Raw genomic sequence first — 71,422 nt, forward strand, 5'->3', positions numbered from 1 at the left:
GTGATAATGGTGTATACCACCCTTTGACCTGAAACCACTATGGACCCTAGATGTAGAGTTGAGTGCCTTATTGCTGATCAAACGTTGTCCGTAACTGGATGACCATAAAGACAGTTGATGGGTACTCCACGAAGCATGCTAAGGGACATGAGTGACCTAGATGGAATTTGCCCATCCTGCGTAACATGATTGTCATACCCCGAAATTCACCCTACCCCGAAACAACTTTCATCAGATCTATGATCATATTAAACATACATTTATTCATTGCTCCGTCACCATAATTATATTAACATTCATAACCAAAGACATATTTCATGGGCTCAAGGCATGAATTTAAAAAAAAAAGTTTAAAAAAATAGGGAAATCGATTTACCCAGTTAGGTAAATCGATTTCCCCTACGCAGACACCAAAAATAAGCCTTTTTTTGCACAAAGGATATTTGGTTCCCCCCACTTTCCCACTTGCTTTCCCTATAAATAGATGCACTTTACCCCCTCATTTTTCATGTTTTCTAGCCCCAAAAAATTCTGAAAAAATATCATCCAACCCCTCTTCTCCAAACCTAAATAAAAAAAAAAATTATCTCCCAAAAGTCACCACCACCAACTTTTTTCCATTTTCATATTTTTTTCCTCAAAATTTCTCACTCTCTAGCACTCATAACTCAACCCCTTTACTAAGCTTTCACCACAAATATTTTCATCCCAAACTCATTGCTTCACATTCAAGCTCAACGCCATTCCTACCTAGCTTTTTTCACATTTTGTGGGTAATGATTTTAACTTAAATTTTTTAACTTTTTGGTTCTTTTTTTGATTAAAAATGGTTGCTTGTTCTTGGTTGGTCTTTTGAGATGATTTAGATTCAAACTTGCAAAAATGATTGACTTTGGTTTACTCACTTTTTTTTGAGATTTTTTACTCTTACTATCTTTTTGTTCACCTTTTTGTGGTTGCTTTGTGTGAGTTATCATTTTCTTTTATTGTGGACTTGTTGTTGTATTTGTTTGGTTGATGAGGTCTATTAGATCATGACCATGGTTGTTTAGAGTTGATTAAATCTTCAATGTTTCAAACCTATTAATGGTTGATCAATAAATCATTCACTACAACAAACAAGACCTTAGACAGCGCTTTTTTTAGCCTTAGACAGCGCTTTAAAGCGCTGTCTAAACCTCCGCTGCTAAAGGTTTAGACAGCGCTTTTTTAAATCTTAAAAGCGCTGTCTAAGCCCCCCCCCCCCTAGATAGCGCTTTGGCCAAAAGCGCTTTCTAAGACCCTCCTATTTTAATTTTTTTAGGTATACCTTAGACAGCGCTTTTCAAAAAGCGCTGTCTAAGCCCCCCCCCCTTAGACAGTGCTTTTGCCTAAAGCGCTTTCTAATCCCCCCCCTTAGACAACGCTTTTTACAAAAGCGCTGTCTAAGGTATACAAAATTTTTTGAAGCTTTTGTTTTGAACTACATTTTTTCCAGGTTTATAAACCAGAATTTCTACCTGTTTTCAACCAGATTTTGACAGACAATTATCACATTTTATATATGCCATTTTGGCCTTTTTTCTACCAATTTTTGGCTAACAAATATATATATATATACCAATTCAAACCAATTTTGCCTTAAAAGTAGAATTGCTTGTAATATCCAAAATAGATTTTGCAAATGGAATCCAAACAAGCACAGTAAACGGAAGCAGAACCAAACAAGCACTCATTCTATCAAAGACACCGCATAAGAAACTCAACAATATTTGAGAGCAGTAAGATATAGACAATAACCTACCTGCGATATCTACCAAAGACAGAATTAACAATTTTATTTTTTAAATAGGAGTTCTTTTTTACTTAGCAATGCCCTTTTAGAAATGTGATATCCGTACAAAAATGAAAGACATGAACTGTCACAAAACCAGCAAGATATTCAACTTAGCCCCTTGAGTTATAAATATATCCAACTCAACCACATAATAAAGCAAACATAACATTAAAACGGAAAGTACAACACATTGAAGCAACGTCTACAGAGTATATAACATTAGTAAAGTGGCCTAGTCTGCATAACAGGACCTGGAATCAGCATGATCAAATCATCGGTTGCACTTTCCAGAATACTCTGCGACAAATTCAGGAGATGAGGCACCCATACCATCTGAACAACTCAAATGTTGCCCTCTATGATGGCACTGCAAATAGTCGAAAACCAAGTAAGAAGAGACTCAACATTAGATAAATGGAATTTGAGAGGAATTCAATGGAAAAAAAATGGACTATCCGGAGAAAAACATAAGATAAATTGATAAATTTCTAAACTATAATTCCAATTAAATTCTACAAACAATTACAAGAATTAAAATCAATGAATGAAAAAGCACATACTGTAGGTAGAAGTATCAATCTGCTCAGGAAGCTACTTTATATCTATTTCAAACCTTGACTGAACCTGCAAACCACACCAAAACATAATTAGAAATGCTAATGGACAACAAAATAATAATGACAAGAAGTTTGCCACTTACATTGTTGAGAACATCAACATCAGTAGAACATGAAACGAATGTGATTGCAAGGCCTTTGGTACCAAATCTTCCAGCACGGCCAACCTGTACAGTGTTCCTCCAAAAGAGTCAGATGAACCAAAATTTAATGATAAAAATAAATGGAATATCAAAATCATGACAGATCATGTTTATTTATACCCTGTGCAAGTAAGTGTCTGCAGAATCAGGCATGTCATAGTTTATAACAATATTGACACGTTCAATGTCAATCCCTCTACCAACCAAATCTGTAGCAACAAGAATCCTTGTATGCCCCTCCTTGAAACCTCTATAACGCTTTAACCTACAAAATCATTGAAGATTGTACACAAATGTCATTGTTCATACAAGACTTCGTAACAGTGAAACAGGGTAAAGAAGACAATGACAAAACAGCAAATTAATAAACTAAGCCGACTGCAACGAAGTTGACCATAAACAATTAAGGTATAGGTACCAAGAGAAACACTTCTCCCCTGAACTTCATTTGCCATTCATAATTTTAAAAGTTAAAAAATTTACAAATATGAACTTGTTCTTTCAAATCAAAAATGGTCTTTGCTATAGCACTAGAGCATTGAAACACTCATTCCTCAGTAATAGCATCAAACAAATCTCTTGTATTTAAAAATTTCATAGAAGTGTGCTATTTTGTTTTGAAATATAATATCCCGGATACCCTTGATGAGTACTAAAAATGCTTATAGACAAACGTATATTAAATCCCAAAAAACTTTTGAAAAGAGAACATAATAACAAAACATACAAAATTTGGCCATTTGAATCACCAAACATCAATGAAAACACTTCCTAAGCATCCCATGTTATCTCATAAAACAAACCTTTCTTCCTGGGACATGCCAGAGTGAATGCATATAGATGGAAAATTGCATTCTATGAGTAGTCTGTCCAGCTCAGCTGCTCTACTAACACTTTTCACAAAGATAACAACTTGGTTGAAGTCTAGGGCATCAAGAAGATCATTCAATTTGCGGTTTTTCTCCTCCTCTTTCAATTTGATGTAGTGCTGCCACAACAAACAAGGTAAAAGTCATACAAACCAGACATTTTAAGAGGACAACTTTAAAAGATATAAGCAAGTAACTTGCAAAAAGCCTACCTGAACAAGTCCATGAAGGGTTAACTTGGCTTCATCGTCAACATAAATTTCCATAGGCTGAAAGGAACAAATTTGACAGTAAATTATGTTAGAGTCCATGCTCAAGCTAAGGAAATCCACAACGAAATGAATGATGGATGTAGATCCCTTGAATCACAGTTCTTGTCTGCCTGTTTTGTCTCCTTGCAGAAAACTTCTATTTGCCACGGACATTGGCACTTACACCTAAAGAAAAATGGCAGCAACATAGCCAAAATACCCCCCTAAAGAAAAAGAACACTCAACATAGCAAAAAGCCCATCTATACCCGACACTAGCATATATTAGAGACAAAACATACTTCCAACATGAACAAAACGAGAGCAGACAAAAGTGCATAACCCCACAGTCAGGAGCATTATTACAATCAATTCTACTTTACCCTTTTGTTATGATTTAAAACCAATTTAACACTCATTTTATGTTTCATCCCCTGCATTCAAAACGAAAATATCATGGAAAGAATAGGTAAAGTAGTACCAATTAGCAAGGTAGAGCAAAATTTAAAATAGAAGAAGAAAAATTTATTAAATAAGAAACTAGAGTAGAAATAACCATTTTTTGTTAGGAATAACATTACCGAATGGAAAAAAATAACTTACTAGTAATGAAAGGTTCAAAAATTCTTTGAGGTTTGAGAAATTTTGAACAAACAAAGTCTTTAATAGTTAGGGTTTAAGACCTGCGAAAAAGAAAGGGTTAGATTCATACAGAGAGAACAAATAAAGTTGAAGGAGAGTTTTTACAAGTTGAAGGAAGCTCGTCCGGGGAAGGAGAGCTCGTAATAGAAGGAAGCATGTTTATGAAGCGAGCTATACACAGATTTCAGTAAAGATTAAGAAAGCATTTAGCATGCTTACCATAAAACTTCAGCACCACTTTTAAAATAAGTGCTGCAAGTTCCCCAACTAAACCGAACCAATGTTGGAAAACCGAAGATAGAATGTTTGTGATTTTCTAGCCAAGACTTGGTTGCGGGATCTACATTAACAAAGAAACAAAACCATATTTATTATAATTACAATGTAAATCAATATAATACTCAATATCATATGCGATGTACTCATGACACTCTCACCTGCAGGATATCCAGAACCAAAGTTCCTGTGTATATTATCAGCAGTCTCATCGAGCACCCAATCTCTTACAGCTCGGTCCCTCGTAACCTGAAAGGTTGGATTAAAGATTTTAAGTAAACAATAAAACATTATAGTATACTGATGTAGTTTTAGAAGAGAGTTAAATACCTTTGCAGCTATACTTGCACCACTGACAACAGGATAAAGACTATCAGCTTTCTTAGCAACCACAAATTTGATAGATGGGAAATTTTTAGACATTTTTGCCTCATATTTCCCTGGATCTCCGACCGTATCAATATAAACCTGAAAAGCACAAATCATACATTACATTACATCTCTAATAATTCAATTATCTGCTTAACATTACTACCCAAGTACTTTAACAATAAAAGTTACAAAAGCCTCAATTTTCTCTTTCAGTAGCCGATTTTACCTCGGTTAGAAGCACTCCGATTTTGAGGACCCTATCAACGAGGCCCATAGCAGAGTCATGTGATATCTCATTCAAGTTTATCTTATTCCTGTTAGAGTTACAAAAAGTTACAAAACGGAAGAAACAACAATTTGAAATTCACCAGAACAGAAAAACAACAAAATCAAAAGCTAACTAACTAGGGTTTATAGATTTACTTCTTGAGCATTTTAGCAGAGAGTTCCTTTGGATCAATGACATCAACAGCCCATCCAATAGAATCGTTGCCTTTCAAAGCTTCAAATAATTCCTCCCTCTTCTCTTCCTTCAGAGTCTTAGAATCTGTTTGAACAATCATTGGTGCCAATTTAATTGATTATAAAATAATCAGAAAAAAAAGAGAATGAAGTTGATTGAGAAAGTACCGGCGAAACTCAAAGTAGCTAGGGTTTTCTTGTAGGAGAGAGGACAGTATAAACAGCCATAGACCATAGGACCAAGAACGGGACCTCTTTCGGCTTCGTCGATTCCCATTATACAAGGCTCCGATGCCCATTCTGGAACCATAGCTTCGGATCCCATTTTCGCACATATAATGGGGTTTAGGGGAAGAATCTTTCACACAGGATAAACAAGCTCTGATTGAGGGTTGGAAGAAGGGGGAGTGGATTTGGGAGAAAGAGAAGCAAGCTCTGATTGAGGGTTTGGGAGAAGAATGTAGGATTTTTAGGATTTGGGAGGGAATAACTTTTTTTTCGTGACATGGAGGGAATAAAGACTTTAGACAGCGCTTTTGGTTTTAATTTTTTTTTTAATTTAAAGACTTTAGACAGCGCTTTATCAAAAGCGCTGACTAAGGTCTATATTTAAAAGCGCTTTCTAAAAGCGCTGTCTAAGGGGGGGTCTTAGACAGCGCTTTCTAAAAGCGCTGTCTAAGACCCCCCCTTAGACAGCGCTTTCATTATTTTTTTGGAACATTTTCCGTGTTTTATTTTAATTTTAACCTTAGACAGCGCTTTCTTTTAAAAGCGCTGTCTAAGATGCGCTGTTAAAAGTCATTTTTGGCGTAGTGATTCATGATACTTTGAGGCATTGATAAATTGCCTCTATTTTAACCATATTTGGGTCATTTGATGCATAGATGAAACCATGTCTTTACATTAATTTGCTAATCCATTTGCTTATTGTTACTAACTACTAATTACTAACTCCTAACATTTATATTATTGCACTTTAATTCCTTGTAATTTATTTTATTGTTCATTTTATTTCATTTACTTTATATTTATGTTCACTAACTACTAACTTCTAACATTTATATTATTGCACTTTATTTTTTTGCAATTTATTTTATTGTTCACTTTATTTCAAGTATTTTATGTTTATATTTATTGTTATCTAACTATATCATTTAAATTATGCTAATTTATTTACTACCTTATTATCTTGTTAAATAAAAGAGGAATAAAAACAAAAGAAAGAGAACAAGTCACTTTTTTAAAATATTAATAGATGGACTTAAGGTTGCATAACTTTCTTTGTTACAAATCTATTGTTAGTTGATTTTTTAATCATCTTCAATACTTTGCATCAATGATAAGATATCCCTTAATGTGTCATATTTTAAGTCTTTTTGGCCTAAGAAAATAATCTTAAAAAATATTCATTTTTGTACATGTTACTAACCACTAATTATACTTCATTAATTTTGTTTATCATTAACCTTTGTTATTGTGATTTTGGTATTATTGACTTATATTTGTTTTATATCATTTATATTCACTAACCATTATTATTGTGATATTGTTTCTTTATCTTGTAATTTACTTTTATGACATTACCTTGTAACTTACATTAAAATACTCATCATCATCATCATCATTGTACAAATTCATCATGCATGTTTATTTACTTGTTATTTATTTTATTGTCATCAAACATTAAAAACAACAAAAACATGATAAAATGATAAGACAAAAATATTCATTCCACTCTTAATCAACTTGGACTTAGAGGATTTAATTTTAGGACCCTTGTTTGGAGGTCTTTCCCTTATCTTTGTGATACTTTGTAAATGTTGGATTTTATTTGTAACTTACATTCATGTTGTAAGAATGGCATCATGGCACCACCTTAGGGGGACATGTTTGTAAGACCATTATCCTTTGTTTAGCTTAGGTCACTTTTGCATACAAAAGGCTTTCTCTTGGGCTACCTTACAATGAGACTCTTTAATTTCTTGTTGGTTACTTTGCATTCATGTTGCATAAGCCAAATTTCATAATCAAAATAAAATAAACCCTCGATTCAACGTCAAGTGGCATTTTCTTATCCAAATTCAAAAATACTAAATAATTACGATTATTATTGTGCGCCACGAGCCTTAAGTGGTGGAAAATGAGTGAGAATGGAGCATTCCTACCCTTACTCTAATTATTTTGGACGCAAGACGCTTGACTTTTTGTCTAGAATAATCACCTCCGCCCATAGACTTTAGTACAATATAATCACAAACACTCATTTCATAAAACCCTTATTCAAGGTAAAAATAATACAACTCATCATTTTTGTGCCTTAGGGCATCATCCCGAAAACCCTTTTTTCAAAGGTAAAATCAACCAACACATAAACATTTTCTACTCCGAACTACGGAGCTTTGATTCCTCATCCCCGAATGAGTGATACGTAGGTACAAGGGCCCCAATCCTTGGCGAGCACTATAATAACAAAAACACCCCCCCTTTTTCACACATTCTTTTGAAAATAAAACAATGATAGATAAATCCCATGTATGTAAAACAACCCAAATGATTCCCATGGAGTACCATGGACGTAAGGGGTGCTAATACCTTCCCCTTACGTAACCGACTTCCGAACCCAAATCTCGGTTGTGAGACCGACTCCTTATTCTCTTTTAGCGCTTCCCATACGCGTCTCCTTTTCGAGGGTTTTATCGACTATTTCCCCTCTCCTCTCCGATAGAGGTAAACTAAATAAAATCCGGTGGCGACTCTTCTGACTTTCCCTCTCTTTGGCATCTCTTTAATCCCAGTTTCGTTATCGTGAAATCCCGGTAGCGACAATGATAAATGTCTATGGGCCCAATATTGAACTGGACAAGGATGACACAATCTATGCCTTGTGTTCAATATAGATATAAGGGCAAAAGGGTAATTATACACATAAGTATTATCACAAAAGGATTTGTCATATCACATGAAATTTTCGTATCTTGGGTAGCAGTGATGTGTTGCTAGAACATCGTAAGGTACGGTGTACTTAAGTAGAATACGAAATATGGTAAGGTACCACGCGCTTAAGTGATTTTGGCATATCATAAGATATGGGCCACATACACTTAAGTGGGTTTTTTAGCTTGCAGCCCACACAAGTGGTTCTATAAATAAAACCATTATGCAGAAGCATTTATTTAGTTGTAATTTTGTTCTCTCTCTCTCTCTCTCTCTCTCTCTCTCTCAGCCTTCATTCGTAGCAACTAGCACTGAGATTGAAGGAATCCGTTCGTGTGGACTGAGTAGAGGCATTGTCACCATTCAACGTTCGTGATCGCTCTGCAGATCTGCATCTAAGGTTTCAATCGCCACAAGAGGTAACGATTATATCACTGATCATGCCCATTCATAAGGATCACTAAAGGAAAAAAAAAATCCGCTGCGTTTTGGATCGCTATTCTCTTTCAAGCATATCTCAAGATCCTCCACATATGGCGTTCATTGATATGTAATAAACACCATTTTCTCCTTATTAAAATTTAAAATTAATTCACCAGTCTCCACATCTATTTTTGCCTTCCTGGTTGCCAAGAATGGGCGCCCGAGAATCACTGACCCTTCTGAATCATTTTTCATGTCAATCACCACAAAGTATGCAGGGAAGGTCAAACCATCGACATGAACTATAACATCTTGTACAATACCAAGTGAACGAGTCACTAATGAATCAGCCAAAATAAGTGTTATGTTGCTCGACATGATCTCTCATATTTCCAATTCCTTAAATTTTCTCAACGGCATGACATTGATGCTTGATCCTGAGTTACATAAATCATGTGGGATTTTTAATCCACCAATTTTTCAAGTGATGTTGAACTCCCCTAGATCCTTCAGCTTTGGTGGAACTTCTGTCGTCTCCTATTTCCTTGTCATGTTGTCCTGTTCTTGGATCGCTTAGGATATCCTCAGCAGAGTCGACAACTGTCGCACCGTGAAAAATACAAAGTCGCCACCAAACTTTATTTATTTCAAAGAAAAGGTAAATATCGATAAAACCCCTAAAATATGATCGTCGCAACCAAAAGAGGATTCGAGAGTCGATTATACAAAGGGAAGATTTATCACCCCTCACATCTGTTATACTCAACAGGAACCGTTTTGTTTATTCTATGTGAGGATGGGTGTTACTATCTAAAGTTTACTTGAAAATGATAAAAGGGAGGAAAAATAAGTTTATTAATTAGTGTGCTCACCAAGGATTCAAACCCTCATGCCTACGTACTCTCATAGTGCAATAAAAATGTCAGAACTTCGTAGTTCATGGTAGAAAATACGGATGTGTTGGTTGTTTTTAGTGAAAAATGTTAACGTTCGTGTTCTAGCAGTTAAATGTTGCTTGTATACTCATGCATGAGAGACTTAAGTGTTTGTTTGTGATAGAATGGATGCGCTTGGATTGTATTCTAGCAATTAAACGTTACTTGTATGCTCGTGCGTGGGAGACTCAAGCGTTTGTTTTTTTGTGGTAGTATGGATGCGCTTGGATCGTATTCTAACAGTTAAACGTTACTTGTATGCTCGTGCATGAGAGGCTTTAAGCGTCATTCGTATTACGGTAGAACGGAAATAACATGTTCTTTGTGAAAAGGTTTGAAAGCTCTAAGGCGTAAAATTGAATTTGATTGGTTGTGATTGATTTTAGAGTGGGAGATAAGTATCAGACCACAAGCTAAGTACTACCGGCAATCCGAGTACTCGGGAGCTGAAAGAACAAGTGCATCCTAACCTCTCTTTTTCATCCAAAAGTTTTTTATGAGATTTGTGATACGAGTTTAATCGTTGGTACTTAGAGGGGGACAAACATTTAACCACAGGCTAAGTACGACCGACAATCAAAATACTCAGAAGCTGAAAGGACAATTGTATCATGGCCTCTATTTTTCGCTCTAAGGGGACCAAATTAAACTCATTTATTTAGAGTTTTTTTGAACGGAAGACAAGTATCAAACCACAAGATAAGCACGACCGACAACCCAAGTGCTTAAGAAATGGTGTGTACAAGTACGTACACCCCATCCTTTTTCATCCAGTTTATTGTAAAAATATTCTGAAAATGACTTGACATTGGATCAAGTATTTGAGGTTGGATATGAAAATTGTGCGAATTAAATGAAATAGGTACTTGACGTTGGATCAAGCACTCGTGTTGTATTCAATTGAATTTGATTTGGAAAAACAATTGACGTTGGATCAAGTTTATTTTTGTTCTTTTTTGGAAAAAAGGTCTTTTTAAATCGCTTTTGATTATTTTCTAAGTTAATAGACTAGTGAGGAAAGCGATAAAATGGAAAAGCGATAAAAGTGTTACGCGTTCATGTGAGTGGGATACATTTTTCCCAAATGAGGGATAATCATACACCATACAAAATTAAATCATGCACATAAGAATCATCCAAGTGCACCAAAATAAACCATTCATGCATGCAATCAAGAGTAAATGATTTAATTTCTAATGAATTCTAATTGAAAAATTAAAGAGTTAAGCTCTAAACTAAATTCAATTAAAATCTAAAGTAGAACTCCATCCTAATTGAATTAACCATTTTTAAAGTTCATTTTTAGGAATAACATGGCATTGAAAAAAATGAAATTAAGCATGTTGGAATCTAACCTCTAATGATGAATTAAAGAAACTCACAACATTAAATTCAAATAAATTCTAAAAGAGAAAATATTATAATCAACCATGATACATGAATTTATTATGAATTCACATAAATTAAAATGTGCATGTTCATGAATTAAAAGCATAACAAAAATTAACAAAAGAATGATAAAAAACAAGAAGATAAAAGAAAATCAGTTAAATTTGCAGAGGTGCATGAACCAGGGGGTGTGCAGCCTAGAAATAGAGGCTTTGGGCCTAACAGATAAGGCCCAAACACAAGGTATTGTTGTTGGGTTCAGCAAAGGTGCACCAAGCAAAACATGGGTGTGAGGAGCAAAACAATGGGCTCAAAGGCTAGGCCCAACATAATTTGGCAAGGAAGAGAAGAAAAATTCAGCAAACACTAAATTTCATCTCTACATATCATGTTCATGTTTCATGTCAAAAAGCATCGCCACTAGAGCTCTTACTCCACCGTGCCGGAGGCGCCGGAGTTGATCGGAATTAAGAAATAGCATAACTAATCTACTCCTCTCAACCTCATTTATCCTAATCTCTCATCAATTCTTTCCAAAGATTAACCAATTATGTAAATTGAAGCAATAAAGCTATGAACCCTAACCAAAAAACTGAAATTAAATAGAGGTGGAGAAGAATCAAGTCGTCAAACCTTGAGGCTTTGATTCTCCAATGCACAAGTTACATTGTGGTATAAAAAATTCAGCAAACAAGAAGGGATAATCATTCGCTGACCTGCAAGACGGAGAATTGTCTTGAAATTTGCTGAAATTTGAAGGTAATGAAGATGAAGAAAACAAAGGTATGTTACGTTGAATCTTCTACTTTTGATATGAACTTCTTCTCTTCAAGAATTGATTCTGAAAAATTATGAACTGAATTACTGTTGTTGATTATGTGATTGTGAGAGTACTGTAAAATGTAGGAGGTTTAGCTCAATTGGTGACAAACTTCAAGGTGAAGCTTGCTTCAATGGTGATAGAGCTTTAATGTGGGGAGAGGAATTAGAGAAGATGAATTGAGAGAATGAAAACTGAATTTACAATGAGTGATTTTCTGCAAGAAATGGTTAACCTTTTTTATTGATGATTGAACCTTCAGATTGAAGAGAGTGATGAGTTTATATAAATGCATTTCCCAACTATTTTGGTCAGATTCTTCGGACAACGACAGTTAGAAGTTAGGACAACAGTTAGTGTTAAGTATTCTCATGAGTAAATTGGTTATGAAGTTAATGGTGTTAATGAGTTATTAAGTTGTTAATTGGAATTATCATTGGAGGGTTAAATGGGACTCTTATGACAGGTTGGTGATGTTAGGATTGAAATGTGTTAGTGTAGCTCAATATTTTGATAAGTGTTAGTGTGTTAGGAATGCTTGGTTCAATGCATGAAGTAATTTATCTGTTGTTGTTAGTTGTTACATAATGTCATTGTTATTATGTGTTATGTGAATTTGAACTGGTTTGGTTTGAAGTGGTTCTGCAATGCTGCTGGAAATTGATTGTTTTTGGCATTCTGGTGTAGGTATAACCGGTTACACACACGAAAATTCTTATAAAATGGTCGATTTTTGGTTGTTCAAAGCAGGTGTAACCGGTTACCCGATTTTACGTAACCGGTTACACACCCGAAATCATGTGTAAAAATGGCTACTGGAAGTCATGAACAAACAAGTGTAACTGATTACACTGATTTGTGTAACCAGTTACCAAAATGCAACCTTGACTTTCTGGGCACACTGAAGACATGTGTAATCGGTTACCTAATTCTTGGTAACCGGTTACCAAAATGCAAACTTGCTTTTTGGCATGTGTTATAGTGATTAATGACTCTAATGGTTCATTGTGTATGATTTGCAGGGTAGACTTGGGCTTAACATGAAGATGATGACATGAGCAAACATTGAACATGAGCAAAACTTGACTTTTGGTATAAGACTTAAGCATGGACAAAACTTGGCATGATGCACCTTAATGAAGATTGGTGACTCGGAGGTCAAAGTGGGAGCCATGAAAATGAAAAAGGGAATATGTCTAAGGTTAACATTAGTGGTTGACTTTGGTCTATTGACCAAAAAGTCGTAGTTGACAAAAGTAAATTTTATGCCACCAATGTGTATTTTGTGTAGAATTAAATTTTGAACTTTTTTAGTAATGACTTTGAAAGTTTTCTTTTGTAATGAAAATTGACCTTTGAATTGAATTGTGTCTTGAAGAAAGATAGTTTTCCTCCAATAATTGTATTTAAATGAATATTTGAATCCTGCATTTGATTTTGTCTTGCCATATCTTGAAGAGAATCTTGAATTGTTTGACTTGACTCTATCACACTTGCAGTTCATAATCAGATCCAATGCCATGATGTCATATGCTTGATTCTTAAGAGCACCATGAAGAGGAACTTATCCAACACTTATGCCATGAACACCAACCTCTGAGTTAATAATGTTTATCTAAGAAATGCAACTGTACATGAATGAATATGGCATGAATATGCAGATGAATTTATGATCAAAAGTCAAATAAAAAAAAGGTGAGGAAAAATCTTGGGGTATGACAACTGTTTGTAAGGAAGACTCGCCGCCGCTCTCACAAGTTTGTTATTTAGTTGAAAGTTTGCCACAAACTTAATTTTTCCTTATACGAGGGGATTCGAGAGCTCAACCTACTAAAAGCTCTTAAGTTAATTGGATACTTGGGGAGATGAGTATGTCTTTTTCTTTTTCAACCGAACCTCTTTAACTTTTGGTGTCTTTTCTTTTTCCTTAAGTTTTTATATTTCTGCATTTTATATTCTGCAATTTTATTTTTTGCTGCATAACTCTAAAATATTTTCTAACTCTGATTTAATTCTAAAAAAAATTCAAAATTAATTTTTTTCTGAAACACACAATCACTCTCCCTATTGTGTGCGAAGTCACGTGTCCAACATACGCACGAGTGTAGTATTTATATTAGGTATTATGGATATTATTGTCAGTTTGTTATTTTGTTATTTTAATTAAATTATGAATTGATTTATTCAATGACATTATCATCTTATGATTTAGTGTATGATTTAATTTTTGTGATTAAGTGTATGATATAATTTTTTTAAAAATTATCATCACAATATAGTTCTAATATACGGTGATAAAAATAAAGTCAAAATTTAATGTGAGTTAAATATAGAAATGCATATCCGTAATTTGATACGAAAATACATCTCTAAATTATTTTAAGACATGGGTGCACATAGAATTATCATGAAAATCCATCTTCAAATCATAAATTATGTGTGTTCACATATAGTTAATCCAGAAATGCATTTCCTGGCATTTTCAAATTTCATTAAGGTGTTTCTCCACCACTTGGTGGGTGAAGCAATTCCCTAAACTTTCCATTACATGTTTCCAAGTAAAAATATGTGGTACAGACCAACTTGGCAAGTAACTAAGTAACCAAGATGACTAATTCCTCAGTCCAAATTTATAATATCATTTAACATTTTTATAAATATAACTAAAATGGATAATGAAATTAATAGGTCGAAATTGTGTGTGACTATTACAAATTACCTTTTGTATATAAACATTCAAATTGTGTATGACTATTACAAATTACCTTTTGTATATAAACATTCAATGCCGACTTTTCATATTCAAGATAATTGATAGTAAAAAAAGATATATTTAAAAATAATAATATTAAATATATCTAGAAAGCTGCTAAATATCATATAGTAATGAGAAGTAAGGAGTGTTCCAAAAAAATCTTATAATTAAGAGTAATTTGTCTATGCCAGAAGATGGCTAGTACATCCTGCATTGAATTACCAATAGATGATTTCCTCTCAATACACAACCTCCTCCTATCTCAATTTTCTACCTAAATTTTAATGCAGCCATCGCTACCACACAAGCATTATAATTTATACGTTGCCTGAGAATTCGCGTTTTACAAGTAATGAATTGAACATCAATCTAACTACTGTACAAATTTACTATAATAAGGTATAAATAAACTAAAATGGCATCTTCAAAAAGAATACCAAATCGCAGCTTCCACCACAGCAGCAAATTCACTATATTACTCGAATTGTCACGCTAGAGTTGCTCTCTTGCCTTTTGCATCCCTTGACTGCGCCATTGCAACAAAAAAAAAACATAGCTAAAGCACAGTGATGGACAAAATTTTCTTTTTCTAGTCAAGGTAATGAATGACCAAAGAAAAACATGAAATACTATCTAATTATATAATTATGATTTACCCACTTAAGTTGGGGAAATAATGCAATTACCCCATAATCGAAAATATGGGATTACATCTATACTTACAGTTGAAGTTACATCACCATTTCTCAGTCACTGAAGATAATTTGAGACAGATTTTAGTGATTTCAAAATGTATGTGGGTTTTAACATGTTTAGACACATTTTTAACATGCATGAATTTTCCCTTTGAAATATTAACTGAAGGTTTGCTAGAGTTGTCAATTAAATGAGCTGGTGTGTTCTAATTGATGCACCGAAAAGTTCATGGATAGGGGTGTTCGCGGTGCGGTTTGGGCGGTTTTGACGATAAAAATCATCCGAACCGCAAGAGAAAAAAGCATGCGGTTCGGTTTGGTTCGGTTGACTTTTAAAAATAAAACCAAACCAAACCAAACCAAACCACTGCGGTTTGGATTGGTTCGGTTGGTTCGGTTTTTTACAATATTTTTATTGAGTCATACATACACCTATAGAGAACAACGTAACTTTGTATTTAGTCATTCATACATTACTAAATAACATAAAAACTTATCATATTTAGACAAAAACTCCGCATTCAATATGCACAAAATTAGATTAGACAAAAATGGAATAAAAAACATATATATAATAGTAGAATAAAATAATATCAAAGAAATTATAATAAAACATAAAAAAACATATGAGAAGAGAGATTAGAGAAGATGAAAAAAAGAACATATGAGATACGGGATTGAGAAGAAATGTGCGATAAAAACGTAATTGGAAGAGAAAATAGTAACATAAAAGATAAAAAAAGAAAGAACATAAGAGATGAAATATTAGAGTAGAAAAAGAGAAACGTACATGGTAAAGAAGATGAGAAGAATGTGTGATACTACCGGGAGAGATTTAAGAAGGTTGAAATTGAAATCCTAAGTGTGAGGAAGAGAAAATCGTTTTTAATTGTAAGGTTAAGGTATACTAAGTTTGAGTTTTGGATTGGATGTGGGATAATTGAAATTTGAGTTGTAACATAATGCGGTTTGGTTTGGTTTAGTTCGGTTTGAAAAATACAAACCGCAAACCAAACCAAACCGTGCGGTTTTGTTAGAGAATGGCCCAAACGGATCCGAACCAAATGCGGTTTTTTGCGGTTTTGGTTTGGTTTGGTTTGGTTTGCGGTTTTCTATTGGGTTGGTTTGGTTTTGAACACCCCTATTCATGGACAAGTACCCAGTATCCACCAAACAAGGTTTACACACAGTTGTGTCAGAAACTGAATACTTCGAAACTCAATTAAACGAGCTGGTGTAGCATCCTCTTATTTTAAGAATTATATAAAAGTAAGTTGAAGTTGAGTTGGGAATTTGTCCCTAGATCCATATACGTTGAACTGTCTCTTTCTTAATGTGCTTCTAACAATAAAACCTCCAACTTCAACAGCATAAAGACTATGAACCCAACTTCAACATGAAGACCTGACAGAAAATACAGAGACTGAGGGAAGAAATGACAGAGGGAGAGTGAAAAACCTGGGCAGCAACAGATCTCTTGGAATCCAGGAACTGGCGATAAATACTGTAGAGTCGTCTTTTCTCTTCCTCTGAAACAGACGGTCTGGCATTAGATGCAGTGAGCTTTAGAAGAGCATCAGTAATAACTGGAGTTTTCTCTGATCTAGACGTATTGATATTGTCAAGAATATCATGAACTGCAGCAAGTTGTGCATCTGAGAGGAGAGCTTGGAGATCAGCTCCACTGAATCCTTCAGTCACATTAGCTACTGTAGCCAAATCAATATCACCGGCCATTGGTAACTGCATCAATTTGATAGATATAGTTGTCAATGTTACCATTAAAAGTGACACCCAACTGACAAACATATAATAAAACCTGAACAGTTACAATGTCCTCATCATTCATTTGGAAAAGTTGCTTTCACAATCATTTAAACTAAAGCTCTTTGATCAATTAATAATGGTGATCTAGTAATTTTTTATCTTAAAAACAATGGTCTTGTTTAAACTAAATATGAAATACCAAGTGGTGCTTCAGTAAAATTACATACTATGTTTTACTGAAAAATATCAGGTTTGAATAGATCACTTCTTTATGCTCTATTAATTCCTCCATTTAAGAACAACCACCACTGCCAAAGCCTTTTTCCCACAAGATGGGATCAATTACATGGATCAAACTTCATTATGTTCTCTTATGTTTTACTGAACCATATCATGTTTGAATAGATCCCTTCTTTATGCTATTAATTCCTCCATTTAAGAACAACCACCACTGCCAACACCTTTTTCCCACAAGATGGGATCAATTACGTGGATCAAACTTCATTATGTTCTCTTATGTTTTACTGAATCATATCAAGTTTGAATAGATCCCTTCTTTATGCTATTAATTCCTCCATTTAAGAGCAATCACCACCGCCAAAGCCTTTTTTCCACAAGATGGGATTAATTACATGGATCAAACTTCATTATGTTCTCTCATGTACTGTATCTACAGATAGATCACTTAATACTATTATGTTTGATCAAATATCCCAATGATACGGCTAATAATAACAATACAGCTCTCCCTTAACGGTTTGGCCTTGATGGGCCTTAGGAATCCACACCCAGCATTTTTACCTCAAACTCTTTGGTAGTGATAGTAATATTGAGCCTCCCTTTCCCTAACCAACACTTTTCCTTCATCGTTTTTAATGCATCTTCAAGTCTTTTGTTTTTCTTTCCCTACTTTTAGTAGATTATCGACAGCTCTCTCTCCATCTTTAGTGCCTGAGGGCTAGTATAAACTGTCACACGCGCTTGCTTTAGCTTTGCTATCTGTTTTCTCAGAGCTCTACTTCGCCGCTTCATAATTATTTCAATTTTATTAAACTTTACATGATGATCGTGTTTTCTAACACACTTTTAGCTTTAATGTTTTGTTGCACATCACTATCCCACCACCAAGAATCTTACCCTTTGGTTTATAGCCCCTCCATGATCCCTACGGCTATACTCGTTCTCCTTATATACTCATCCTAAATATCATCAGTCCGTTCTTGGTTCTTTCCCAAAACCCTCCCCTCAACCCTTTTCTCTATTAACTCCAAGAACTTATTGCATTTGATAGGTTGAGAGCAAAAGGAGTAATACTTATTGTAAGGAAACTCTTGAAGTGGAGAATGCTATCCTCCATTTTCTGCTGAGTTCTCAATAATACACTTCTATTTTTTTAATTCTATCTATATTGCTTTCATTTCAAATTTAAAGATTCTAAAGATCTTGCATTGCTAACATGTCTATTGAAAATAAGATTAGGATCCATGTATTTACTGCATATAATAGGTAGCATATTGCATCATATCATGTTGTGTAAATAAGGATAGAATATTTTGTAATTATTCTATTAATTGTTTTTAAGCCTATATAAAGAACCTATGTTGTATAGTTGAGACACGCGGACTCACATAAATATGTCTCTGATTTCTATTACTTTACAATGTCTGGTGCCATGATTCCAGTACAAGATATATAAATATGTAAAACAGTTCTATCCAAAAACGTACCTTTTTAGAAAGTACTGTAAGAATTTCCAATCTCTCATGCCATGATGGAAAGTCACAAAATAGAAGACGATCTAACCTACCCGGTCTCAAGAGTGCCGCATCCAGTAAGTCGGGTCTACTGCTTGACATGAGAAGCAAACATCAAAATTGCAAGAAAATTAATATTTATTTCCCATTTGTTTTTTTTACTGTATGTCAAAAATAGAAAGAACAAACAAGCATCTAGTCAATCGCAAACTTATCACAGCCATGACATTTTTGTAGTAGTGTGCAATTAATGGGCTGATTTAGCTTAGAACAATGAGCACCTATGATTCTAAGATTTGAAATGCGGAGTCAATCTAGACCTGAATTTTTCATTTGCCTTTAAAGAAAACATAGCTCCAACATGTTAAGGAAAAACTTCTATCAAATGGATGCTTTTGATGGATTTCTATAAAAGGTTAACAAGATTTATGGTTGAATCAAGACAAAGAGATTATTTTCCGAGAGACATATAACAGAATAGAGCCTGACATAAGACTGTTAGAAAGCTATGCTTGCATTTCCATTGATTCAGTTTGTAACTAACTTTTGATACACTTCATTGAATAAACTCAATATACAACGGATTGCATTTATAGTTACAATCAGGTAACCTGCAATAGCAGGTTACAAGCTATACAAATACTGACAGCTATCAATTATAACAGCCTAGCCTAATCTATCTCTAATAAAGACAGCTAATTTTTTATTGCTCCTACTCTATTCTACATAAAGCAAAAGATCTTCATCCTCCAGGTTTCGAGAAAATAAAACCGGCACTATAAATAGAATATGGTTTAAATCTTTTGGATAGGAAAGTCAAACCCATTGAAAAACTTATAGGTTTCAGAGTAAAAAAAAAATTGAATTACCAATTTGGAATTGTAATTTTTTGAATTGTTTAGCATCATTAATAAAAAGATCTTAAATGCGAATACTAAATGGATAAGAGTTAAACAACATTATGTTAAGAGTCCCACATTTTATAAGATAAGGTATGAAATAAGTATATAAGTGGGAGTAGTCTTCGCCTTACAAACTGGTTTTGTAAGGATTGAGTAAAGGCCAACCTAAACTCTAACATGGTATCCAAATGTTTCCAAGATCCATTGGACTACCTACTATCAGGTCACTGATATCAGATCACGCTCTAGAAGTCCAGTTCTTGGTGTGAGAGGGTGTGTTAATTAGAGTCCCACATTGTATGAGATAAGGTCTGAACATAAGTTTATAACTGGGGTAGTAGTCTTCATTTTACAAGCCTTTTGTAAGAGTTGAGTCAGACCCAACTTAAATTCTAGCACATTTTAAACATGAGTTTACTTGGTTATGTTTAATTAAGTAGTACACGGATTAATTTTGGGTAGCAGTGTTAAATTTAACGTGTTTATCGATCAAATAAGATGGACTGGCCCTTTTTCTTATTCAACTATGCACCCGACAAAACCCCCCAAACTGCAGTAGATTCAGTCATAATTAAAGCTTGAATGAGAAAATTCTAACTGTCTATTCCAAACTAAGTGTAGGGTAGAAGCAAATCCAGGTTGAAACTGTTTGAAAACATTTTTTCCATCTTCTAAAATATGTGTTCATTTTAACTTGCTAATGAGAAGATGTGAGATTTTAAACAAATCATTGTGATGCACAGAAGATGAAATGTTAGTTAGAGATGATGTATTTTTTTAAATAATGAAAACATTCTTTTGTTGTTTTCATTGTTTTAAAAAATACACACAATTGTTCACTTCTAAAGTCAGGTATCTCCTTTTTAGCGAGTAAATTTAACAGATTTTTAGAAATGAAAGTAAAAAAATGTTTTCATCAATTTAACGGGGCCTTATTTTTAATGTTTAATCCTTTCAGCGTTTAATCCTTCATTTCTGACCCTTCACTTCAATTTTATTATTTTATTTTTGATAAATTAATATATGCTTGGAAACTAACCTGGTTGCAGCAAACACAAAAACACCAGCTAAAATCTCAACACCGTCTAACTCTGTCAAAAACTGTGAAAATTGAATATATCGAGGTCAGATTGTAATCTACAAAGTGTAAAATAAAAAAGTGTAAAATAAAAAGGGACAAATATATACTGACTTGATTGACAACACGATCAGTTACTCCAGTATTGTCGTGCCCTCTCTTAGGAGCAATAGAATCAAATTCATCAAAAAAAAGTAGGCACGGTGCTGCAGCAGCTGCTTTGGAGAATATATCTCTAACCTGAAATCAGCATTCAAAGCAAAATCACTAACTTCAAAATTAAAAATTACTAAATATTGTATCACCAAAACAAATAGAAAAAGCCTACGTAAGCAAAAATAGATTAGAGACGATTTAGTTCACTTCACAGTACAAAATAGCTAGTTGAGTCAAATGAGACAAAATAACCTTCAAAAATATATTTTGCAGAAAATATATGTGGATTAAGAAAGATATGCATAAATTAGAAAAACATCAATACCCTACAAAAGTATTATCGGTTTCTTACAGCTTGTTCTGAAGCACCAATATATTTGTTCAACAGTTCTGGACCTTTCACTGATATGAATCGAAGTGAAGAAGCAGCCGCAGCAGCACCGACTATGTGAGTTTTGCCACAACCAGGAGGACCATACAAAAGGATATTTGACCGCAACCTTAATGGTGCTTGTGCAAAAGTTTTTGGAAACTTTGATGGCAATTCTATCATCTGAAAACAATTTAATAAAATAAGGAAAAATATATGAGCATAGAGTAACCATGCAAACAAAAAACCAACAAGAACTACATTATTGTCCAAGTAAGAACAGGTGTGAATTGATTCTTAGCATGTATCACACTTGATATACACACATCATGGCGAAGAGCCTTGCTATATATAAAGTCATCGTGGCATCGTGGCTTCCACCTAGCTTATGCATTTATAAGTGCTCTTAATCTTACAAACAATGTTATAACTTCAAATCCAAAAGAAGTATTGAATTAGGAGAGACTAAGAGACATTTAGGTTAAACAATGTGTTTTGAAAAGCACTGCGTAGACTTTATTATATATAGAGAGATTACAACTAATTACATGATATAGTCGATGTGGGACTATTCCATATACAAATATGCTTAACACTATATATTTACAAATATCAACACTCCCCCTCAAGCTTGAGCATATAAATCAAATGCACCAAACTTGTTACATATATAACTAATTTTGGGGCTTCGCAGAGATTTTGTAAACACGTCTGTCAATTGATTATTAGAGTTGACAAAGCTTGTGACAATGTCACCTGACTTGATCTTCTCTCTAACAAAGTGACAGTCTATCTCAATATGTTTGGTCCTCTCATGGAAGACTGGATTTGAAGCAATGTGCAATGCAGCTTGATTATCATAAATAAGTGTCATTGATCTTGCTTCTTCAATTTGAAGTTCCTTGAGCAACTGTTTTAACCAAATAAGTTCACATGTTGTCTTTGCCATGGTCCTATACTCTGCCTCGGTGCTTGATCTTGCAACTATGTTTTGTTTCTTACTTTTCCAAAATATAAGGTTTCCTCCAACAAGTACACAATACCCAAAGGTGACCCTACCCAATCAACATCAAAGTATCCAATTATCTGAGTATGTCCTTTATCTTCATACACTAGACCTTTTCCTAGAGCACATTTGATGTATCTCAGAATCCGGATAACAGCATCCATTTGTTCCTGACAATGGGAATTTAAGAACTAACTTACCACACTAACAACAAAAGAAATGTCTGGACGAGTGACTATGAGATAATTCAACTTTCCAACCAATCTCTTATACCTTCCTGAGTCAGATAGAGGCTCCCCCTGATTGGATAGTAGTTTGACACTTGGATCCATAGCAGTATCGGTTGGTTTAGCATTCAACAAACACGTTTCTTCCAAAATATCCATAGCATATTTCTGCTGAGAAATCATCAAATCGTCTTTAGATTGGGCTACCTCAATACCCAAGAAATAGCGGAGTTTACCAAGATCTTTTGTCTGAAATTGATTCGAGAGATGTTGTTTTAACTGGAGTATACCCTGCTGATCACTACCAGTTATGACAATATCATCTACGTACATAATAAGATAAATACACCCTTGGGCTGAGTGACGATAAAAAGCAGAATGGTCAGCTTCACTACGGACCATATCAAATTGTTGTACTATAGCGCTAAATCTGCCGAACCAAGCTCTCGGAGACTGCTTAAGACCATAAAGAGACCTGTGTAACCTACACACCATATTCAATGACTCCCCCTAACCTACACACCAATATATACTTCCTCTTCAAGATCACCATGTAAAAAAACATTTTTGATGTCAAGTTGATGAAAAGGCCAATGTCGAATGGCTGCAATGGCTAGAAGAAGTCTAACATATGCCATCTTGGCTACAGGCGAGAAGGTATCACTATAATCCAATCCAAAAATCTAAGTGTATCATTTGGCTACCAAGCGAGCTTTAAATAAATCAATCTTACCATCTGGACCAACCTTCACTGTATAAAGCCAACGGCAACCTACTAAAGATTTTCCAGGGGATAGAGGAACCAGTTCCCAGGTACTACTGCTTTGAAGAGCACACATTTCATCAATCATTGCTTGCCTCCACTCAGGGTGAGATAATGCTTCACCTAGAGTTTTAGGAATAGAAACAGAAGACAAAGACAAACACATATACTGCAAAGGGGAAAGACGATGATAACATAAATCAATATAATGTGGAGAAGGATTTCGTATTTGACGTATACCTTTTCGAAGGGCAATCGGAAGATCGGACTCAGGTTGCAGGATCGGATCCGGTGATGGCGGAGGCGTCGAAGGAGAGCCTGCAATGACCTCAAGGACAGAGACGACAGGCGCTGGGTGACGACGCTGATATGTTTGAAGTGGTCGAGAAGTGGGGGGACCAGGAACCATAGACTGATGGGGAATAATGGTAGGCGGGACATTAATAACTATCGGAAAAGGTGTGGGAGTGCTTTCTTGTAGAGGTTCCAGAGATACTTGGCTGGACTCGAAATATGGAACAGACTCGAAGAAGGTAACATCGGCCGATACGAGGTATCGTTGTAGAGTATGAGAATAGCAACGATAACCCTTTTGGGAACGATGATAACCAAGAAAGACACACTTTAGTGATCGAGCTGCTAGTTTATCAAGACCAGGGGAGAGATTGTGTACAAAACACGTAGACCCGAATACTCGAGGAGGAATTAGATGGAGACGAGAGTTTGAAAACAGGATTGAATGAGGGATTTTATTATTAAGGACAGATGAGGGCATGCGATTTATGAGGTAACATGCCGTGAGCACCGCATCCCCCCAAAACCGGAGAGGAACATTAGCATGGAGAAGTAGGGTCCGAGTGGTTTCTACAAGATGCCGATTTTTGCGTTCGGCTACCCCGTTTTGTTGGGGTGTATGAGGGCAAGATGTTGGGTGCAGAATACCATTGGATGACATAAAATTTTAAAATTGTTGGGATAAATATTCACGTGCATTATCACTTCTTAAGGTACGAATAGACAAACCAAATTAGGTTCTTATTTCTCGATAAAATTGTTCAAAAATAGAAAACAATCCAGACCTGTTCTTCATTAAAAATAGCCATGTGCGTGAAAAATCATCAATAAAAGTTACAAAATATCTAGACTCAAAAGTAGACACGGTACGTGAGGGACCCCAAACATCGGAGTGAACTAAAACAAAAGGGGGCGCAACCCGTTTATTGACTCGATCGGGAAGTGACTACGAGTATGTTTCCCTAACTAACAAGACTCATAATGTAAAGTGGATAATTTAGATAGACTAAACACCAACTATTGTAGCTTGGGAAGACCTGGATGACCTAACTGCGCATGTATAATGAGTGGAGAATCTGTGGTGGAGCATGTAATAGATGACATGGAGAAGTAATAGAGACCTTGAGACTCACATCTGACGCCAATCGTCTGTCCCGAACTCCGAGCCTGCAGAGTAACATTACTATTAGTAAAGGTGATAGAACAATTAGGGGAACGAGTTAAACGACTGACGGACAGTAAATTAAATGGGCAATTAGGTACATATAGGACAAAAGTCACAGAAAGAGAGATGGTAGAATTTGAACAGAATCAATCCCTTGGGATCGGGTTTGAGAACCATTTGCGGTAGTTATACTCGGTAAGAAATCAGAGGTAGAGAGGGAAGAGAAAAGACCTTTATTACCAGTAACATGATCAAACGCACCAGAATCGAGGACCCAAGGACCAAGAGGAGATGATTGAGAGAAGCAAACAGATGAATTACCAGTGTGTGCAACCGAAGTCGTAGAACCAGAGGTCTGATTAGTCTGACACCACATGAGAAAATCCTCGTAGTTTGGCGTATGGCTCTGAAGAGAAGGTGAAGTTTGCATAGTGTCAGGGTTATCAATTTGAGCTGCATTTACCTGGCGTGGAGGTCTGCCATGTAACTTCCAGCAACGATCGATAGTATGTCCAAGCCGGTTACAATGGTCACACTTGGGACGAGGTTTGGAGTTGGATGACCCTCCTCGAAGGCAATTACGATTGTTGCCAAGAGATGCAAGGGCAGCAGTGTCACCTGGTGACAGAGCAACAATAGATGGAGGGGAAACCAGACCAAATGCATGAGGTGTAGCCAAGCGCAACAGCTATTCACTAACTGCATCATAATTAGAAACAGTAGTACCTGATAAAATCTGGTTACGAACGGACTCGATTCTGGTGGTAGTCCTTTAAGTGCCATGACCATGAAAAATTTACTCTGTTGTTCGGAATAAACTGTGGCATCTTTTGCTAAGGCATGAGGGTTGCGTAACTCGCTTTCAAAGCATCAAGCGAGTTTGAGGATGACACAATGAACGTCGTTGGAGAAGACTTTCTTAACCTTTTCACATACCTCATTGCAAGTGGAGAAGGCTTGATACTGCGCTTGGAGGTTAGGTGCGATGGAAAACCATAACACAGTACACAAAGAGGCATCAGTTTTCTTCCATTTAGCGAGTTTTGCCACGGCAACATCAACCAATTTTGTGGTTAGGTGATATTCATATCCCTGACCATGAAACCACATATCGACGGCATGAGCCCATATGTTGTAGTTAGCTGATCCGGATAGTTTTTCACATTGGATAAGCGGAACTTTAGTAAACAAGACGAAATCAGCATCTCCCATAGTTTAAAGAAACAAAATCGAGGTTGTTTGAACTGGAGCTCAAATTTCCGAGAGTCGAAATGAAAAACAGAGACCGGATCTGTGACCGATGGAGGGAGTCGAGTGGGACGGCCGGGAAAAACGGCCGGATCGGGCGGCAAGGTGGTTTTACCAAAGAATTTTGAGAAGTGAGAAGCAAACCGGAGTGATAACACAATTTGCAAAAAATAATCTCACCGGAAGACAGTGGATCACCCAATAAAACAGCAAAAAGTTGTCTCTTAGTAGATACCATATTGAATTAGGAGAGACTAAGAGACATTTAGGTTAATCAGTGTGTTTTGAAAAGCATTACTGAGACTTTATTATATAGAGAGAGAGATTATAACTAATTACATGATATAGTCGATGTGGGACTATTCTATATACAAATATTCTTTACACTATATATTTACAAATATCAACAAGAAGAAATTGGGAAACATAAAATGACCTGAGAGAACAATGCAATGAAATATTTAATGAATTCAGACCTCTTTAATAGCATTTCGAATATCAACAAGACCACCAACATCGTCCCATCCAGAACGGCCATCATCAGAAACGGACTTTGTGATGTCACGCATTGAAACCGGGAGAAAATCATGCATTGCCAAAGAGAAATCCTCCTGTACTAAAGCAGGACCCTCGTGCTCATAAATGGCATTAGATGGCAGAAAACGGCGAACAGCAGCATGGACAGTTCTGTCAACTAATATTTCCTGGAACAGTGAATTTTTTTAATATTGGTATACAGGGAGCCAAGACATAGTTATGGACAGTTCAATTGTTAAAAATATTCAAATGACTAAACAAATATCTGCCAAAGGAAGTGCTTGTTAATAAAATGCAAATGAATTCATGGGTACTTCAAAAATGGTGTTTTACAAGCTATGTTTTACATGAATAAATACGCCATTTAAGAGTCTATCACACAACTGCAATTCATTCGAGATATAAAGCAAAATGTCTACACTGGAAAAGTCTATCACACAAACTGTCCTGCTTTTCTGCTCTCTCTAAACTTCTCTTCACAGGGACTCATGACAAAAGGAACCATAAGGTAACATATATCAGCCAAGCTGACAACAGTAATTTTAAGATCAGTAAAGCCTAATGTGTCACAACTTCCTAAACAATAAACCTAAAAGAAGTGGAATACCAGATCATAGCCATCATAACCATCACATTTTACAGCCACATCAAGTAGGATGTCATCATTACATTGCAAGTGCCGCCTTTGTATTATATGCTTCAACATGGCCTTTCGCTCAGAAGCTGCAGGAGCAGGCAGCTTAATGTGAAAGTCAAATCGTCCTGATAGCAATAGAATAATGAAATTAGTATCCAAAACATGATAAATTAAATGTATATGGTCATTGCAACGATTTTACAAGCAGAAGTAGCAAACCTGAAGAGCTCAAAGATTGTGGCATATTCTCTAGGGACTGTATGGTTGCTATGAAAGCTATTGGTCCAAATCCACATGATTTCCGCCTCTTCTCCTGTACAGTTTTCCACTCAGGCTCATAATGGGAGAAAAATATATACCATAATGATTGGGTATCAAAATGAAGATCCTGTATATTTAACCTTTTGAAAATTTCTTCGTATGAGATCAAATTATTCGTTAGCAAATAGACAGAGCATTATTATTTCTATGTAAGATGTTTGTGAACCTGAAAATTCGACACCTATGAGACGTGGTTAATAACATTCAAAATCGTGGATAATGACTTATTGAGTTTGGCCAATGGGTACACCAAGATTGGGTAACTTATTAACCATCCACAAAGCTTTGTTAATGGACAACTTGGTTAACAATGTACAAAATTGTGGTTGATGGAGCTCACTAGATGGTTAATGACTTCAAAGGCTGGATATCAACCACAAGCCCAACAATTCACAACACAGCCAAAATTCCCATCAATATTTCAGTATGCATTTGTTACAACGAGCAACAGCATGTATAACATTTAAGATAAGTCATGGAGTACATAACACCAAAGTATGCTTCTTACCCCATATTCATCCATAATGTCAGCAAGAAAATCTGTGAGTCCAGCAACAGACATTGATGGCTGAGATCCTTCGGAATCAGGGGTAGAAATTATACTGTCAAGATCATCAAAGATGACAACAGAAGGTGCATGGTTTATAGCTTCAGTTATATGGTTTGCAAGTTCTTGGCGAATAATTGGGACCTTCTCCAAAGCAAGTTTTGAGCAGGAAACACTAATTCTGCATAGTATTGAACAATGATATTTTCAAAATCTGAACAGGAATAATTGTATACATGGAAGATTAGGAAAGGAATCAGAATAGTATGATCAATTAGAATTAAGATTAATACATGTGCGCTAAGATGTCTTCACGATTCTCAAGGGATTTTGCCACATTCATTGCTAGTATAGTTTTCCCAGAGCCCTGGAAAATTAATCAAATGTCAAATTATTGACAATTCAGTCATCAGGTTAGAAATCTTTTTTGTTTTTGTCCAGATTAGAAACCTGAAGGTAATTAAGAATGCATCACTAAGCATACTGTTGACTCTGAGTTTAAAAAGCTAGATCCCGGGCCCAAAGACCAGCACATCGGCCAATTTTGTACTCTGATGTGACAAGGAGTGTGAAGCAACAACAAAATAACTTCATTAACCAATTTAGAAGCTTTGGGTTGGGCTTGCTTTTCTCAAAAGTTATCAAAGGTAGAATTAGAAAAAGAAAAATTCTTAAAACACATTTTCCAGTTTTGTTGTTGATCAAGTAAGTAGTTACTAATGTTAAGAATCTCACATCGGGATAATATATGGCCTAAACATGTTCTTATAAGTGGGGGGAAATCATTGCCCTACAAGCCGGTTTTGTAGGGTTGAGTTAGACTCAACCACATTTTTTAACATGGTATCAAGAGCCTCATTTAAGATCCAGTGGGTCATCTGCTATCATGTTTCTGCTATTGGGTCACCCACCATTTATTTCCACGCTCCAGATGTCCGGTCCTGGGCATGAGGGGTCTGTTAAGAACCGCACATCGGATAATATATGGTCTGAACATGTCCTTATAAGTGGGGGCAATCCTCACCCTACAAGCCAGTTTTGTAGAGTTGAGTTATGCCCAACCACATTTATTAACAACTAACACAACACTATTTCAGAATTATTACCCCACCAGTTAAGTGATCTTTAAAAAATACATATATGTACATTTAGGGATGCAGATAGAACTTTCACCAAAAATACCCATCAATAACCGGTTACCCGTGATAAAAGAACATAATTGATATGCTTCTTTCAGGTGTAACTTCTTTTACTTGTTTCTTTGCTTTGCTAATGTCGTAGGCTATTTTACAAGAATCACTTTATTTCCAACCAATTTCATGTTCAGCTTCTAATAGCCGTTTTTTATCCGGTTATAAAAAATTGCTATGATTTAGTATTGCTAAAAAATGTTTGCATAACCTTCACCCACCTCCCCAACCTGGCACCCAATATTTGTCAGTAAGCCATCCTCATACTTGTCTGAAAATTCTTTCATATATTTTTGCAGGGAAAAAAATGAGGTAACAGCAGCATAAAAGTGACAGTAAAAATACTGTATAACCAAGGACTCCATGGTCTAATCTGGTAATAACCCTGTTAACTATACATTGAACTTAATAGTAATAAAACTTAGTGGTACTCACCGGAGGTCCATATATTAGAACATGTCCGGGAAGTGGCAGGTTGCATGAGCCAAACCACAAACCACATGCTGAAGATAACAATACCAACATCCCTACAGTCAGCAAAAAAGGCAAGTCAAACTAAGTACCATTAGAAGGCATACTGGTGAAAAAGGGCTGCAACTGTTATGAGAAAAAATATTTGAGCAAATTGAATTCAAATTGATGTGCAGCAGCATCAAGGAGGAAAAGAGCTGAATTCTGCTCACCTCAAAATAAATTCTAACAAATCAGTGAGTTGATCATGAATACTAACAGCCAAAAACAATTCAAACAAAAATAAGGAATTTTAAGTTACAAATAAGTTAACCAGACAAAACGGGTAGCACGGATTGACACATAGTCTAAATATGCACAAGACTAAGGAAGACCCACATTAGTAATATGCATTTTTCATCCTCAAACAGGCGAAGAGAAGGCATTTATTGTATTCACACAACTAAGGAAGACCCACATCATTATCAAGGACATACTAGAAAGACATTGTTAAGTTAGGAAACATGGAAATCAAGCAGTGTTTAACTTGCAATACACTCTATATCATTGTACAATCCACGCATAAATATAAACAAATGTGGTGTTTCATTTGCCACAAGCTCACTGTTATTATATAGTCTAGATTATGGGAGAATGTGAAGAATTAGACAAAAAGAACAAATGTTATTTTAAGTACATGGAAGAAAATAAAAACTAATGCTTTGAAAAAATAAAATGATACTTTTTTTAATAATAACAAAATGACACTTGGTATGAAATCTTTTCATTTGCTAAAGTGTATTAATATCTATCTTGCATGAATATGGGGCACCAGTACTGGGAGCAGGATATGGGATTTTTAGAAAAAACTACGGTAAAGGTACGTTAAAAATATACAAGGAAACATTTTTCATAAGTATAACATTTAACAAAAAAATATGTAAGAGCGTCTTTCATAATTTACGACAACACAAATCAAAATATAATTAGAAAATAAATATACAGAATCAAGAAAATTATGTTAGGAAGAAGATATTTATATAATAGGAGTCGAGTCAAGGATATGTGATTATATGGTAAAAATAAGGAAAGAATATGCAATATAATAGGAAAAGTATCCACGAGTACTGGGTGCGGATACGACATGACTTTTGGAGTAGACATGCTTCAGAAGTTAATGTACAATAAAGGGAATATCATTTAATTTTATTATTAAAATAATATATATAGCGAGAACAAACCAATTAAAAAATAATGGATACATCACTGAAAAAAGAAACATACTATTGATAACATCAGAAGCAGTTTTCTCCATCCAGCCAAGGAAAGATACATTTGAACTAATGTGGTCTTTGGAGGCTCTGTCTTCCATAAAACGAAGAGAAACAGGATCACCCAATTTCACTCTTTCAAAAAGCTTCAGATCCTCAATGTTGATGTTATTGAGTTTTCCACCAAGTGAAACTTCATATGCATTAAGTTTCCCATGATGCAGATCTTCTTCACCAAAGGTCAATAAAAATAACATTTCAACTGTCTTGCCGATGTTTTCTGAAGAAGTCAGCTGAAGCTTCTCATCACTCCCAATCTTGTAACAGCTTAATTCAAAATGAAGCAAAGTTTTACTACCGATAACCAATGAATTAACTTCCACCCCCGTAATGGAAGTAATTGCCTCAAGCTGGGCAATATACCATAGTCGTACAAGATTTTGTAATCCCTTTTGATTCTGAGATTGGTTTGCAACCTCTTCGTCTGCTTTGTTACTAGATTCATCAGAGAGAGCTGCAACAACTTCATTGTGGATCGACCAATTTAGGGTATCCAAAAAGACACCTGAAGTAGCTTTTCCATGCAATTTTCCATCAATGTGATTCCTGTGGCCGTGAAAATCATCTAGACCATCTTTCACAACAGTGCTCTCCTGCCTTAACAGTTTGAATCGACAAGGAGAAAGAGAAATGGAAGGAATGTTTTTTTCCAAAATAACATCACATGCCTTCAAATAAACCCCTGTGCAATCACAAAAGCAATATTCGCTTTTAAAATCCAATATCAAAATTGAAGGGATAGTTAAAGATTAATCATCTGAAACATAAATTTAAAAGGAAAAGAAAACAGTAAAGTTTAACATGCTGCTCACAAATATAAAGATGATAACTCAGAGGCCGTAGAAGTAAAGCAAGCTTTTTCAAATTAAAACGCAAAGAAAATACAGCATAACTTTTAACTTAAAATTCCACCAGAAGCAAGAGAAAAAATCCATAAAGCCTTGCAATTTCCTACTAACGCCGTGAAAACTTCAAAATATAAGTTAAAAACAAATAGCTTATTCCTTGATAGTCATGCCTGATACTAGTATGATGTAGTGCTGAAGTATTAAGAATTAAGAGCTGCTAGTTTTCTAACTAAAGAAACAGATAACACAAAAACCAATTTCAAATACATTTAATAACAATTTGCTGGGCTTAATATACTGCACAGTTGAAGTTATGACCATGCATGTGATTGATTCTAAGATATTGTATTCAAGTAAGATGATTATTAGAACAACTTAACGTACATGAATGCAGGCTAGCTCTCAAATAAAGGCGAAGAGACTTAGCTAGCATTACATGTCCTTTAGCCACAGATTCTGAAATCAACAGATGAACAATTGCTTGTCGATTTTCCTTGTTGTCGGTATCTCCATTCTCAACTTGATTAACAGCTGAACTACCTTTGGCTTTCATAATGTTTGATTTGGTTCTGGAATTTTTAACATTCTCTTTGGATAATACTCTTGGCACTATGGAGACCAACTGAAGCATGTTAAATGAGAAGCGCTTGGCTGTTTCTGGATGAACAAAAGCAACCGGAGTAAGCCCTACATGAAGCTCAACACCTTTGACATGAGTACTCGTACGGCATAAATCATTTGGTTCCTGTAAACGAAGCAGCATCTTTGCAGTATGCTCTTCACTATTGGAACCTACATGTGAATCTCCTGGCGAATCTGAATTTCTTTTGCGTGTCTTTGGAGCAACATCAACTTCAGTTCCTGGCATGAGTTGTACTGATAATGTTTCACATGTTAGACAGTCTTGCATTATGGATATAAACAATAATTGTGCTAACAATTAAAAATACTAGTACTAAAAAGAAGATGAATGATAGGCATAATAATTCTTACCCACCGCATTCTTGGGGAAAACAGAAGCAACATGGAATGTGATAACAGTGTGACCATTCAAACGCAAAGGAAACCTCATCCCTTCATGAACAATCCTAACCTGCAACAAATCATTCATTATTTTTCACTATCCCTAATTGGTTATAACTTTCCGAAAATCAAATTCGACATAAGGAATAAAAGAATACCAAACCTGATTGAGAATTTGAGCTTCAGCTTGTTCAGAATTAAGTTCCAGAATTTCCCAATCATCCTCAGTGTCCGGCTCTATCGAGACGGAAGAAGCGTGAGGGACGTTAGAGGCGACTTTAACTTGAACTGGAGAATGAATCGGCAAGGAAACGCAATCGGAAAATTGTTGAGAAACTTGTATGGATGAAGGAGAAGAGGAAGTGGCTCCGGACCAGGCGACGAACCAGGAGTGAGGAGAGTGAGTAGAAGAACGAAGCTCGAGAGCGAGAATTGGAGGGAGTGAAGATGAAGATGTGGATTGAAGAGTTTGGATTAGAGGTAAAGGGAGGGATACGAAACAGTTCTCTATGCTTCCCACCGCCTCAACAGAGAACTCCATCGTTGCAATTCCAATTTCAAATTCAGTTCACTCGATTAACCATATACACAACTGTGGTGTAGTACTGCCAATTGTGACGACAATTTTTTTTTTCTTCCTCCTTCTTAATTCTTATGCAGGGTTTTTTACTTTTTTTGGGTATAGGAATGAATAAGCACTTTTCTAGAGTAAACAATGGAAAAAAATGGTCTTGAGATTGTAAACATGTGTTTAGGAATTTGTAAAAAAAACGTGTTATGAACAAACCCCTTTATTATTAATTAATAAATAAGTATATAATTAATAAATAATTCATAAATTTATATTTTGAAATATAAAAAATGTATCAACTTATTATATCACATCTTAATACTTAATACTAAATTGATAGATTTGATATATTGTAAAGATTATTTATTATATTTATATAATTTAAAAATTAAATTAAAAACTAAGTAATAGTTTAAAAATTAAATGGATGATTTTCTACTTATGGTGATGTGTTATTTCAACAACTAAAACTAAATTTTGCTATCATTTTTCAAATAGCTAGCATAATTTAAATAATGGCGGCTAATCGCAATTTTTAAGTATTCGAGATATAAATTTCTACACTTAAAAATTGTGGTAATCAAATCTGAATTTATTATGTACATCAAGTATGTTGTTATATAGTAATGAGTAATGTTTTTTCATTTCCATTCTTAAGTATTTATTATTATTTTTTCTTTTAATTTTTTCAATAATTTAAAATGACTATGTATAATAAAAAAAATAGAGAGAGTAATGCATTAAACATTTACTAAATGTAATTAACTACATTTTTATTTGTGTTAACCTCTTGAAAAAGTTGCCTAAAATCGGACATTAAATGCATGTGGCATCATTGCAATGTCATATGAATCATTTTGTCGTTCTTTATAGTATAGACAAAAAATTGTATGGACTAATTTGACTGATACTCCATTAATTTCTGCAGTGGCACAAATGAAATCTAATTTTATTGAAAATGAATTAACTTTACAAAACATTAATGGAGGAGCTCATTTTGCTATAGAATCCCCGCACAAACTTCCAATGAGCATCTCAAATTAAACACTGCATGTAGCACAATCAAAATGTAAGCCAAGGCTAAAGAATATCCCCAGTGTGTCTTGATTGTTAACATTGAACTTTTATTCATAAGGAGGGCAATAAGTGAAAATTCTACTTTTATGATACATCATAAAAGCAAGCTATCCCCAAGATGAGCATGTGCTCATTCTGAAAACCAGTCCATGATGCAGGTATCACTATAAAGTATCAACAACAACAAAATAACCCAATTAAGAAAAATGTTTAAAACATGTTGACAAAAATAATCAACTGATCCAAACCAAACTAAACTGGGCAAGACTGGACTAGTTAATCAAGTTTGAATGGAAAAGACCACTTTATTCATATTGACAGGGTACTAGTGAGTGGCTAAACCATAGTATCCAAACAATTAAACATTCTTCTTTTTGCATCAGAATTAAACCACATCCCTGACATTCACTATGTCTCGCCGATCTGATAGGTTACCGTGTTCTCTTTCCATTGCTTCTGCTCGAGATGTTTTTCATAGAATGTGACTTCTCTGTTTGATGTTACAAACAAAGCAGATGAGCTCCTAGTACCATATGGCCCCTAAGTACAAACAAGTTTTCAGCTGGGGCCAAATGCAAAATCAGTATTAAGCTTAAGCATGCAAACAAGTGGAATATGTTAGCTAGTTACCAAGGGAAGTTGTGTGTCGACAAATATCGAACTCAGAGGACGCTCCCATTCTGGAGGATGAATCCCTGGTAGCATGCACTCTTCCTCTTCTTTAATTGTGTTTGTCATTAGTTTCTCAACCATTTCTTTAATTGGAAATTCACCTTCACCATACTCATTAATAAGCTCTTTGAAGTTATGGCGCAACCGTTCAGCCTTAATGAAACAGATATGTAGTAGTGTCAAAATTCAGCCGGTGTTATAACTTTCACAAGTGCTGGTGCAACTTAATTTGCATACATGAATCAATTCTCAGTAACTCTGTGTGTACCTTTGGCCATGAAGCATCCAATGATGCATTAGTCAAGACGTGAATTCCAGGGGAAACAGAAAGATAACCGTGCTTTGGTCTATTGAAGACATAAACCATGGTGGAGGTGCAAATATCAGCTAATACAAGGTTAAATCCGTTGTATAGATGAGCCTCTTTGAGCACTTCCTCTGCAAACTCTTGGGGACTCTTATTGCTCTGTTGGAAGCAACATATAAATCATTCATGAATGTCATGTTGTGTTAGGTTAGGTTAGGTTATGTACCAAACAAACACACTATTGAAAGAGAAAAACGGAGATAAACTTCTACAAGTCTTTAAATAGTTATATTGGTCTCTAAATGTGTAAAGTTGTGTCACTGTAGTCTCTGAATGCATCAGAAATTCAAAAAAATATCCTTGAGTGTGTCATCTATTAGTAAATCCATAGCAAACTATCAATCGAAAGACACATATGAGAATAGAACTAATAAAGGACACATTTGAGAACTACACTAACTAGTAATAAACACATTCAGATATGATTTTGAAATTTTGATACGTTGAAAAGTTATAGTAACACCGCCAAACATATTTAAAAACTCAAATGATTATTAGTCACTTATTAAATGGTAGAAACTACTTAATATTAGAAACTACATATTAAAAATTACTTAATTAAGTTATTTACCATATGCTATGCAGCACTGACACGACACTACTTAATCATTTATACTTCATCAAAATTATTACCAATATCAACGTTTCGCTATTAGTATTGTATTCTTTATGGGGATATAAAGCAAATTTGGTGGCTGGAATGACGGAGGTAAGAAGAGGAGTGACAAGGAGATCAAAGGTTCGATCTCCACTCTCATCACAATACTAACTATTGCTATGCTTGAAAGTTTATTGAAAATTTATTTTCTTTTTCTTCAAGTGATTACGCAAGGGAGTGAACTCTATCCATCGACAGCAGGTTCCTTAACTCCTCCGAATAGTGTTAAGTAAGAATTTTAGTAATATTTAGAACTACAAAACTAAGAAAAACATGAATAAACAAAAAGCTAAAAGAGATGGGTAAATGCGAGTAAAATATAGGCTGTTCGATTGATCAAATGTGTATAAAATGAAATGTTCAAGTGGTATTTATAGACAACAAGACATAGTACATCATATTTGCAACGGATGTGGCCTACAAAGTCTCAACCCTGATATTAGTTATTAAGCTAAACTCGCGGGTAATGTGTATGTTTATGACTGTTGTTGTGCTTACATGGTGCCCTATCCACACAGCTTTCTCTCTGATCATGCCTCCTATAAACTATCCGTGTTTGTTTGTTATTTGTTTCACCTGTCTTTGAATAATTACTATCATTCTTTGGAATTGAGAAAGATTCAATTAACTCATCTTTAGTTTACTCTTAATTTGTTTGATCCCTAGTTCGACTATCTAAACATCGGCTCGCCTTAACTCGGGCATAAGTCTTTTTTCAGCTAGCAAAAAACAATACTCATGTTAGCAATTAAAAAGCATTGTATAATTTCTGTATTTGAAGACTTAAAAGCTTGTATGAATATTATCATAGACTTAGTAAGAGAGATAAATTGTCTGGTGAATAAATTTGACAAACAGATGGAGTGCGTGATTAGACCTGAAGAAAACGAAGTGGAAGATCCCCTCTAGTATTGGGTTGTGGAATGTTTTGGAGTTCTCTAACATTGGTGAGAAAAGCAACCCTGCCGTCTTTGGTGGAAGCCAACCACGTACCACCGCAGAGTCCATCCCTACCGCCCAAGATTGTTTCACCGCCCCACCACGCCAACGGTTCAGTAGGCCTTTGGCATATTTAACATAAAAAAAAATTAAACCATTTGTTCGTTTGTGGGTAATAATACTATTAATAAGGAAACTAAGTAAGCGATGATTACCGAGAATGGAATTCGTCTCTGTTGAGTAAGAGGAGGAAAGGGTATTTTGGATGAGCTTGCCACATGAAAACCGTGATACACATAACTTTATTTCTTTTTTAATTATTACAATTAGGTTTTATTCCTTTATTTTCAACTCTCTTATATCACTCATTCTTCCTCCATTTGTTCATTTGCTTGCTTATTGGTTTATAACATTAACTACTCGGTTGATACGTGCATCATAAGTATATAAATATTGTCAATTATTTTGGCAAAGAAAATCTCTATATAAATAAACTTGTAAACTTGAGAAAACAATAAGCTTGTAAACTTGAGAATAAAAAGAATAAATGAAATATAGTGAATGATATTTTTATTACGTGTTGAAAGTATTTGATTTTTTTGTCTTCCTTTGAAAATTGGCACACCAAGATAGATAAAAGGAGGATGAACAATTGTGAAGCCAAGAATTAAAGTCAACATGTTGTGTCTGGTTTGAGTCATAGCCCCAAAATAAATGAGGGATTTTGAAATGTTACATAGTTGACTAGAACACTTGGCGTATCTCTTAAGCAACTTAGTTATGGCTCTTATAATTTTTACATCACCTTTGCAAAAAAAAACATAATGTCATCTGTAAAGCGAGTGGTGTGAAGGAACCAAGACAATTCCTAATACCACTGATTAACTTGATTTCTCCTAAATCCACTAGTTTGGATATGCCCTTGCTAAGAACTTCCTCAACCAAACAAAAGAGGAGAGGTGATAAGGGATCACCCTGCCTCATTTCATTATTACAAGTGAAGTAACCTACCTTCTTACCATTTACCCCAATAGAAAGATAAGCAGAGTTAAGAATGATATTGATCCATATACAAAATTTTGAGTCAAAGCCAAAAAAATTCAATACCCTAAGGGGAAAGGTCAATGGAGAGTGTCAAATGCCTTTGCAATGTTAATTTTGAGGGCCACATTACCAATATAATTCTTCTTGTAAATAAGGTTAGTAGCTTCAAAAGTAATACAAACACATTCGTTGATCTTTCTACAATTGATGAAACCATTTGATAAGATGAGATTATCTCAGGGAGCAAGAAAGCTAGTATGTCAGTCATAATTTTAGTGAGGATCTTATGCTTGAAGTTGGCAAGAGCAATTGGCCTATAATGATCCACTGTGTTAACTCCTTTGGTTTTTATGACGAGCACAATAATCTTGGAATTTTATTGAGGTAATATCCAATCATCCTTAAAGAACTGAGTGACAAATTTTATAACATCATAGTCAATCATGTCCCAATACATCTAAAAGAAAGATGCTACAAATCCATCAGGGCCAAGTGCACTATCTCTTTTAAGATTCATGAATTCATCTTAAATCTCCATATCAAAAGGAATGATAGTGAGAAGATTTTTAGCTTGTTCAAAAATCAACGTAGGGGTTGTTTCCTCCACCAGCCCATTGACCTGCAAAACATCATTTTTTATCAAAAAAAGGTTTCTGTAATGACTTAAAATGTGAGTTTCAAAAATATCCATGTTAGTTGTTACGACATCATTAATATTCAAAGAATCAATGAGATTAGTGGCCCTTTTGATTGATGCATATCAATGGAAAAACTTTATATTCTTATCACCATTTATACACCACTTAATTATAGCCTTCTCCCTCCAAATCAACACCTACTCAGAAACACAAAATAGAAAATAGATGAAAAGTGTCAATCAAAGTCTTGATTGAGTCAAGATATATTTACATGAGGTGTGTAAAGCAAATCTTATCAATTGAGTAAGAAATATAACATTACAATATTCAATGTTAGCAAATAATAAGAAAGTTCTAGAGTCTGAATCTAACAAAATCTAAAACTTATTTACGAAATCGTTACCAATAATAAACCCTAATATCACACGATTCCAAGAAAGCATTAAATCTAAACATACAATCCTGAAAAATATAGAGATGGATAGATAGATAGATAGATAGATAGATAGATAGATAGATAGATAGATAGATAGATAGATAGATAGATAGATAGATAGATAGATAGATAGAGAGATAGAGAGAGAGAAAGAAATATATATATATATATATATATATATATATATATATATATATATAGAGAGAGAGAGAGAGAGAGAGAGAGAAAAGATAATACTTCCAATTTATAATGGTTCAGTAATTTGTCCTTGCTTATGCCTACTCCACACTCCAATGGTTTTCCATTGAAGTTTTCTTGTTCTTCCACTATGATTTTGACAAATTTACACTAATTATTTTCGTTTAATCATATTTTGAATGATACTGAAAAAATAAAAACCTTTCCAAATCCTCTTTGATTGTACACATCTTCTGACACTGACTTATTGCAAAATATTTACTTAACTTCGACTTCAATCTTCTAGCTTCAAGAATGTTGCTCCAAGCTTTCATTATGCACCAACGTTTAATCATCCTTACCAGTTCCTTGAGCCTTGAACTGTTTGAAGATGAGAAAAACTCTCAATTTATCTGTAGGCCCCATAAAGCTCTATCAAAGTAATTATGGAGAGAATAACCTCCTTCTTTTTCATTGGATCTGTCTATCCCAACCATAACCACGTACACATATTCGAACCCCTGAAATCTTCAAAAAATATTCACAAAATGTTAATCACAAAATGATCATCCTCATACATATCTCACACCCTAAGACGTGAACTTAATCCAAAAATAATGGATGATGCAAGATGTTGAAGATGAAGACTGATTTCAATTGCAAAACTAAAGAAAAAAAAATCAAAACCCTTTTTGAAAGTTGGGAGAAAATGTGTTTTGTGTGTTCTTAATCATGAAGTGGGATGTATCTTATGACCATTCTGAAAGATATTTTAAAAGTGATGTATATATGTGTTGGAGATCTAGCACAAAAACGAGAGGAAAAAACCATTTGATTTGACTCACACGTAAGAAGTATGAGTCGTGTCAAGAGAGTGAATGATTTGAATCAAGATCCAAGAACCGAGAAAAAATGCTCCCACGATTCAAATAAACCACTTTTATGATTTTAATCATGTAATTCAAGTCAACAAGATTTGTGATTAGAATTAAAATCACAAAACCAAAATTCAAAATTTATTGTTTGGATTTTATTTGAGTCAAACATGTGTGTGATTTGAATCAAACTTCTCCGATTTGAGTCATGTATTATTGTGATTCAAATCAAACTCACAGAGGCAAAATCCAGTTTTTAAATATGTGTTTGATTCTAGTTAGGAAGTTTTATGATTTGAATCAGACTCACAGAAGAAAAATCCTGATTTTTCACACAGTTTGATTTGAGTCATGATATCATATCATTTGAATCACACTTCATTATTTTCAAAATTTCATCAAAATTAAGTGTTATTTTGAATCGTAACTTGGCATAACTTAAATAATCCTCATATGTGCTTATTTATTCAAACTTTTGACTATTTGACTAGAAATATATTGTTAATACTATAATTAAACAATTTGATGTATACATGCGTAAAACGATTAAGTACTCAACCCTAGAATGCACAATGATGTGGGGAGACTAAATTACAATACATTAAACCCAAAACTAAATGGGAAAACTAGTAAGTAAATGTTTTATATCACTTAGTAATTTATAATCATTCATTTTACTCTTTTTTATTCATTTCACTAAAGATTTAATGTTGCTGTTGATTATCCTAATTTATTTAAATTGTTGTTCAAATTATAGGTGTTTAACGATCGGTGACAAATCTTAGCATAAAACTTTTGAACAACCTACAAGACTTTCCATTTCGGTAATTGCTTTTGTTAGTTAATCATTTTATTTAGTTTTGTTGTAAACGTATAAGGTTTGTCCAATTTTGGCTTTGCATTTGGTGTAAACTATTGTTCTTCTATGATATGGTTCTATAATGCAAGCACAATATTTATGTTTCAGAAATCTGGAAAATATGGTTCTGTATTCTTTGATATGGTTCTGTAATTCAGGTACAAACGAAAATTTAAAAAAATTAAAAAATTCACCCCTCGATTTTTAAATAAAACTGACGTAATAATATAGGGTTATTACCTGGGTTTTAAATAAAACTGAAATTTTATGTTAGGCGCGCTATTCAGCTTTGTAAATAATAAAAATTCTGATAATGGGGTTCGAACCCATGATCAGATAACTTTACCCCTCGGTTTTTCATTAACCGAGATGTTAAGTGCCATCTTTTCATGTCGCCCTTCCTTACAGCGTTTTAGTAACCGAGGTTACATCTCTTTCGCGCGCGATGTTAGATGTGTTATTTATAGTAGGGAGAGAGAGAGAGAGAAGTATTTGAAATACGTTTTCTGGTGTGAAAAGAAATAATGGGAAGCCTTCTATTTATAGGACAAAATGTGACTCAAATATGTAAAGAATCTGTTGGGCTTTTAATGTCCATAATTGACTATGCGTATCACATCATTGATTATGTGATGCAAAAAATGAAGGTTTTCAAATGGTGTCTTTACTAATCAGTTATAAGACCAAATAATCTATTATTAAGGTTACAAAATTGATAATCGACAAGCCCTAGTGGTCTAATTGAATATGCCATGTAAAAAATACCCTTCTGATTGATTAGAATAAGTCTCTAGCCAGGTACAAAAACATTTTATGCTTGTTTGAATAAAGTTAGAGAGGCTTTTCGAACATTTGAAAGTGCGTGGGTGATCTACCTTAGTAATTTCAAGAGCTAATCTTATATGTTTAAGGACACTGGTCACTTGACACGGGCACAACGAATATTCACACTTTCTCTCTTTCATAAATATGGACTTTAAGTTCCTTGCTACATTATATTTTACTTTAGCACTTCATTGGAACCTTGAATCTTCTCCTTGTAAGGCTTGAGCTGACTTCAGTATAAGCATCACCATCAAAGAGGTTGCTTGATCAAAGATCATCACTAACTTACTGATATAGGCTTTGATAATTCGTTCTTCAAGCACCACCACTTGATCATCAAATTAGATGACATCTTGATCTTCAAGCACCACCACTTGATCATCACACCAAATAACATCTTAATCTTCAAGCATCACAACTTGATCATCACATTAGATGACGAATTCACTTCATAGTGGTGTCACCATTAAAACAAAAAGCCTTTGATCTACACTTTCACTTTAGAGTATTGTCATCATTAAAATTAAATTGGTTATCCTATTATTGCAGTCATCATACCATCAAGCACATAGATCCATAATGCTAACCTTACAGGCCTACATGGGTCTATAGATTTGCCTATTTACGTTTGGTATGGTATGGTCTTTTTAATTAAAAGGATAGTCTTAGGTTATTTAAAAATTCTATTTAATTAAGTTGGTCAGGTTATATGTTATTAAAAAGTCTATGAATCATGATAGGGCAATATATATATATATATATATATATATATATATATATATATATATATATATATATATATATATATATATATATATATATATATATATATATAAATTCGTGTAGTCTATTTAAAAATAGGTAATATGAATTTTTTAAAAGTCTTTGTGTGAAACAAACTTTTAAATAGACTTTAAGGCTAAAGGACTTTTAAAAAGGTCAAGCTAGGAAAAAAAAAAGCGTATCATAGGTCATAGGCTAGACTTAGGCCTTAAAAATTTATTGTAACCTGACCTATTTCGACTCCTACTTGCATGTATGTTATAACTCTTATTTATAAGACATTTAAGCCTTTAATACTTGATTTATTTGGCAAAGATATGCTTAGTTAGGATTATTTACTTGTGTTTTCGTGAATTTATTTTAACTAGTGATGAGCACACTAGGTGCACTTTCTTTTAGTTTTTATGTTGTTTTGGATATACAATAGTTGCTTTGGTGACGTGTTTTATCACGCCAAAAATTTATGACCTATACTTAGCTAACCTTGAGCCATAAGATGCTAGTAGAAGATTTAAATAACAATATTAGGGTTGATGTGGCAAAGTTGGAAATAAAGGAATTATGGATGAGTTGTAAAATTAAAGAGAGAATGATGAAAACTAGGTGGTAAAAATTTGAAAAGTTGTTGTATTGCTATTGCTCTTGAACTGCTACTACTACTGCAGTGTTGCCACAATGTCATGTTATCTCTCACGTGCATTGTATTATTATAGTGCAACATACAGGAATGTGTTTTATTTTTTGAGTTTAAGTTAATGGATAATTGTAAAGGCCTAAGATCCAAATAGAGAAACATTATGCAGTTGAGAAAACTCCATAAATTGATTTTAAATGCAATGAAGAAAGAGAATATAAAATTTGAAAAGAATTCTACAAAAGGGAATTTAAGAAAAGTGAAGAGTTCTGACACTTAATTATCTTATCTGTTTTTCCACATGACACATGACACGTACCATTATTTTATTCCCTTTGCTAAAATGGACTTTTAACCACATGATAGGGTATCATTATTTGATTACCTTTGTAGGCTATCATATTAGACTCATATGATTACCAAAATGGACTTTTAACCACATGATAGGGTACCATAACGAATTTAAGAAAATTGCATATATTCTATCGTTGTAGGCTATCATATTAGACTCATCTATTAGATGAATTCATTAAATAAAACATTGTTCAACATATTCTTTCACTATGTATTAACCCTTAATTATCTTATCTGTTTTTCCACATGACACGTACCATTATTTTATTACCTTTGCCAAAATGGACTTTTAACCACATGATACGGTATCATTATTTGATTACCTTTGTTAAAATTTACTTTACAATTTCTTATATGAAAATCATTATGCTTAATATAATCTTCGTAAAGATCGATATTTTTTCTTATCATTTATTGTATATATTTGCACGTACAAAATAATCATCAATTAGCCTCTTATCTACCACATCGGAAATAAATATCCACGGTAGCAAGCAAGACATAACTTCGTTAGCCCACATTTCATTTCTAATTCTTAATTGAAAAAAATAAAAAATAAAATAATTTACCTAAACAATTATAGTATTATTCTCTTGCATTATTTTTTAAAATATTTTTAAAGATTTTCAGAAAAATTTATATATGTGATTAAGTTGAATAAAAATGTACATAAGCTAAATCTATATTTTATTTATGCAACCGTTGTTATTCAAAAAAACAAAAATTATGAATAGTTGTGTTTTTAGTTTACCACTTGCCAAAATAGATTGGGAGTGGCACCCACAAGACCACAAGTTTCTCTCCTGTCTCTCGGTGTCTTCTTCAAAGTCAAGTGGCGGAACAGGTAAGCTTCAAACTCAGTTTTTTTTTTTTACCATAATAGTTTTAGCAATGTGTTCTTCCTCACTTATCTTCATGCATTCTTTTTTTCCCCTACATTTTATTGATTAATTTTTTCTCTGTTTATATACATATAACTCTGACAATACTTATTGCATGCCTATTAAAGCATAAGCTACAAATTGCAGTATTTGCATGTCTCTTATAATGTTTGGTTTGAACTTGGAAGTTATACTTGAGGTGCTAACTCAGGAGAGTGGGAGTTTATTCTAGTAACCTATGAAGCACGGACATTGGACATTGGAAACATGACACCGACACTCACACGTCCATATCAGTAATAATAATAATTAAAAAAATTAAATAAAATCACAAGAGTCGATGTCGGTTTCGGATACTGAAACTGACACAGAAACACCTTTTTTCAAAGGTGTCAGAGCTGCACTGCTTGTAACCTCAAGTTACTGAGATCAAATTCTCTTGGGAATGGTTGTATAATGGTCATTAGTGTCACTTAATTTCTATGATGAAATGAAATGGGAAGTTTATGTATAGAAATTAAAATCAGTAGAAGTCACTAGTAGATTATGAGTAATTCATTTCATAATTTTTTCCTGCAAAGATTACTCATCTTCCTCATTGTTCTATATCCCATTTGGACATTGAAAGTTCATCTTAATTTTTGTTTATACCAACAAACTTGTTGGAGAAGTATTAGTCCTTGGAAGTGGAAACTATGTATCTTATTTGCATCATTCTTATTTGAACTTCTCAAAGCATGTGCTACAGGTGTACTGATATAGCTTAGATTTAGGTTTTGCAGCCCTCATTGTCAGTTTATCATCAAGATGAATCTACACCGTCTGTGTATCGCTAACTTCGATTTTATTTTCAGTGAGTATCTGTCAAGTTTGAAGATCAAGCTCCATTACCACCAGTTCCGCTCCTGCGACAAATATGCCAAGGACTGAAATTAAGCCGCTTTCAGGAAAGCCATACTTTCATGTGGTTATTTCAAAATCACATGTTAGTCCTCGATATGGACTGGTAATTTCAAAATCACATGTTAGTCCTCGATATGGACTGGTAATTTCCTACTCGATTTTACAAAAGGAGAAAATAATATACTGTCACACTTTGAGCAGAACAATACTGTCATTTGCTTTGTTGATTCATTGCTTTGTCCAACTAATTGTTACATTTATGATCTGATTTCTTCTTATTTGGATCCATTCCATTAGCTTTTAGCAAGATAGATCTTATATTTAGATGAAAATTTTGTGGCCAATAATTTTAGCACATTTGGTTTTGTGCTTCGAAACCAAATTTCTCTATCATAGAAGAGACTCATTTTCATTGAAATCTTAAGCACATTTTAGTATACAAGACAGATTCATGTTTGTGTAGGCAATCATTCATATGTTATCAGTTAGTGATGGTTTTGAAAAGGAACTTGGAAAAATCATTTGAATAAAATCATTTGAATTTGTATTGTTTGTTTATATAGGGGCCGAGTGGCAAGATATGCCAAAAACTTCCTTTTGATTCGGTTCCTACTGTTCTCAACTGTCGTGGCAAGAGCTGGAACATGACTTATAATGGTGGAAACAAAAACAAGCAGTTTGATACTATTGGCTGGAGAAATTTTGTTAAAGATAATAATTTGAAAGTCGGAGACGCCTGTGTTTTTGAGCTCGTGGAAAACAGTGAAGAGAAAATCATGTTTGAAGTTCAAATTCTTAGAGGTGAATTTCCTGGAATTGATGAGTGTGAAGAAGAGCCGTTTTTTTCATCCGAATTTTCTGGTACCGGTGAGAGTGATTCACCATATGTCATCGACTACTAGTGTACTAATGCAGAATTTTTCCTTTCTTTTTGAAACTAGCTGAAGCTAACCTTCTGGGCTTGAATGCCACGTACCTTTGTGGAATGGTTCATGGTGGCAAGATACTTTTGTTGTGGAATGGTTAGAGCATGGATTTTGGTGTTAGGATTAGGAATAGTGAAGTTATGCACTAGTACTGTTTTCTTGATTAATTTGGTGGTTAAGGTTAACTCTGAATGCTATTTTCTTGATTTGCTCAGAGCTATGCCAATAAAATGACTTTGACAAATAAAGTAATTAAGGCAAAGTCTTTAAGGCAAAACAAAAAACATCATTAAGAAACATACAAACTATTTAGTACAAAAATTTCCATAAATTAACGTGGCGATAGATTATTTGATACCCTTGAAGTGATCGTAATATTAAGAAACGTTCATGTTCAACAATGTACAGTGGCTACATTAGTGCAAGTAAGGAATTTTCAGTGTGGACATCACAATAATTCCCTAAGCAACAACCATTAGTCACAGTTACAGACACATTTAGACCAAGATTGGAACTTAATCAAAAGCTTAAACATCATGTAATGAAATATTAAACTCCAATTTCAAGTCTTAAATGTAATCACTAAGAACAACTTGACGAAAATCATAGGCACTTTCTGTTCTTCTAGGTGAATCCAGGAATTTCTCCAGGCATAGGAGCTAACTCATTCTTGCTAAACTTATCCTCATCATAAAATGTGGCACGCACTATTCTACCTCCAAAGTATCGACCATCAAGGTCAACAAGCGCTTTAGTTGTTTCTTCAGATCTCTCGAACTGCACAAAGATTCTTACTGCTTCGTCAGTTGGGAAATTTGGCTCTGTTATCTCAAATATCAGAACTCGGGTTACTGTTCCATACTTTGCGCATTCTGATCCTACCTCATCTTCCAGCTCATCATCTACCTCACCAGGCCCCACCTTCAAAACAAAGCACCAATGAGTCATGTTTAAATATAACAAACTAAACATCATTTTGGGACGAACTAATACAATCATCATTGAGCTTTTACTGGCATAAATCAACAATAATGACTCAAAGCATGTAGAGCACATGTGTACTAAATCAGGTTTATCTGCCCATTAAGACAGATGAGTTGGTAGCTGTGCAGGGACATCCAAATGTAGGGTTCAAACCAGCGACATCCCACTAACCTTTAAAAAAGTGAAATCTCAGCCACTAGGCTACTATACCAAAAAAAAAAAAGGTTCATCAGGCATTCTGGAGAACAACCTAAAGTTCCGGTATACAGGGCACCGGCTCTTTATGATCTATCTCTGCTCAATACTAGACATATGATGGAAATCATAATTAATAATTATAAATAAAAATAACAGCTCCACATACTGCATTAACATCATAACATTCTAAGAACAGGACATTAAAAAAACAGTCACTCATCCCTGGAGGGAGGAAAAAGTGATCAACCAAGATACATCAAGCCATATAATCAGAAAATTAACCATGCTATATACACCCGGCTAATGGCATAGCTGATTATCCACACTTGAAAACACAATAAGAGAGAGATAAATCATTATGTTAGGACTTAGAATAAAGGGAGTTTGTTAGAATTAGAGTTAAGTTAATGAGATGTTAGTTTAATTGTTGAGTTTGCTAGCCTTTTTGTTTGTATTTAGTTAGTCCTATGGATTATAAATAGGATGGACTAGTCTTAGAGGAGGGAGGAAATCATTTATGAAAGTTGTAAATAAGAGAATGCTCTGGGGAGGCAAGAGTGCTCTCTTGGGCTAAACTTGAGTGCAAGGTTATCATCTTGCTCATTCCCATCATTTCCATTCAATGATAATACCAGAAACCCATTCAAGGAATTACTCATTTGATTCATCAATTATGTCCAAAGTTATGGAGAATTTGTTCGGACTCGTATTGCCGAATTCATTGGCAATAGAAAGAATGGAACCTGCAACATAGAAGCATGCTTGTTTGTTTTGAAAATGATATTACTTCCATACACACCCTTGCATCTAAACTAAGCTACAAAATTATGTCTCTGTGTACATAGTATATAAATATAAATTTTTATAACTTCTGATTGTGTAAGTAGGAAAAGCGGTAATTAGGAGGTTTCCCTCCTCCATTATGCAGAATCCCTATGAATTGCCGTTGGGCTTGAAACAAGTGATTTTTTGTGGAGGATCCTCCAATATGCAGAATCCCTATGAATTTCTGTTGGGCTTGAAACAAGTGATTTTTGTGGAGGAGTAAGAGATTATGCTGGTTCCTGTGAGGTAACGACCCAGACCACCAGAATTTTTTTGAAAGGACTAAAAGAAGTGTCATTCATAAAATAAAATTAAATAAATAAACGAGAGAAGATTTGAAGTTACACCCGGCAAAGTATTTGGCTGAAGTTATGAATTATGTCTAGATATTTGTGGGAAGAATAAGGTACCCACAACAAAGCCTCTTGCAAATGTAATGAATCCAACCCTTTACAAATTGGTTGGATCTTTATAGGTCTAGGTTTCCCCTAATAAGGTACCCGACAAAGGTAAGAAATGTATTGACAGCTGAGGAATTTCATACAGAAGTTATCCCTCATCCAAGCGGAATACATGAGTCTGGGAATAAAGAATTCCCACCATCTAGTCAAGTTATAATGGAAAAAAAACCAATGGAGATTTTCTGAGGAGAAAGTGAGAGATTCCTGCATGATAATGAGGTACTCTCTCAAAGTTAACTTGAGAAGGGAGAAATTTTAGGGTGGAGTATGATCATGTACACCTAACAAGCTAGTTTGTTAGTCATCATGGATACCGTTGGTTACAATTCTAACAGGGTTGGCAGGGATAGGCTACAAAGAGAAGGGATAGAAGATGTTTTATGTTTTGTTAGGATTTTAGAAGGAAAGATTTCAGGGTCTCAAAATCCTGAAAGGAACAACTAATTGTACTCGTTTTTTCTCTAACCTTTTCTTTCATTGTTTCCATATTATCTGGACCAGAATCTATCATGTGTATTTACTTATATCCTCAAAATTTGTTAGTCCAACTTATAGTCTCATATGTTCATTTTTTGTCGTATTGTATCTAGTCATGTATGTTTGGTCATTTATTCTCATCTTCACAAAAATTATTTTCTACTCTTGTTCACACTTCACTTCCTAAGATTTGTTCATAGGACATCACTGATTTTATAGAAGCCAGGCTAAATTTTCGAATGAGCGTATACTTTGTAGATAAGTCATATGGATATGAGGAAAATATGAAGATATGCCATTTAACAAATGTTAATTGGGCAGGCTCTCCTTCGGAAAGATATTCTACATGAGATTACTGTATTCTTTCTGGAAAATCTGATATTGTGGACAATAAGAAGCAAGTAGTGGCTGCCAGATTAAGTGTAGAAGCCAGGTCTTTAGCAATGGGAACTGTCACTTAAGAACCAATATGATTAAGAAAGTTGCTCAGAGATCAAGCCTCTGGTTAGTCACCACAAACTAACTGACAAACTAAGATCCCTCAATTACATTCTCCCCCTCTTTATACACTACTACCTCTAATACTGTGTTAGAAGAGCTTCTTTAACACTTTCAATTTTCTACAAACAATGCCTAACCAACAGAGGCCAGCTCACTTGGCCCTCCTTTCTTCTAATAAAAAACGTTAACAGATATTTAATATGTATATTCAAAATCATACTGAAGGAGTAGTCACTAACTATCACTAAGACGACTTAACTGAGAAAACATAATGATTAGCAAAGTGAAAACCTATCAAAAAGGATTATGTGCTCGTTTTAATAAGGAAATGATATAAGCTGATCATAGCTTATTAAGTTAAAAGACAAAATCACAAATAATTGAATTCACATCCAGTTATCACCAAGTCAAAACATCAGAAAGCCACAACAGACTCCAAATAATCAAAGAACAATAGTTCAATAAGCCTGTACAGCAGACAGCACACAAGAACCAAATATTTAGCATCACAAACAACAAAATCTCTACTAATCTTAAAAATACCCATCAAAACAATGCAGGCGAACACAACTATCAAGTAAAGAATAAGCCCCTATCACAAACTATTATCCATCTTATATAAAACATGATCCTATAATTCATAAAATTCAGTGAACATCTCAACATGCAAAAATCTACATACCATATTTCTAAGTAGCATCACTCTGGTAGGAACCCCATTGATGTTAACACTCTTGACTTTCTTATCAGACTTACTATCACTAGCATTGACAATAACCCCGGCTCGTCTATCCGTTTTCTTAGCCATCAAAGGAGTAGTAATCCCTTGCTCTTGCTTCCCAAGCCCCTGCCCTTCTTTCCACCCCATCTTCGCCATCATCCTCTGAGCAGCAGTCATCTGCCCACCAGCACCAACCCCCAACCCTCCCGTCTCCGACTTTCCAATAGTAAATCCATCCACATTACCCGGCGGTGACGGCGACCTCGGCACCGCCCCTCCACTTCCACCAGCACTCATCCCCACACGCCTCCTCCATGCTTCTTCCCCTGAAATATTCAATCTCGAATCACCCTGATCCCTATCCCTATCTCTTTCTCTTTCTTTTTTTCTCTCTCTTTCCCTCTCTCTCTCCCTCTCTTCCTCCTCCTCACGCCGTCTCTCTAGCTCCCTCATCATCTCCGCCTCCCTAGCCTTCCTCTTCTTCTCCCTCCGATACTCTTCGTAATCATTAGGCCTTGCTGGATCATACTCTTCCAACACCGTCGACTGCACACCTACCAGAGCCGGTTGCACCACCTCGTCTACCGCCGGAGCGAGTATCGCCGGTGCCGTGGACAGAATCGTTTTGGAATTGGAGATTTTAGGTTTGTTTTGGGATCTGAGAAGAGTATGAGGAGGAGTGAAAATAGAGGAGGGCTTACGGAGAGTGGCGGGGGCCATTTTGGTGCTGCTGGACCAGACATTGGTGGTGGGTTTGTCTTCTTCGGCGGAAGAAGGTGGAGGTAGGTCACCGTATAACCCACCCAGCATTTCGAAGCTCGGAACCAAAATCAAAGATAGCGGCAATAACAAAACACTGCGTTCGGGATTAGGGATTGATAGGATGGAGCAAAACGGAGATACTCCCTACGGCTATCCGTAGCTGCCACTAAATCAACGACTGTCTCGACGGCTCGATTGTTCCTTCTTCATCATTTCATGCTAGAGGTTTATGATTTTGTTTAATATCTTTTTGACGCTAGGTTTATGATTTTTATTTTTTTAGTTTCATATTGAGGATTTTTTACCTAATTAACCCACATTTTCGAAGAAATTCCCAAAATAACCCAGTTTTCAAAAAAATTCCCAATATACCCCATTTCTAGAGGGAGGCACCAATTGGATTGGCGCCCCCTCTTAAAAATTGCAAGGAGGCGCCAATTGGATTGGCTAGGGCACCTGCCCTAGCCAATCCAATTGATGCCTATGTGTAATTTTTAAGAGGGGGCGCCAATCCAATTGGCGCCTCCCTTAAAAAAGCTTCAAATGAAAAAACTTCCAACATGAAAGTTGTAGATCTTTTCAAGACAATTAATTTGGATATAAATTTTGCAACATTTGGAATTTTTTTGAGAAAGTTATGGGCAGTTGAAGTTGGACTTCTGAGTTTGTCAACTGTTATCAGACCGATAATGTTTTGTATTATTGCATGTGTTTCTTTTAGGAATATGAATTTTTGTCCAACATAACATTTGAACTAGACATCTTAAATTTTCCAATGCACTTGGTCCCACCTCAAAATAATAAAAAATGAGTGAGTTAGGTCCCTGCGAACTTGACCCAAAATTAGGGTTTATGTCAAAATGACCTATAATGTTTTGAAATTAATGATGAGCTTCCAAGTTTCAAATGGATTTTTGATGAACATGAAAGTTGTTCATATGGCGACTGTTGTTAAAACTTGAATGGAGGCGCCAATTGGATTGGCTAGGGTAGGTGCCCTAGCCTAGGGTAGGTGCCCTAGCCAATCCATTTGGCGCCTATGTGTATGTTTTAAAAGGAGGCGCCAACTCAATTGCCGAGTCCCTCATAAAATGCCTTTTTTGTCTTATAAATAGATGCGTAGTGTGACCTATTGTTCCACAATTCATATAATCATTTGGCTATCATGTTTGGTGTTCGTCGCCGATACGGTAAGGTGATTTATGCGAGAGACAAACCTCAATTGCTGATGCTGTTTTGGAACATCACCACGTTAGATCAACTGAAGAGGGAGCTGGTTCGATGGTTAGACGGGAAAATACCAAAAGGGGAAAAAATCAGAAGTATTGAGAGACTTGACAGTATCTTTGGTTGGGTGCGAATGAAGACTGATAAGGATGCTAGGGAAATGATGTTCGGTCGAGACGATATTAATTTGATTGTTGTAATCAGTTAGAATTATTTATGTTTTCAGATGTTTTGTACTGATGTTGGTTATGAAACTCGTTGTAACAAGAACTTAATGATATATAATGATTGATTGTTACAGAAATACAATGTTACAAAAAGCATAAGATATAGATACAATGTTACAAATAGCTTAAGATCTAGATATCATGTTACAATAAGCTTAAGATCTAGATGATGCTCCTTGATTGGGACAGTTGTTTTTGTTGTGTCCTGGTTGACGACAGATACTACATAATCTTATCATTTTATCTGTGGAATCCATCTCTGTTCTTATACGTGTGCTGTTTGGCCTTCCTTTCTTCTTTCTACGCATCTCTTCATTGTGCCAAACAATATCTCCTTCATATGGAGGCCAGTAATCCTCCATTGGTAGTACTGAAAAGCTTTTACTATATACATTCATGATGGTGTTGGCCTTGTACACATCAGATAAATGGGTGTAAGCGTCTTGACGAGTATAAGCGCATGCTGCAATGACATGGGAGCAAGGTATGCGGAAGGCCTGAAATTTTCCACAATCGCACCAACTTCTGTGTAGTTTAACCGCGTAGGCTAAATTTGGTCTCCCCTCGCTGTTGCCCATTGTTTCCTGGACGCTGAAATTTTGTCTATGACGGTCAAACACTGTTACAGCGTGTGTCATAGCTTTGATGCTCTCCTCTTTCATGACCTTCATGCAACATTCACTGAATACTTGTCCGGACATTAACACTGCACTCCATCTTTCACCTCTGCTTGCGAACATAGAAGCCAACCTATAATAGGTTGATCTTACCAAGGCGGTTATGGGCAGGTTTCGAATTCCTTTGAAAACCCCGTTCATGCATTCCACAATGTTTGTTGTCATGTGGCCCCATCGACAACCACTGTCAAATGCTCTTGTCCACTGCTCTACTGGGATGTTATTTATCCATCTCCCCGCGTCTTCATTAGACAGTCGAATCTCATCACGATAATATTGAAAAGACGGTTGAGTTAAAGCATACCCAGCATTCACCACCTTCTTGCGAAGATTCTTATCTTTTATAGCACGCATGAAGTTTTGTGCAATGTGTCTGATACAGTAGACATGTGTAGAAGGAGGATCATGCCATCCGTTGTCATGGTTGTTGTAGGCACTTTCGATGGCAGCATGTCTATCAGAAATCAGACATAGATTGGCTTGTGGAGCGACACGCGTTCTGAGATGTCGAAGAAAGAAACCCCATCCAGCAGCCGTTTCACCTTCAACAAGAGCAAAGGCAATGGGAAATACATTGTTGTTACCGTCTTGTGCAACTGCCATGAGCAACGTACCCTTGTATTTTCCGTATAACCAAGTGCCATCAATTTGCAGGAGAGGTTTGCAGAAAGCGAAACCTTTGATGCACGGGTCAAATGCCCAAAAGAGACGGTGAAATATTCTATTACCTGTAGCACAGGTTCCGTCTGGCATCATTGCTGGCACTGTCTCCAGAATTGCCACAGTTCCTGGGACATAAGTTTTTAGTGCCCATAAAAACCGTGGTAATTCCTTGAATGAGTCCTCCCAGTTGCCGAAAACCTGCTCAACAGCCTTTGTCCTCGCAATCCATGCTTTCTTGTAAGATGGAGTATAATTATATGTTGTTCGGATATGGGATATAATTATACTCACCTTCACTGATGGGTCTTTATTTACCAATGACAGAATGTCTCGACATATCAAAGCTGTGCTTAGTTTACGGTGATCTTGTTGAACGGTTGTTGCGACGCAACTGTGTGGTGGGTCTATTGAAGCGATCTCCCAAGAGTCATTTTTCTTCTTGTAAGATGCAGCCAAACGAAACTTACAAAGCATGTTACGACATTCGATAACATACCTTCTAGAATCAGTGTGTTTCACCGTAAAGTCAGCAAAGTTGTTCATGTGGTATTTTTTGATTGCCAAGACACATTCCTCTTTGGTACGAAACATGTCTCCAACCTTTAATTCTCCTACTGGTCTCGGATACGGATTATAAAAGACACTGTCGGACATTTCATCGTCGTGAAGATCCATATTTGTCATATGTTGAGGAGGAATATAGGCATGAGTAGGAGGTATTGGTGGTTGTTGAGCCTCATCTTCATCGTCGTTATTCAGGATGTGATCAACCTGTATCTCAGTCTCCTCTTCTTCTTCATCAACAACATCGACCTCTACTTCTGCTTCTGGGTTGAGTTCATCTGACCATTGTACATCATCTGCAGCATCTCCACCAGCTGGATCCTGATCTGTTAGTTGAGACTGTTGAGACGGTATACATGGTTGTAGAGTAATGTACAACTCGATACAATCCATGCCTGAATGTTCATGACTAAGAAACATGCTTTCAACATCTTCATCGTCTCGTATCTTTAGGGGGAAAAACTTGCATTGACCATTCTCAAAAAATATAGGATTCTGATATGTCATCTTTGACACAATACCTGATGCTATAAAGGATTGTATTCTTTTTTTGAAATGTAAAAATGTTGCATTTCTCTTCATCGTGACTCTAATGGTATCAGTGTTTCTAAAACAAAAACCATGAAGCTCAGAGTCAAAAGTTTCACCGTTGCAGTGAACGTTGATACTGTATAATGATGAAGATGACATTTTGGAGATGAAAACTATTTTGCAAGTGCAGATGAATGTGAGTGAAGATGAAAAGTATTTTGCAGATGATAAGTATTAATGTGAGTGAAGATGAATGTGAGTGAAGATGAAAAGTATTTTGGAGATGAAAAGTATTTTGCAAGTGCAGATGAATGTGATAGTAAGACACTTAAATAGATGGTATCAGTGTCTCACATTGAAGCTAGTCTGAGATACCTTGTCAAGCATGCAAGTAATTTCTGAGATGAGGTGTCTGTCATGCAAGACAGTGTGAGTTGATGTGTCAAGCATGCTAGCTAGTCAAGAGTTGATGTGTCTGTCATGCAAGACAGTGTGAGTTGATGTGTCAAGCATGCTAGCTAGTCAAGAGTTGATGTGTCTGTCATGCAAGACAGAAGTGAGTATTCAGCATGCAGGATACTAGAGAGCCACGTGTCAGAGATGACGTGTCAATCCTGCAAGACAGTGTGAGTTGATGTGTCAACCAGGCAAGGTATCAAGAAGCTAGTCATCAGCATGCAGGAGACAAGACAGACACGTGTCGGACACCTAAGATGGTCAGAGATGATGTGTCAACCAGGCAAGGTATCAAGAAGCTAGTCATCAACATGCAGGAGACAAGACAGACACGTGTCGGACACCTAAGATGGTCAGAGATGATGTGTCAATCATGCAAGGTATCAAGAAGCTAGTCATCAGCATGCAGAAGACAAGACAGACACGTGTCGGACACCTAAGATGGTCAGAGATGATGTGTCAATCATGCAAGCCATCCATAAGTGATTTGTTCAGCATGCAGGAGACAACAATGCCACTTGTCAGACATGCAGAAGGTGGCGCCAATTGGTTTGGCGCCTACCTTTAAGGCTTGTACATGGTCGCCAATTTGAATGGCGCCCCCATGGAGTCAGTCCTCGAAACCAAGCATTCAGAACTAGCCTTGCATGCATGTGCCCTAGGGTGTCGCTAATTTGAATGGCGCCCCCACTTTAATATTGCACATGGTCGCCAAATGAGGTGGAGACACCATCCAAACACAATTTTTCATGCACTCCTCCATTTGCCTATAAATTGATCCACTCCTTCAACAATTCTTCCACACCAACATTCTCACTACTTCATCTACATTTCTCACTACTTCTTTTACAATTTCATCTTCAACAAAATCTTCCATTTTCATCTACACCAACTCCCCAACAATATGTCTTTACTCACAATGGGCGAAGCACACAGAGGAACAGTTGCAAACATCGCGACATACGTAAGTTTTTTCTTATACTTCTTTTTTATGTTTCATCTCCACCAACCCCATTTTATTTTTAAATACCGACTTAGTCAAGTGTTACATTATTTCTATTATAGGAGGTCTCAAGGTTTCGAACTCGAGTCCACGAATTTGTCCCAATGGACCCGATGATTCAACCTTATGTTGAACTCGCCGGTTTTGGTCACCTTAGCAAAATTATGTCTTGGTCTATAGATAACAAGTTCATTCTAGCCTTATGCGAAAGATGGAGGCCAGAGACACACACATTTTGGTTTCCAACCGGTGAGTGTACCGTGACGTTAGAAGACGTCTACATGCTTTTAGGACTACGAATTGAAGGCAAAGCTGTTAATGGTAAGACCAACTATGCAAATTCAATTTGCATGGAGCTTTTAAACACTGATTTGTTAGATGATAATGCTAGGGGACAAGGTATACTACTTTCACGCCTAAAGTCATATTATAATAATTTTTATTTAGATGAGCATTCTACCGAAGATGCTCGAATCATCAAAACTAGGTGTTACATTATGTTGTTACTAGGATCCTTTTTATTTCCCGAAGGTAGTGGTTCTAGCATGCATATTATGTACTTACCTTTACTTAGACATATAGATAGAATAGGTAGTTATAGTTGGGGATCCGCATGTCTAGCCTATCTCTATAGTTCTTTGTGCAAAAACTCCCACAAAGATACTTCTACATTTTCTGGATGTGCTGTTTTGCTACAAGCATGGGGATGGTCAAGACTACCGTCTCTAGCACCGGTCAATAGCAACCCCTTCACTTTTCCATATGCAAAAAAGTAAGTTGTTTAAATTGCTATATCTTTACTTCCTTCCTTACAGTTTATTACCCATAACTAATTTATTTTAACTTTTTGGTGTAGATGGTCGGCACGCGGTATGAATTACAGCAGATGTCCGAGACATTGTATTACTCAATATCGCAACCTGTTGGATCACCTTCGACCGGCAGACGTAAGCAAAATAATTTCATTATTTCTTCATATTATGTTGACTTTTTCTACATTCATTAAAATCCTATCATCTTTAACATTTCAGTTCATTTGTCCATACCTTAATATGGATCATGAGCATCAGATCAACCCTGAAGACGCAGCCGTATGGACAACATGCACACCGATAATACGGTTCACAACAGTGGAGCTGCACAACACCGACCGTGTGAAGCTGCAGTTTGGTATGGTCCAGAATATCCCAGATCCCCCAGCTAGCCTAGGAGAATGGCATATGCGTAAAGTGAACGACCAATGGAACTACAACCCTTGGCAAACCTTCGCAAGATCAGAGTGTCGCAAGTGGAAGCACCGTCATGACCATGTCTTAACTGACGCAGTCATGCCAAATGAGGTAAAACCAAGTCGTACTTATATGGCTTGGTATAGATCAGTTGGATTTCAATTCATCGCCGATGATATGTACCTCTATGACCCACGCCAGACAAGTTACACACAAGAAGGATCAACATCTAACCCCCAACAACATTCTCAGCCCGGTTACTCACAACCACCTATCCGAAAAACTTTCCATTCCACAAACACACAAACATACCACCAAAACATGCCATTCACCCAACCCCAAAACCAAGAACATCCCCCATACCACCACCAACAAATGGACCATCAACCTTCGACCGAACATCGCTTCGCACCCACACCATCACCCTACCAAAGTCGCCTTACCCAAAACACTAACCGCCCCATCACCTACCGTAGCCAAGAACCCCAAACATCACAATACCAAAACATCCCACAACCATATCTCTTCCAAACACCCCAACAACCTTTCCAACCTTTCCTAGACCCATCATTGTCACCCATGTCCCCCTTCAACCGTCCCGGTCGCCCATCCATGAGTCAACCACACCCCAACTTCTCTGGCATGGGTCATGAGCTCAGCTACGCCGGTACACCATCATTGAATACTGAAGACTATGCTGAGTTGGCTGAATACCTCAACGGATCTTCTCCTGTAGGAGGTAATGACGCTCCTGGACCATCAGATGAACAAACACCGGTGCAGAATCGTCAACGTGGGTTAGGGCCAAGGGTTAGGGTAGCTAGGGGATGTGAGACCGGAGGTCGGTTAGGTGATCCCGGTCATCACCATTAGGATTCTTTGTGTAAAATCCTAATTTTATTAATATCAATTCGTATTATGTCAAATTTATCTTTGTGTAAACTCCAAACATTAGGTTTCTTTCATAATTCTAAAATAAACACATATCATAATACAAAAATTTATAGGTCAGAAACCCTAATTCAAGGACTTGTTATTGTTATGTTGAAGGGCTTGAATTTGGTCCCTTTTGGAAAAATTCACATACACATATTTTGACAGAAACCCTAATTTTGGGTCAAGTTCGCAAGGACCTACCTCACTCATTTTTAATTATTTTGAGGTGGGACTAAGTGAATTGGAAACTTTAAGGTGTCTACTTCACTTCTTATGTTGGACAAAAATTCATAACTCTAACACAAACACATGCAATAATACAAAACATTATAGGTCAGATAACACATAAAATGTCAAAGAGTCCAACTTCAGGTGCCCATACCTAACTCATAAAAATTGCAAATGATGCAAAACTTTAGTCCAAATTCATTATCTTGAAAAGATCTACAACTTTTATGTTGAAGGTTTTGTCATTTGAGGCTTTTATCATTCAAACTAAAGGGCTTGAAGTTGGTCCCTTTTGGCAAAATTCACATACACTTGTTTTGACATAAACCCTAATTTTGGGTCAACTTCGCAGGGACCTAACTCACTCATTTTTTATTATTTTGAGGTGGAACCAAGTGCATTGGAAAATTTAAGATGTCTAGTTCAAATGTTATGTTGGACAAAAATTCATATTCCTAAAAGAAACACATGCAATAATACAAAACATTATCGGTCTGATAACAGTTGACAAACTCAGAAGTCCAACTTCAATTGCCCATAACTTTCTCAAAAAATTTCCAAATGTTGCAAAATTTATATCCAAATTCATTGTCTTGAAAAGATCTACAACTTTCATGTTGGAAGTTTTTTCATTTGAGGCTTTTTTAAGGGAGGCGCCAATTGGATTGGCGCCCCCTCTTAAAAATTACACACAGGCGCCAATTGGATTGGCTAGGGCAGGTGCCCTAGCCAATCCAATTGGCGCCTCCTTGCAATTTTTAAGAGGGGGCGCCAATCCAATTGGCGCCTCCCTCTAAAAGTGGGGTATATTGGGAATTTTTTTGAAAACTGGGTTATTTTGGGAATTTCTTCGAAAATGTGGGTTATCTCGGTAAATTTGCCTCATATTGACACTGAAATTAATATTTTTATCGTAAAGATATGAGGATTTTTTTTAAGATAACCAAATTTTTAAATTAATTGTTAAAATAATCACATTTCACTATTGAATTGACACATCCAATTATTATTCAAAGGAAACGTCAGATGTATTGCGCATGCTTGCAATGCTAATGGACTTAGGCGTCCATGCATCTGGCACATGCATGTATACTTGTGAGTGTGCACCACATTGATGCATGCATGTGTCATGTGTGTGTGTGTGACGTCTAGGCATTGGCGCATGTATGTGTCATGTGCATGTGGCGCCTAGGGTAATGACGCATACATTTGTGTGCTGATCTATAAATACACTTCGCATCTCCCATAATTTTCACACAACTTCTTATCCTCCTTCAATTTTTCTTCATTTTCCTTCCATCTCCTTCAATTTCATTTTCTTTAACCATGTCTGAATACTCATATATTCACAGGAGAAATGTCGATTTAATCTTTTCAGCAGTGCAGCCTCCGATAAAGATTCAACTTTGGAATATATAAACGTTCGAATGTCTTAATCGGACGTTGAACCGTTGGTTAGATGGAGAAATTGTAGAGGGTGAAAGGATTAGAAGAATTCAATGGTTTGAGTCCACGTTCAACCAAAATGGAGAAGTTTTTGTATGGGTGAATATTAAGAATGACAGAGACGTTCACAGGATGATGTATACTATATTCAAAATTATTTTGATGGTTGTAATCGCATAGTTATGTTGTTGTAATCACATAGTTATGTTGTTTATGTGTTGTATTTGTTAGTAATGGTATTTTATTTGTTGTAGTTTGTTGTGTTGTTGTTTATGTGTTGCTGGTGTGTTATATGTGTTGTATTTGTTTGTATTTTCTCACAAAGTTATCATAGGAAATAAATGTTGTTTTTAATATAAAGAAAAAAAAATACAATTAAAATTATCTTATTGTGTTTGTTCCAACACTAGGACAGTTAGTATGATTATGACCGGTCTGGCGACATGAATTACATAATCTAACCATTTTGTTCGTCGTATCCATTTCGGTTCAAATACAGGTGTTGTTTGGGCGGTCTTTTTTCTTTCTTCGCATTACTTAATTGTGCCAGAGAATGTCCCCTTGATATGCAGGTCAGTAATCCTCTTTTGCTACCACTGAAAAGTTAATTTTGTAAGCATTGGAGAGGCTTATGACTTTGTAAACGTCGGATAGTAAGCAGGATGGATCTCGTCGAACCTTTGAGCATGTCGCTATGACATGAGAGAAAGGCATACGAAAGGCTTGGAACTTTCCGCAGTCGCACCAACCTCTATCTAGTTCCACTCTATAGTGTCCCCTCGGCATGCCTTCATTGTGATCCATGGACTCAGCAACATTATACCAACCTTTAGTACGGTCAAACACTGTGACCACATGTGTGTTAGCTTTGGCAGCTTCCTCTCTAATGAATTTCATTGAAGCATCACTGAACAACTGCCCAGACTGTAACACTGAACTCCATTTGGAACGTATAGTCTCAAACAACACCCCTAGCCTGAAATAGGTTGCTTGCACTAAAGCGGTTATATGTAGGTTTCAGATGCCTTTGAAGACATAGTTCATTAATTCCATAAGATTTATTGTCATGTGGCCTTAACGTTGATTGTTGTCGTATGCCCTAGTCCACTTCTCTAATGGAATATTATCGATCCACCGTACTGCATATGCGTTTGACAATTTGATGTCTTCGCGGTAGTGTTTGAAAGAAGGTTCTGTTAATACATACCCTGCATTGACAACCTTATTCCGCAATGTTTTGTCTTTGATCTCCCGCATAAATTTTTGAGTGATATGTCTAATGCAGTAGACATGCGCCGACGGAGGATCCTGTCAGCCATTATCAATATTTTGTAGGCAGTCACTATTGAAGGGTGTCGGCCTGAGATCAAACATAAGTTAGGCTGAGGAGCAACGTGCAATCGGAGATTGTTTATGAAAAAACTTCAATCCTCGGTAGTCTCCCTTTCAACTAGGGTAAAACTGATTGGAAAAATGTTGTTGTTGTCATCTTGTGCCACTGCCATCAGTAGCATTCCTTTATATTTCTCATACAACCATGTACCATCATTTTGTATAATAGGTTTACAAAAAGCAAAATCTTTGATGCATGGTTGATACGCCTAGAAGAGCCGGTAGAATATTCCATTACCAATAGCACAAGTACCATCTGGGGTTTATGCCGGGAACGTTTCCAAATTGACAATAGTCCCTGGAGCATAATGTTTACAAGCCACCAAGTATTTTAGAAGTTGTTTGTAAGACTCCTCCCAATTGTAATACACCTTTTCAACTGCCTTTATCCTAGCTATCCAATCCTTCATGTATGATGGAGTATACTTGTGTTGTGTTACAGTATGCGAGATTATTGTACTCACCTTTAACGATGGATTGTCGCTAATGACAAACAAAATTTTATCGCATATTAACTGAGAGCTGAGTCTGCGATGCTCTTGCATTGGGTTCATGATTAAGCATGTGTGAACTGGACCCATGGAATCAATCTCCCAAGAATCACTCCTCTTCCAGTAAGAAGCTGACAACTGGAACATGCATAGCTCATTTCGATAATAAATCTTATACCCCGTTGCATTAGTTTGATCAACTCTATAATCAACTGATAATTCCATGTGATACTTTTTAATGACTCTTACACATTCTTCTTTTGTGCCAAATGTGTCTTCTTCTTTCAATGATCCTTGAATTTGCACATAAAGATTGTAAAATATATCTAACAAAGGTTCATCTGCACCCAAATTCAAGTTTGTCATATGTTGAGGTGGACAATATACATGACTAGCTGGTAATGGGTCATCTTCTTTATCATTCACCATTGAATCAACCAATAACTCGACTTCTTCTTCTTCCTCGTCAACAATATTGACTTCAACTTGTTCGTCGTCATCAGTTTCACAAAAACACTTGTGACAGATCAACGAACTAAGACACTTGATGTTGTTGTGTTAAAGGGATGAACTACAACAGGTGTCTGAAACACGTCGTAGTAGTCTATCGCAATTTATTAGACTACATTGGACCAAACGATGTAATAATACTACACAACTTTACATTTAATTTTTTAAAAATTATCCAATTACATATCATTTAATCATACTCTTGTACAATTTATCTGAAGGCCATATCTGGGTCTTGATCATTAGGTTAACCATGATGATGATGCAATTTGGACAACAAAAACACCAATTATCCGGTTCACTACTGTGGAGATGCACCAGAGTGACCGTGTAAAACTGCAGTTCGGCATGCAACAACAAATTCCATAACCTCAAATGTATTTGGGAGATTAGCATCAACAAAGAGTCGATGGCCAATGGGATTATTCCGACTGGAGATACTTAGAAAAAGAGATGTGTCGTCATTGGAGGAACCGACGACAACACATCTTAAACGAACCAGTCATACATGGTGCTAGACCAACTTAATATTATATGGCATGGTTTAGATTGGTTACAACGCCACAATTTATGTCTGAGCCAAGGTATTTGATTTATACACGCCAACGAGCTTCGTCATCATACACCCAACAACAAATCCCCGTCTAAGAACAATGTCAACCCACCCAAACCCAACAGCCAACCTCACACCATCACCCTACCATATACACCTAGCCACCAAACACCAACCTCACAACCAATTCATGCCACACACTCAAACTCAAAACCAGGAATCAAACCCTAACCACCAACAACCATACACAGCCACCATAACAGTCTATAACCCATATGATTCATACGATTCAGCGGCATGCCATCATAGTCCCCACCAATGAACACCAAAACATCTCATCACCATAACACTCAATCATTGTTTGACTTTAGTACACCACGAGAACCATTACTTTGTTTCCAAAACGATTCAATGTCTCAATTCGGGCAACCATACCGTCCATAATTCACCCAACCACAACGACCCAACTACGACAACATGGACATCGAACTCAATTACGGGAGCACCGTTGGCGACACCCCCCCCCCCAGCTATTGGGGACAAATGATGACAAATTTATCAAATATCGATAGACCTTCCATCGAAGCTTCACACCAACATCATTGCATCATGTTAGCATTCAAAGACCCAAAACACCTCAGAAAAAACATGGGAAATCTCGAAGACAGGCTAACGTACCTGGATGTGGAGCAAGAGGGTGTTTCAATCGGGCGAGACATTGATTTTCTTGTCAATTCTATGTATTTTTACTTTATGATCTAATTTTTAATTTTAAGTATTTAATTTAATTAATTATAATTATAAAATTTAAAATTTTTAAAAATGAAAGGTGCATGCACCACACGCATTGGTGCATAGTGTATGCATGCGCCAATGCATGTGGCATCAAGGCATGCATGCGCCAGATGCATGGGCGTCTAAGTCCATTGGCATTGCAAGCATGCGTCAATGCATCTGACGTCTTCTTTGAATGATAATTGGATGTGTCAGTTCAACTGACGCATCAGTAGTGAAACATGGTTATTTTGGTAATTAATTTAAAAAATTAATTATTTTAGTATTTAATTTTAAAAAAGTGATTATTTAAAAAAATCAAAATATGATAGTGTGAAATTAATATTTTTATTGTAAAAATAATAATATATTTATAAAAAAAATGTAAACTATTTTATAAAAGAATGACTTTTTTTTTTTAAAATAGACAATATTTTTATAAATTTTAGAGGTGCGGGTTGGATTGATCTTTTTATGACTAATTAAAAGAATTTAATTTTATATAGTTTTAAATTTGTATCTGTTTAATTTGAATCGGTTCATTGATATCCAAATTTTTAATTATATATTTTTATAAAAATTATAAAAACATTAATAAATTAAATATATTTGATATGATATATAATATATAATATATTAAAAATGAATATTATAAAATAATAATATGATTATGGTTAAAATAAATAAAATAATAAAAATATTTAGATTAAATTAAACTAATAAATAATATTATAAAATAAGTATCATCGAATAATAAATTAACACAACATATGCAGTTTTCTTTTAAATATACAAATTAAAAAAAATTCCAAAAATACCCCCATTTTCAAAAAAATTATAAAAATGAGCATTTTTTGCCCTATTTTTGCCATGGGCGCCACCCTAGTTGGCGCCTACCCTTAAGGGTAGGGCAAGTCGCCACTAGGAGTGGCGCTACCCTTTGTTTCATTTTTTTTATAATTATTTTTAATATGTTTTTTTTTTAAATCTTTTTTAAATTATTTTAAATTTATTAATTTATATTTATTATAAATTATATTAATGTATATTAATACATATATATAAATAATGTTATTTACAAGATATATATATATATATATATATATATATATATATATATATATATATATATATATATATATATATATATATATATATATTAATTTATATATATATTAATTTAATTTATAAGTAATTAATATTATTTATAAATTTTTGGAAAAAAATTAATTTATATACATGTAAATAAATATTTATATACATGTAAATTAATATATATTTAAAGATATGATACACAATATCTTTAAAGATAAAGATATAAAGATAATAAACACAATATATTTTTATTAAAATAATACACAAGACAAATATTATAAAGATATGATTAAAATGCATTATTAATTTGGGATTTATCACATATTATGCGGTCCCTGGTACGATCCGCACGGGGGAAGTCTAACTACTCGCTTAGACGGCTCACGTGGTGGTGGTGCTTCCCTATTACCACCCCTAGTCCTAACGCGTCCCCTTGCCGTTTGCCGTTGTGGTTGGGTCGAAGTCCCTTCAATGCTGTAGGAAAGGCGGGTGCCCTCTGCGCCCTCAAAGCTTTGTCTCGGTGGGATAAACTGACTCCTGTTGGGTGCGCCCTCGAAATGTGGCCTTTGGTAGTTGAGGGTTGAATCGGGTTGGCTAAAGAACAATGTTTGTTGTGGTGTGTAGTAGTCTTGTTGGTAATTCTCTTGTATACCCGTGTCGGGGCTAGGTGGAGGACTGGAAGAGCTCGGGACATCTTCGTGATGGAAGTGTTGGGATTAGTGGATGTGGGGGGATTAATATTGTGGTAGGTGTTGAGACTGTTGATGGTGGTGGGAATGTTGAGGTTGGTGTTGGTAATCTTCATGGTATTGGGGTTGAGTTTGTGGTATGTAGTGTTGATTTGGTTGGGGGGTGGACATGTGTTGTGGTGGTTGTTGTTGGTAATACGGTGGTGGTGGTTGTTGTTGGTAATAAGGTGGTGGTGGTTGTTGTTGGTAATATGGTGGTTGTTGTTGTTGTTGGTAATACTGTGGTGGTTGTTGTTGTTGGGAATATTGTGGTGGTTGTTGTTGTTGGAAATATGGTTGTTGCATCCGGGGATCGTCCAAATAGAACGGGTCAGACACAATCATTTCTGGATTTGTATTTGCTCTATACCAATCCACATATTCCCTTGTCGGCTTTATTTCGTTGGGTGCCACCGGAAATTGTAGAACATAATGGGCACGGTCTTTCCACATTTTACGGAACTCCTTTGCAAATTCCTTCCAATTTTGGGCATACCACTAGTGTCTGACTTTTTTAAGATGCCAAGGTTCCAAAGACATTGGGGGGCCTGGGATTTCTTGATGCATTCCGAATTGCAGTTTGACACGGTCACTTTGGTGCATCTCCACAGTGGTGAACCGCATTATAGCCGTTTTTGCTGTCCAAACAGCTGCATCTTCGGGGTTGGGTTGATGTTCCGATCCCAAATATGGCCTCCAAATAAACTGCAAAGAAAAAAGTAAATATGTTATTTATTGAGAATGCTTGATATTAATAAATCAGTTAGAAGATGAGTGATTTAGTGGTAATACATCTTGTGCTCGGAGACGATCCAAGAGTTGACGATAAAATATTATTTTATTTTTCGGGGTAAGACTGTAATCTAGTCCGGTTGTAATGAACCTAAACAAAAAAAAAAAATAATACTATTTACAAATATTTATAGAATAAATATACAAAATGAAATAACATCACAAATTTACCTAGTTGCGTAGGGGAAGGAGTAGACGTTAGGATTTTCTGGGGCTAGCCTCGACAATCTCCACCACCCCCATGTTTGGAGCAAAAAAGCACATCCGGAAAATGTACAGTGGTCATTTTGTGCATTTTTACACAAAGAGCTATATAGGAAAGCCAATACAGCAGAACCCCAACTATACGTGCTTATTCTATCAATGTCCTCGAGCAAACTCAAGTACATAAAGTTTATGCTATTTCCCGTGCCTTCGGCAAATAGCAAGTTCCCAAACAATAACATAATGTAAACCCTTGTTTTTATGATTTTTTCTTGTTCGGACGAATCCTCAGTCAAATTTATAGAGTCGTGGTAGAATTGGAGGCTCGATAGTTTAATACCCTGGCCCCTTGCTTTTGCAGATCCCTCACCCTCGACCAGATCTACGCCCAACATTTGAACACATAGTTCGTTGGGCTGTTGAACATTTCCAGTCATAGGCTTACCATCTATTCGAAGACCCAAAAGCATGTACATGTCCTCTAGTGTGACGGTACATTCACCGATTGGTAGGTGAAAAGTGTGTGTCTCTGGTCTCCAACGTTCACACAAAGCAAGAATAAATTTGACATCAATTGTGGCATTTACGACATGCATAACATGACTGAACCCCACACGCTCTATGTAAGGTACGCACCATGGGTCTGGATAAGGCATAGGGTGTGAAAGTTGACGAAATTTCTTGGGATCCTTTAAAAACAAACAATATAAACAATCATTAGATTAGACTTTTAAAAAATAAATTGTAAACATACGAAAGAGGCAATGTTCAAGAAAAACTTACGAATGAGGCAATGTTTGCCCTAGTGCCTCTGTGTTCTTGGTCCATGGTAAGAAGAGACATGATTGCAATGTAGAACGAAGCTTGGTGGATGAGAAGTTTCGCCGGAGTTCTCTGAATAAAAGTGTTAGTGGTTGATGAAAACTTGCAAGAATGACCTTTTATTTATACCCGTTTTCAAATAATATGAATATGCAAAAATGTGACACGTGTAAGGCATGCGTGGGAATCTTACAGGCTAGGTGGATAGGTTGGCATGCATTGGTACAGATTATGTTTCACTTGTCTTGTCTAGGGGAAGGCTTGGTGGAACCTGATGATGCAAAGATGTGACACGTGTAAGGCATGCGTGGGAATCTTGCAGACTAGGTGCAGGCTAGGTGGATAGGTTGGCATGCATTGGTACAAATTAGGTTGCACTTGTCTTGTCTAGGGGAAGGCTTGGTAGAACCTGATGATGCAAAGATGTGACACGTGTAAGGCATGCGTGGGAATCTTGCAGACTAGGTGCAGGCTAGGTGGATAGGTTGGCATGCATTGGTACAGATTAGGTTGCACTTGTCTTGTCTAGGGGAAGGCTTGGTGGTAGTGTTGCATGCAAAGATGTGACACGTGTAAGGCATGCGCGAGAATCTTGCAGACTAGGTGGTGAAGGCATTTGATGGATAGGCATGTGTGGGAATCTTGCAGACTAGGTGGTGAAGACATTTGATGGATAGGCATGCGTGGGAATCTTGCTTTGAATATTATTTTAGTACAACAGTTTTAGAAAGTTTAAATTGGTTTTTAATTCAATTTAGTTAATCAGGTTGTTTAAAATAAATAATTAAGCTTAAATAAGATTGAATATTATTTTAAACACATAATGGTAAAAAGAGATAGTTTAGCTTTTGAATAACATTGTATCCTGCTCCTCTGGCTCACAAGTTGTTAAGTAGATGTTTTATTTCATTCACTTGTTATGGCTTCCAATTTGTTTGAAGCGTGATATTCAGTATTGTAAGTTCAAGAAGTTTAACTTTTTGCTAAGGAGTTATTCACTTTCAATTTTCACATGAAAACGAAGCTAATGTTAGTGCAAGCAAAGCTAAAGCCGAGACAACATATTTGAAAAGGCATGCGTGGGAATCTTGCAGGCTAGGTGCAGGCTAGGTGGGTAGGTTAGCATGCATTGGTACAGAGTAGGTTGCACTTGTCTTGTCTAGGGGAAGACTTGGTGTTAGTGTTGCATGCAAAGATGTGACACGTGTAAGGCATGCGCGGGAATCTTGCAGACTAGGTGGTGAAGGCATTTGATGGATAGGCATGCGTGAGGAAGGCTTGGTTAATGTGTGAGTATAAGTATTCACACAAATTTTCACAAAGGTACTCACAATATCTTCACATATATCTTCACAATATCTTCACAAAATCTTCACATATTATGGCATCCTTATCACAATACAAAATCAAAGCTCACGTGAATGGTGAGACTTATGAATGTGATATGTTTGGCTTCCTATTTAGAAACACCGATTGCACTCGTTTTTGTCTAAATAGAGGAGCTGACTTCTCTTATCTGAAAAAAAAGATTGAGTCCAAACTTAGACAACCCGTGTCCCAAATTTTTTATCAACAACCTTTTTTTTCTGAAAATAACTCAGTCAGGTTTTATAAGTTATTGATTCAAAATGACATGGAGGCACAATACATGTTTCGTAACCATGAGTATTCTGGTTACGAATATATAGTGTTGTACATTATGTTGGAACAATTTCAACCAACTCAGAATATTCAGTCACAGGTTATTGATCCTGTGGATGATGACGAACAAGATGTTGAACACCACGTTGAAGACGATGTGGTTGATGATGCAGAAGACGTGGTTGATGACTTGGTGAACCGTGATTCCGAAGACGAAGACCAAGTACAAATACCTATAGCGCAACGCTACTCACCGCCTGTGCACTTCACAACCCTTAACTTGGGCGAGGATGAGCCCTCATCAGATATGTTCTACAACCCATATATGAGGTCTGATGAGGAGTTAAAGAAGGGTGACCAATTTCGGACCAAGGAAGAGTGTCTGTTAGCAATAAAAAACTGGCACTTGAAAAACTGTGTTGACTACGATGTTAACAAATCAAACCCGGTAAGATACGTTATTTTATGCAAAAATTCGGAGTGTGGGTATAGGTTGATGGCATCGTACAAGAATAAACATAATGCGTGGGTGATAGGGTCCATTTCTCAAGCTCACACTTGCGTCAACACAAACATGGCACAGGATCATCGCAAACTTAGCCATGATATGATCTGCCATTCCATAATACCTCTTGTTGAGGTTGACCCGTCACTCAAGGTCAAAACTATTATCTCCCATTGCATTGTTGTTTTCAAATATACACCGTCGTACAGAAAGGCTTGGTTAGCGAAAACCAAGGCAATTGAACTGGTATATGGTAATTGGGAGGAATCATACAAACAACTTCCGCGCTACCTGGTTGCACTAAATTTGTATTCACCTGGGACGGTTTCTATAATGGAGACCTTGCCGGCACAATCCCCTGACGAAACTCGTCTAGAAGGTAATGGAATATTCCATAGACTTTTCTGGGCATTCCGTCCCTGCATCATCGGTTTCACATTCTGCAAGCCGCTTATTCAGGTCGATGGAACTTGGCTGTATGGGAAATACAAAGGATCATTACTGATGGCGGTCACACAAGATGGAAATTCTAATATTTTCCCAATAGCCTTTGCATTGGTAGAAGGAGAAACGGCTGCTGCTTGGAGTTTCTTCCTTAAGAATCTCCGAACGCACGTGACTCCACAAGCTGGCATCTGTGTGATTTCTGACAGGCACGCTTCTATAGACAGTGCATACAATAATCCAGCAAATGGTTGGCATGACCCCCCGTCTACGCATGTCTACTACATCAGGCATATTGCTCAAAATTTTATGCGGGAGTTTAAAGATAATTTCTTGAAGCAAAATTTGATAAACGCGGGGTATGCATTAAACCAACCTGGATTCCAATACTACCGCCGGGAAATAGTGTTGGCAAATTCTGATGCAGGGAGGTGGATCGATAATGTTGACAGAGCAAAGTGGACTAGGTCATACGACGATGGGGTGAGGTGGGGCCACATGACAACAAATCTTGTGGAATCAATGAACGGCGTCTTTAAGGGCATACGTAACCTCCCGGTAACCGCTTTGGTGAGTGGGACCTATTTTAGGATGGCTACGTTGTTCGTAACAAGAGGCAAGCGCTGGCATGAAGTGTTACAGACGAGTCAAGTATATAGTGATGCCTGCATGAAGTTTATGAGGCAGGAATCTGCCAAAGCCAGCAGCCATCGGGTTACGGAAT

At 35.9% G+C, this 71,422-nt stretch overlaps 7 protein-coding genes across 11 annotated transcripts in view; 2 read left to right on the top strand and 5 right to left on the bottom strand.

Moving 5' to 3' along the window:
- Positions 1 to 2,376: 2,376 nt before the first annotated feature.
- Positions 2,377 to 3,915, bottom strand: LOC127107311 (DEAD-box ATP-dependent RNA helicase 15-like). Its single transcript, XM_051044608.1, has 5 exons — positions 3,658 to 3,915; positions 3,380 to 3,564; positions 2,697 to 2,841; positions 2,517 to 2,600; positions 2,377 to 2,440 (listed from the first exon to the last, which is right to left on the bottom strand). The coding sequence occupies exons 1-5, from the start codon at positions 3,754 to 3,756 to the stop codon at positions 2,408 to 2,410; spliced, it is 546 nt and encodes a 181-aa protein (XP_050900565.1). The 5' UTR covers positions 3,757 to 3,915; the 3' UTR covers positions 2,377 to 2,407.
- Positions 3,916 to 4,256: 341 nt separating this feature from the next.
- On the bottom strand, positions 4,257 to 5,772 carry LOC127107310 (ribonuclease H2 subunit A-like). Its single transcript, XM_051044607.1, has 7 exons — positions 5,616 to 5,772; positions 5,409 to 5,532; positions 5,212 to 5,299; positions 4,944 to 5,081; positions 4,775 to 4,862; positions 4,557 to 4,677; positions 4,257 to 4,378 (listed from the first exon to the last, which is right to left on the bottom strand). The coding sequence occupies exons 1-7, from the start codon at positions 5,770 to 5,772 to the stop codon at positions 4,372 to 4,374; spliced, it is 723 nt and encodes a 240-aa protein (XP_050900564.1). The 3' UTR covers positions 4,257 to 4,371.
- Positions 5,773 to 14,849: 9,077 nt separating this feature from the next.
- LOC127100644 (peroxisome biogenesis protein 1) lies at positions 14,850 to 33,750 on the bottom strand. 2 transcript variants are annotated; one of them, XM_051037888.1, is made up of 16 exons: positions 33,176 to 33,750; positions 32,983 to 33,082; positions 32,374 to 32,865; positions 31,095 to 31,823; positions 29,796 to 29,887; positions 28,464 to 28,537; positions 28,132 to 28,351; positions 27,522 to 27,615; positions 27,273 to 27,427; positions 26,605 to 26,832; positions 21,408 to 21,608; positions 21,014 to 21,139; positions 20,861 to 20,922; positions 18,893 to 19,010; positions 16,857 to 17,141; positions 14,850 to 15,229 (listed from the first exon to the last, which is right to left on the bottom strand). In XM_051037888.1, exons 1-16 carry the CDS (start codon positions 33,551 to 33,553, stop codon positions 15,191 to 15,193), a joined length of 3,393 nt encoding a protein of 1,130 aa, XP_050893845.1. In that variant the 5' UTR covers positions 33,554 to 33,750; the 3' UTR covers positions 14,850 to 15,190. The 2 variants fall into 2 exon arrangements, with proteins under 2 accessions (XP_050893845.1, XP_050893846.1); XM_051037889.1 differs by having other exon boundaries at positions 32,987 to 33,082; positions 33,176 to 33,287.
- Positions 33,751 to 34,686: 936 nt separating this feature from the next.
- LOC127100517 (uncharacterized) lies at positions 34,687 to 37,711 on the bottom strand. Of its 3 annotated transcripts, none has more exons than XM_051037733.1 (5): positions 37,512 to 37,711; positions 37,235 to 37,418; positions 35,601 to 35,798; positions 35,291 to 35,485; positions 34,687 to 35,150 (listed from the first exon to the last, which is right to left on the bottom strand). In XM_051037733.1, exons 1-5 carry the CDS (start codon positions 37,592 to 37,594, stop codon positions 35,133 to 35,135), a joined length of 678 nt encoding a protein of 225 aa, XP_050893690.1. In that variant the 5' UTR covers positions 37,595 to 37,711; the 3' UTR covers positions 34,687 to 35,132. The 3 variants fall into 3 exon arrangements, with proteins under 3 accessions (XP_050893690.1, XP_050893687.1, XP_050893688.1); XM_051037730.1 differs by having other exon boundaries at positions 34,687 to 35,200; XM_051037731.1 differs by having other exon boundaries at positions 34,687 to 35,222.
- A 6,945-nt stretch (positions 37,712 to 44,656) lies between these two features.
- LOC127100519 (B3 domain-containing protein Os04g0386900) lies at positions 44,657 to 46,816 on the top strand. Of its 2 annotated transcripts, none has more exons than XM_051037735.1 (3): positions 44,657 to 44,765; positions 45,657 to 45,847; positions 46,269 to 46,816. In XM_051037735.1, exons 2-3 carry the CDS (start codon positions 45,719 to 45,721, stop codon positions 46,605 to 46,607), a joined length of 468 nt encoding a protein of 155 aa, XP_050893692.1. In that variant the 5' UTR covers positions 44,657 to 44,765; positions 45,657 to 45,718; the 3' UTR covers positions 46,608 to 46,816. The 2 variants fall into 2 exon arrangements, with proteins under 2 accessions (XP_050893692.1, XP_050893693.1); XM_051037736.1 differs by having other exon boundaries at positions 45,657 to 45,808.
- A 181-nt stretch (positions 46,817 to 46,997) lies between these two features.
- LOC127100518 (DNA-damage-repair/toleration protein DRT111, chloroplastic) lies at positions 46,998 to 51,821 on the bottom strand. Its single transcript, XM_051037734.1, has 2 exons — positions 50,760 to 51,821; positions 46,998 to 47,552 (listed from the first exon to the last, which is right to left on the bottom strand). The coding sequence occupies exons 1-2, from the start codon at positions 51,606 to 51,608 to the stop codon at positions 47,256 to 47,258; spliced, it is 1,146 nt and encodes a 381-aa protein (XP_050893691.1). The 5' UTR covers positions 51,609 to 51,821; the 3' UTR covers positions 46,998 to 47,255.
- A 4,902-nt stretch (positions 51,822 to 56,723) lies between these two features.
- Positions 56,724 to 71,422, top strand: part of LOC127103108 (protein MAIN-LIKE 2-like) — a 19,339-nt gene continuing 4,640 nt past the window's right edge. Inside the window, exons 1-3 of the mRNA XM_051040395.1 lie at positions 56,724 to 56,869; positions 56,971 to 57,680; positions 57,765 to 57,849. Of these exons, the coding sequence (XP_050896352.1) occupies positions 56,810 to 56,869; positions 56,971 to 57,680; positions 57,765 to 57,849 (855 nt within the window). The 5' untranslated portion in view covers positions 56,724 to 56,809. The remainder of the gene's footprint in view (positions 56,870 to 56,970; positions 57,681 to 57,764; positions 57,850 to 71,422) is intronic.

The sequence above is a fragment of the Lathyrus oleraceus genome, chromosome 7 (genome assembly GCF_024323335.1).
Source record: "Lathyrus oleraceus cultivar Zhongwan6 chromosome 7, CAAS_Psat_ZW6_1.0, whole genome shotgun sequence".
Lineage (NCBI taxonomy): Eukaryota > Viridiplantae > Streptophyta > Magnoliopsida > Fabales > Fabaceae > Lathyrus > Lathyrus oleraceus.

Bases quoted from the DNA above. Each gene is read 5' to 3' on its own strand.
- LOC127107311 (XM_051044608.1), bottom strand. From the start codon at position 3,756: ATGGACTCTAACATAATTTACTGTCAAATTTGTTCCTTTCAGCCTATG. The intron at 3,565-3,657 runs GTAGGCTTTTTG...TTGTTGTGGCAG, and splicing joins CCCTTCATGGACTTGTTCAG to CACTACATCAAATTGAAAGA. The intron at 2,441-2,516 runs GTAAGTGGCAAA...TGTGGTTTGCAG, and splicing joins ATGTTGATGTTCTCAACAAT to GTTCAGTCAAGGTTTGAAAT.
- LOC127107310 (XM_051044607.1), bottom strand. From the start codon at position 5,772: ATGGGATCCGAAGCTATGGTTCCAGAATGGGCATCGGAGCCTTGTATA. The intron at 5,082-5,211 runs GTAAAATCGGCT...TGTGCTTTTCAG, and splicing joins TCGGAGTGCTTCTAACCGAG to GTTTATATTGATACGGTCGG. The intron at 4,863-4,943 runs GTATTTAACTCT...CCAACCTTTCAG, and splicing joins GTGCAAGTATAGCTGCAAAG to GTTACGAGGGACCGAGCTGT.
- LOC127100519 (XM_051037735.1), top strand. From the start codon at position 45,719: ATGCCAAGGACTGAAATTAAGCCGCTTTCAGGAAAGCCATACTTTCAT. The intron at 45,848-46,268 runs GTAATTTCCTAC...TTGTTTATATAG, and splicing joins TTAGTCCTCGATATGGACTG to GGGCCGAGTGGCAAGATATG.
- LOC127100644 (XM_051037888.1), bottom strand. From the start codon at position 33,553: ATGGAGTTCTCTGTTGAGGCGGTGGGAAGCATAGAGAACTGTTTCGTA. The intron at 29,888-31,094 runs GTATGTTTCTTT...TGCTGACTGTAG, and splicing joins TGCTTCTGATGTTATCAATA to GGATGTTGGTATTGTTATCT. The intron at 27,616-28,131 runs GTAAGAAGCATA...AAAACTGTACAG, and splicing joins ACATTATGGATGAATATGGG to GAGAAGAGGCGGAAATCATG.
- LOC127100518 (XM_051037734.1), bottom strand. From the start codon at position 51,608: ATGCTGGGTGGGTTATACGGTGACCTACCTCCACCTTCTTCCGCCGAA. The intron at 47,553-50,759 runs GTATGTAGATTT...TTTGTTTTGAAG, and splicing joins TGATGCTACTTAGAAATATG to GTGGGGCCTGGTGAGGTAGA.
- LOC127100517 (XM_051037730.1), bottom strand. From the start codon at position 37,594: ATGTGTATCACGGTTTTCATGTGGCAAGCTCATCCAAAATACCCTTTC. The intron at 37,419-37,511 runs GTAATCATCGCT...AATATGCCAAAG, and splicing joins AGAGACGAATTCCATTCTCG to GCCTACTGAACCGTTGGCGT. The intron at 35,486-35,600 runs GTACACACAGAG...TGTTTCATTAAG, and splicing joins TGGATGCTTCATGGCCAAAG to GCTGAACGGTTGCGCCATAA.